General features: G+C 40.3%; 3 protein-coding genes across 8 annotated transcripts in view; 2 read left to right on the forward strand and 1 right to left on the reverse strand.

Annotated features, from left to right (window-relative positions):
* Positions 1–1776, forward strand: part of LOC145402828 (uncharacterized) — a 100616-nt gene extending 98840 nt beyond the window's left edge. For all 5 annotated transcript variants that reach the window (XM_080274738.1, XM_080274737.1, XM_080274739.1 and 2 more), the window contains one exon: positions 1–1776. This exon is cut by the window's left edge and continues 6714 nt beyond it. The gene's annotated coding sequence lies outside the window, so the exon portion shown is untranslated.
* Positions 1777–6145: 4369 nt separating this feature from the next.
* Positions 6146–18542, forward strand: LOC145402831 (uncharacterized). Of its 2 annotated transcripts, none has more exons than XM_080274747.1 (5): positions 6146–6436; positions 7910–8053; positions 10051–10167; positions 16704–16780; positions 17153–18542. In XM_080274747.1, exons 3-5 carry the CDS (start codon positions 10051–10053, stop codon positions 17502–17504), a joined length of 546 nt encoding a protein of 181 aa, XP_080130873.1. In that variant the 5' UTR covers positions 6146–6436; positions 7910–8053; the 3' UTR covers positions 17505–18542. The 2 variants fall into 2 exon arrangements, with proteins under 2 accessions (XP_080130873.1, XP_080130874.1); XM_080274748.1 differs by having other exon boundaries at positions 17156–18542.
* Positions 18543–39752: 21210 nt separating this feature from the next.
* Positions 39753–58875, reverse strand: mmy (UDP-N-acetylglucosamine pyrophosphorylase mmy). The gene is made up of 11 exons (XM_080274800.1): positions 58760–58875; positions 58050–58210; positions 56706–56893; positions 55856–56080; positions 53443–53617; positions 52702–52861; positions 50056–50196; positions 48940–49125; positions 47433–47465; positions 43110–43175; positions 39753–39987 (listed from the first exon to the last, which is right to left on the reverse strand). Exons 1-11 carry the CDS (start codon positions 58873–58875, stop codon positions 39834–39836), a joined length of 1605 nt encoding a protein of 534 aa, XP_080130926.1. The 3' UTR covers positions 39753–39833.
* Between the last annotated feature and the right edge of the window lie 11151 nt (positions 58876–70026).

The raw sequence follows: 70026 nt of genomic DNA on the forward strand, positions 1-70026 counted from the left end.
ATTATTATTATTATTATTATTTTTATTATTACTGTTATTATTATAACTGAACACCTTGGTAACTTATGGCATTGTAGAGGGAAATCAGTTGTATTACCTGCCTATGGTGTTATAGTATTGACTGCATTATTATTATTATTATTATTATTATTATTATTATTATTATAGACAACTTTCATTGTCATAGAACGGATTTTCCTTGCATTAATTTGGCAAATTAAAATTTCTCAACTACAATAAACTCACCGAAATGTTTAATAAATGATCAGAAATGCATATACCTTTTCAAGTAAATGAACCTGTAAAAAAAGGCTTGTCAGTTATTTGTCCTTTATTATTATTATTGTTATTATTATTATGTATGCAGCTATTGAAATATATTTGGATATAGTATTTTAATGTTTAAATTCAGTTAAATTATTTTCAGCTAATATAAGTGCTTGAAATATAACTGTACTTGCAAGAAATTAAAATAAGGCCAGTGCTGTCTCATCAATGCCAATATGTGTCCTTAAGTTCAGTGTTGTTCCTTGGCTGATTGAAAAAGCGTGTCGGTTTTTGGCTTGGGAAAAAATGGCGTACCTACGTCGTTCATATGTGCCAAAAAATTAGGATTTATAGAGTATAACCCCGTCAGTTGGATGACGTATTCTAAATTATATTCTTGCAACCTCCAGAGAGTTGCATGCAACTTTGGATAGGTCCCTTGTGCTGAAGGGAGTAATGAAGTCTGTATCTAACTAACCCCACCAGGTCAAAAAACCTCTCCTAAAATATAGAACAGTGTCTGAAGGTAGCAAAAATATGCTATAAAATACGTAATCAGAACGACGTGGTTAAAAATGTTGATAGAACGAAGTTCTAGAAAAAGGAATTAATGGAAGTTAAGAAAAAAGATATATGTAATGAAAAAGAAAAAAGGTTGAGGAATACAGGACACAAGAAGAAGGAATGATAGATAAAGTAAATGAATTTCAGAAAAGCAAGTTGTATTACAGTTGTGTTACTTTACGTTTCTTATGTAATGCTTTATTTTGTGACTTCATGATATAAATAGGTTTAATTAAGCTCTTAGAATGATGTAACGACTTATGCAATGCTGTTTTTGTGCATTACTACCTACAATAGTTGTATTACATACATGAATAACGGGGATTATACAGTGATTTTATTTTTCACAGTAATGCAGGATTAGCCCTTTCAGTCTAGTGATGTATATTTTTCAGTTTTATTCTTCCTGCTTACAGATGATTTATCATTTAGTTTAGGGGAGATATTTGGTCGTGAGGGAGTTAATGAAGTCTACATCAAACCTCTCCAGCATGAAAAGTCTCTCCTAAGCTGAATAAAATCGTCTGGTTGTAGCAAGAATAAGCTAAAAATACGTCATGGCGGAAGTGATTAACCCTTCAGTATGGTGATGTATGATACTGGTTTATTCTTGCTACCTCCAGAAGCTTTTATTCAGCATTTGGGAGTCCTCAAGTAGTGAAGGGGTAAAATGAAGGCTACAGTACATCTAACCTCTCCAGTTCAAAAAGTCTCACCAAAGTTAAAAATCAAGAGACAGATGAAACTTACGTACTGTAAACGGAAAATAACTTTGAATCATTTATTTTCTTCAGTTTAATGGTCTTTTTTTTACGATCAATATTAAGCCCATGATGAGTAAAGTAATTATTATTCAACAACGTGTTCATCAGAGAAGTATCCTACTGTGAGATTGTTTCAATTTAGTCCCTAGAATTTATTCACTATTTATTTTATAATAAAAGTTGAGTCTATGCTGTTGTTCTCTTTGATCCCTATACATGTACAGGCCGATGATGCATAGATAGACAGATAGATAGAGATCGTTGATAGTGATTCTGTAGATAGTGATCCAATAGGCTGTTGTTGCCCGAGGATCACCTTGGCTGTACAGTACACTGAAGCTGCCCTTCTGCAGTCCACCTTTCTCTTCTCGGGGGATGGGAAGGGAATTGAGTTCTGTAACTAGGCAGTGAAACCATACAATTAAATCTGAGTCACCACGTGAAGGCGTCCCTCAGCAGCACCGAACGGGTTCAATACCCATACGCAACAAATATCCAGTTCTATAGTTCGCGTGTTCTAACCCAGTATGTTCCCTTACCCCTCCTTCAGCGCATTTGATGACCATGTGTAGGCGGATTGGAGAGCTGATTTGACGAAGTCAAGGAGACATTTTTACATCATGAGGGTCGTCGAATTTTCGTGGCTCTCATGTCATTATTATGTCATTCCAGATGTTATAAAATATGCCCTGTTTAGGCTATACGCAGTGAATGAGAAAAATTAATAAAAAAAAAATCGCAAACCGTAATTGAAATACCCACTGCAACGGGAGAGCACAGATGGGGGGGAGCAACACCCACCCCAAGGAGGAACCACGGACAGGATGTTGCAACACCCACCCCAAGGGGAGACCACAGGGATGCGCATAGGGTGCACGAAGGGCCCGGACCAGACGGGTCTATGTCCCCCACTACCTTGCACTCCTATTCCCCTCAACGAAGCCGGAATGAAGAACGCCGTCCCGGCAGACTACTCTCCAGCCGAGCCAGCACTCACTAGGATCAGGGTGGGACTTGTACTCATACAATCCCAGGTAGCACCGCGACGACGGCCACCATCCGCGTCAGGGAGAAGATGGCCACCGTACACTTCTCAGCTACTACCCCCTGCAGGACCATGTCAACGGCCACCATCCACTCCGGGAAAGGATCGGCCACCATCCGTCCTTTGTCTGTCACCTCCACAGCTGGACGACACCTGTGATAAGCCAAAGTCCCCAGCAACCCAACCAGAGTCCTCCTGTCTTATTGTGTATTTAATCTGTACAGTGTGTTGTGTTAAGATTGTATTAAGTACTGTGTCGACTTTAAGGAAGTATACGAGTAAGCTTGGTTGGCCCGAGTTTTTAGACCCTGTTGCTCTAGACCCGGTCTCGAAAGGAACCCCAGCAGATCCGTCGCTCGTATTTAGAGAACAAGAAGTTGGCCTCTGAACACGTAGCATAACAATAATTATATACATCTTTCGTAATTTACAGCAACCTGTTTTCCCCTGATCCAGTATGGCAGCCCCATGACTGTCTATCTATAGCCAGACGCCTTAATCCCGTTAGCCAGGGTGGCCACAAACACTGCCTGAATATCGCCTTGTCCCCGGCCACCCCGTTGCCCTCCCCCTAACTTAGGCAACACCAAGGGCAAGGTTATAGATTTAACAACTTATCCCAAGACTACGGTTATTTTATAGAGCCCTTTGAGGTATTTGGCGCTAGCAAGGTGAGTGAACTGATCCAGTGGATTGGTTACCGTGGGGGAAGGATGCTGCCTGCTCGTTTGATCAGGCCTAGTGGTTGACCCAGCGTGCATTCTCAATTTCTCGTACGTTCACTATCCCCCCCTCAAAAAAAAAAAAAAAGTATACTCATTTCTAACGTTAGCAGATGTATTTACCTGTAATATACACACTAATTTACCTTCATTGAGTACACTTATGCTTATGTGAGTTTAGAAGTGTATTTACGGAAGTGTGGATCGTGTTGTTTTGATGGAGGAAGTGGATGCTGTGAGGTCGAGCGTCAATATAGGTGATTATCATTGAATATGGCAACAAGAAGCACTTTACACACACCACAGGTAAGAAAATCTGGTATTTACCTGCTAGAGTTTTGCTTTCAAGGTTAAGTTAAGAGATTGTTAGGGAAGAAGAGTTTAAAGGTCTAAAGAGACCATAACAACTGGCGTTGAGGACCTCAGGCAGCTGCCTATTTACGTTGTAATGGCGGCCAGTCGGCACCTTATATGCGTTACAGGTACGAAAAACTGGTATTTATAGGCTTAGCTATTAATTTCAGAACTGAGGGAAGGAGTTGTTAAGGTGCAGACAGGAAAATAGGGCAAGGCGGTATGCCGAAGGGCACACCACCAAAACATCGCGGCACCTGCATTTTGTATTGAGATGTGTGGTTACCATTGATATGTGGGCTGGATCGAGAATGCTGCTTCAAAAAATGAGTACAGGGTATAAGGTTAAAGTTCATCATAGTGCCTAGTAATTCATTTATGGCATCCAAGTGTACTAATCCAAGTATTACGGTACACCCAGTTTCTGTATAAGTAAGGTTAGGACAGGAGAATGTTGTTCTTATGGTTAGTGTAGGTTTATGTTGGAAATTTTTGAAGTTCTGTATTAATAATAAACCTAAGAATTAGGCATTTTAGCAACTTTTGAAACCTAATATTGTGATAAAATTATCAGGTTATGGTATATTATAAAAATGCAAAATTGATGTAGGAGTGCAAGCTTTTAAAGATCTAATACAGATAGATGTGAAAGTTCTGGTTAGATTTACATCTCTTATAAAAAATTTATGCTGTATTGTCTGTTACTGCAGTGTAATTTCATCTTTTATTTTTATATTAAATGGCCCAGTAATTTTAAAGGTATGGATTGTGTTTATGAGGGTACCAGTATAGTCTATTTGATTAACCTGTGCACCTGAGATGTATGGGGCAAGTAGGGTGTGTTTGGTTTGTGGCTGCTGACTGGCTGCCAATGATGTCATTGAAGTAAATGCCGGCATGTACTGTAGTGCAACATGCGGACGTTGGTGTACACCAAGAGTGGATAATTTACTTCAAACGTCACTGACCATTTTATAATTTTCTTTGATAACAGTAAACTTTTAAAGTTAATTTTGACCTCTTTAACTTCAGAAATTATTCCATGTTTAAAGTGGCTGCTTATATTGGAGGCAGTTTAAGCGTATGAATATATATGTGTTAAAATAAGAAGAGCTGTAGATTTACATCATCAACGGCCAATCAGCAACCGTCAATCAGACACACCCTAATTGACCCATACATCTCAACTGCACAGGTCAATCAAATAGGGTACACTAGTTGCAACCCTAGGCTCGTCTGTGGGCCAAAACTGTCTTTCTGCAGTCCAACATCCTCTTTTGTGGGGATAGAGAGAGGATTGAGAAACATTTGTGTAAGTGGGCAGTTTCAACACTCAGTCATATCAGTGCCACCACATGAAGACATTTCTCTTCAGCACTGTGTGAGAGAAGTAAGATAAAGTAATTTCCTGGGAACTTATATATTATCAAATAGCTCCACCAGAACAGTTGCAGTCATTCAAAGCATTTGTGTAACGTGGAAGTCCATTTGTAAAATAGACGTAGTTGTTTGTTGCCTCTAAAACTTGTATAATTATTCTGTTTCATTATTTTTTAGATGGAGAAACAAGGTGATGGAGTGCTGTGAGGGAGTGTGGTGTGGCATGGGAGAAGGGGTCATTGCTGAGGAGGGACAGAAATGCCTGGAGGTGTTTCGGTTCTTCAGGGAGTATATACTGTACTTCTTACAGAATTACATTTTGAGTACATAGATGCTGTACACCCTCACCAAAAAGCACCCGAATGCATGGTTCTGTTCCATTCTGTTCTGTTTTGTTGTTACTCCTTCCTTATGGTTTTTCTTCATAGTTTGTGGTACAGTTTGATTTCCTGTTTACTTTCCAGAATTCATAGATTGTTCTTTGGAGCCCTTGCTTATCAGGCAGCAGCTTTTCCATCCATTTCTCTCCATATGGGTGTCAGAATAGTACCGGTAAACTTTTATCTCTAACTGATGATTTTCAAAATGGGGGAAATGGTACTTGTCAGCTTGGAATAGTTGGCATCCCTTATTTTAGAGTGATGCACTGTGAAGTCATTGCAGTAATGTGTGCACTGGTGTACAGTGCACTAGCCAATATTGACAGAGATACAAAGAAAGAGAGTTGGCATCGCATTCCTTGGTCATCCTACGTTTCAAAGTGCGCATTGCTTACAGTGTTCGGATGTTTTTCGTTGAGAGTGTAGCATCGTTGTGTGATAAATATTACATGCAGAGTCTTTCTTACAGATTCTTTTTCTGATGTATGTAGTTGCTTTTAACTTTGTATCCTGAGCATTTAATTTACTGTATTGTATATTGTTATAGGTAATGCCACATTAGTTTATTCAGCTTAGCAAACACATTCCCAGCTTGTACAGTTTACAGGAAAAAAAAAAATCCACAGACATTTTGTTTTATTAGATTTTGTTTAATTCTGTTTAAAACAAGGTACTTTTATTCTGCCTTACTAACATATCCTGTTCATCCCATGTTGTCTTTGCTACTGATACAGTATTAAGAGCTGCTAACTATTTAAGAGTCATAAGTGCTTGTAGAAAGCTGATGGAGAATATTCACTGTGCTACAGGTACAGTACTACCATCCGTTGGAAGATGAAAACTGGAGGAGGATGACCGGAGGAAGATGTGGAAGATGATAATTGGAGAAAGATGAACCTGACAGGAGGAAAGAATTTTGCTGTATAGGTCTTCACACATTGCTGCTTCAACCTGGCAAAGGTATAGTTGTAGCCCCAGGTTCATCTGAAATGCAAACTCAGTGGACTGCAGGTTGAAGTTCTATCATCCTGCACTTCACCTTCTTTTAAGGGGATAGGGAGGGAGCTGGGGGATGTCTTTATAACCAGACAATGGGAACATCCATTATATCACTGCCACCACATGAAGGGATCCATCTTCATTACCATCAGTATAAGAAGTCTTCATTACAGGACAAGTTGCTTTATTTATCATCCACTGTAAATTACATAACGGTTGTTTCTTAGCACCCATATCACTAATTTGGCAGTTGACATTGTACAATCCCATCATCATTTGTTAGTTTTGTGTGTGCTTCCAGTGTAGTATGATGCAGATGGATTCACTTGACACTCCATAGAGATTATTTTGCACATTACACTTCACTATCATCATATGTGTCCATGGCACTTCTTCATGACTGGTATATTCTAGTGTAAGTCTCTTGTTAAACTCATCATTCAGGATGGGGGTGTGGCAGTTTTAGTCTGGGATAAAGTGAAAAGAGCATCAATTTGATATAAATTTCCAAATAAACACAGCAGTTTTTCTGAACCAGGACCTTTCTGAAATTAATCAATGGGGACAAAAAAATCTGGTCTCATTTAATGCTCAGAAAACTAATACATTAATTTCTCCAATAGAAAGAATCCCTCAGACTCTCACATAATTTAAAATGATTTCAGTGTTCCCATATCCACTACAATTGATATCCTAGGTGTTACTCTAAACCCCAACCTAAGCTGGACAGCTTATGCTAAATCCCTTGCTAAAAATGCTTCTAAAATACTGGGACTTATGTACAGAGTTCATGAGTTCTTCACTGATGAGCAGATGGCCACAATATACAAAAGTCATATACGTTCTCAGATCGAATACTGTTCACCACTGTGGAGTGGATGTGGAGCGGTTGCATTGAGGCAGTTGGACAAATTCAAAATAAAGCCTTTAGATTAATCAATAATCCTGCCATAACGCAGGATCTTCCTCCGTTATCAGTACGTAGAGATGTTGCTTCTTTAGCACTATTTTATCGATATTTTTACCGTAAGTTCTCTAACGAACTGGCTTCAATTGTGCCTCCCCTTCACATTTTCTCCTGAAATACTCGGGCAGCTGGGAGTGCCCATGAACTTACACTCTTTCCCCCACAATGCAGAACCTCTGCTTATCAAAATTCATTTATCCGCAGAACTACTACTCTCTGGAATTCACTTCCTGGGAGTTGCTTCCCACATACATTTAATCCTCTCGATTTTAAATCCAATTGTTATAAGTATTTTATGAATAGAGGATGCCTTTAGGCACATGGACTTATTTCTTTTCCTATGTTTTTTCCTTCCTCCATTCATTATCAAAAAAAAATAAAAATAAAAACTAGCCTCAGTTGGGTTGCTTGTGTGACTCCCAAGTGCCTTTAAATGATTTTTTCGTAATGCATTATTCATTTTACAGAAATGGGAACTGCCAAGAAAGCACAGGAAACCAGTGATGGAAAGAAGGCCACGATGGGGAAAAAAAAAAAAAAGCTCAGATGAGAGATGGAGTGGAAGGAAATATGAGGGAGCTCTGTATGGTGGTGGATGATCAGCGAATACAGTAAGTAATCATTACATATACTGGTTGTGAGAGTTTTCTAAACCAGTGATGATGGCCAGTTGTAGTCAGAATGAAGGGTTGGTTTGACTTAAGTAATAAAGATTAAGTCGTGCCTCATAACTAATGTTCATTGAATTTCATCCTACCACAGTTTAGTTTTCATGTGGGAGTGGCCCACTTCTGTCATGAAAACAGACATCTGTAGCAGCAGTAGTAGTGGTGGTGGATGTAATAGTACTCCTAGGTTCAACTGAATGTGAACCCATTGGACTGCAGGCAGAAGTTACCCCTCTCCAGCTGCCCATCGTCCTGTTTGTCTATCTATCTATCTATTGCCAGATGCCATAATCCCTTAGAGGTGGCCATTTGACTTTGAGTTATTGGTTTTATGGGGAAGGGCACTAACCCTCCACCAACCCACTTGTTGACACGTAGGGAGCATGTATGGGTTGGTTATATGGTTACCACCCAGCGTTGTAAATGGTTTCTTGGCTTACAGGAAACCATTTGGCTTGTCACTCAATCTAAAGCTGCCTGTAAAGGAAAGAAGAGCAATAAGAAGTGACAGGAAAGATGGGAGATATAGGAAGAGAGGAGGGCAGGCAAAGAAAATGACTGATAAAGGATAATGAAGATGTAGGCAGCACTACAACTGCTCAGATTCAGTATGCTACTACTGAGCCTTTGGTTTCTTTTTGTACACTTTGATAATATGTTCTGGCAAACACCAGAATACTTTATTTTGTTTGACTGACAGATCCCAGTAGTTAAAGGCTTCAGAAGCTCTAAAGTTGCCCTTTTCTTTGCTATTGGTATACCTGTACTAAGTTTATTTTCCTCTGACAACTGGGCCACTCCTCCAACTTGAATACTAAATTGTAGTTGCATGATATTTGATGAACCTTAGTTGAAGGGTAGAAATGAATCTCCATGCTTACTAGCCACATTTATCCTCTGGTCTGACAGCATCTGGCCATCAACTAAATTGAAAGGGGCCATGGATCTTTGTTAGATTACAGATAATGTATTATAACACCACATGATCTTGTTATACTGAGAAATTTTAGGAGGCAGAGAGTTATATAGCTAGGAAGAGGAAGTTCATATGCTGTACAGTCACCCATCCATTCATCTAGTGATGTCCCCTCAAGAGTGTAGGGACCCTGGGCTAGACAGCTCAGTTTGGACATTGGTAAGAGGCCTGTTCACTAGTGTTTGAGTAGTAGAATATGATTGAATATATTATACTGATAGTGATGATGGTGATGAAGGCTGCAGTAAAAAAAAAGTGGAAATAGTCATTGTACTGAAGGTTGTTGAGGGAGGTAACTCCAAGGGTGATGTTGTGGTGAATGGAGTGAGACTTGAATTGGTAAGGGAGTTTAAGTACAGTACCTGGGTGCAGTGACAGAAAAGAGTGGTAAATGTACAGATGAACTGAGAAACAAAATGGCACAGGGAAGGAGAGTGACCGGTGCTACGAAGGTCTTAATAAGAAGCTGAGGTGCAGCTGTGAGAGGATTGCACATATGGGTGTGAGACTGGTGTGGCATGAAAATGAAAATTTAGGAGTTGGAGCAGTGGAGATGGGTTTATTGAGGATTATGTGTATGTGGAGTACGGCTAGTGGGTAAGATAAGAAAGAACGTGATTAGTGAAAGATATGGAGTAAGGAAATCTGTGGACACTGGGGGTTGAGAGGATGCTTAGGTGGTATGGTCATATGGAGAGAATAGGTATAAATAAGGTAGTGAAAAAAGTAGGTATGTGTAAATGAATTTGAAGATGGGAGGTGTATTCGAAAATGTGGATAGGTCTAGATATGGTAATTGAGTATGGAGAGTGATAAGGTGAGGGAACTGACAAGAGTGGTAGTAATGATGATGATGGGATTAAGTTGAAGATAGTGGTGATGACAAAATGATATTGGTGACTATGGTGATAAGGATTAAGAGGGAGGTAATGAAGACATGATGCTGATGTTGATTTATCATCAGATGGATGGACAGAACTGCTGGAAACCTTCAACAGTTGAATGGACAGAACTACTGGCAATCTCTTGTCAAAGCCATTCACATCCAGGCAGCCGTCTCACCATGATGTCAAGAGTTACCGTAAGTCAGATTTTTGTGTCATACACTGTTTGAAACTTAGAAGTAAAAAAACCTTACAGGGTGATGAAAAGAAGTTATTGATTATATGAGTTTTATTTTGTAGTAGAGTAACCCCAGTCTGCCTGGCTGAGCAGACTCATCAACTGAAGTCAAGATGTTGCCACTGCAGGGCTATCCCATGCAGCGAACTGATGTTCCTTTGTGGAGGAAAGCACCACATCACAGTGAGACACGGGGAAGAGTGTGAAGGTTTGGTTCCTAGGTGCGCAGCACATTTGTGTTTCTTCCCAATTAACAGGGGCACTATAATAGGCTTCACTCCACATCACACCATTATTTGGTCATATGGTTACTTATCAACCAGTTTTGTAAATGGATTCCCGGGTTACAGGAAACCACTAAGCTTGTCACCCAATGTAGAGTCACCTAGGGAAGAAGTGAGGCAGCATAACATCAAGCGAGTGGATGATGGTCACCACCACTTACCACTTGATTTTGCACAGTATCTCCGCTGTATTAAATATACTGGAGAGGAAGGAGTTAGGATCCTGTAAGCATTGTTCTGTGATCAGTTTAACCTATCCTGCTGTACCCTAACCTAACCTACCTTTCTCTGTTCTACCCTACTTTGCCTTATGTTACCCTACCCTACCCTGTCCTGCCTTACCTTACTTTACCTTACCTTGCCTTGCATTGTCTTACCTTACCATACCCTGCCTTGCCTTGCCTTACCTTACCTTACCTTACCTTACCTTACCTTACCTTACCTTACCTTACCCTACCCTACTCTAACCTTACCTTGTCTTACCTTACCTTACCCTTACCCTATCCAACCCTACCCTACCCTATCCTACCCTGCCTGTCCCATCATTCTCCTCCCTACCCTACATTATGTTATCTTCTTGCCTTACCGTAAACTGGGGTGAATTCGGACGATTTTTTCGTTTTTTTGTGCCATGTAATCTAGTTTTTAATTCAGTCCAAGATCTTAAGTATCGTATGTTGAGCTGGTCCACTAGGGTATCGAATCATAGCAGTAAAAAATTAAAAATGTTTTATATATAATTATAGGAAATATAGTAATGGGTGTCCGAATTTGTACTCAGACTTTGATGACTTCGGACACATTGTATAAATTCGTACATAAATGGAAAATGAATGTATATGACTACCCTGGGTTCCCAGTTTAGTCTGGAGCCATTTCAGATGTTCTGAGGCTTTAAAAAAATGTTCTTCCAGTTCAAAAATAATGCCACTCCCTGACAAAATAAGCTAATGACTATAATGAGATAACACGACAGTAATTTTATTTTTTTCCTTGATTTAAATAAAACATATTAGAACACATGTAGATAATATAAATCTAGCTACAAACTTTAGTACTGTACATACTTAACTATCATTTCTTGACTAATAATTTCGTTTTTGGAAGACTAATGGAAAATTAGTTAAAGGTGATATTTAATATGAATATTTGGCTTTACCAATTTTTTGCTTGCCTTTTTCACTACGATAAGGACCTTGATCTCCACCAGTTCTTTTCTTATATGTTCGAGTCATTGGGTGACCTTGCTTAAACAGGTAGTATCATAAAAGCTCAAGAGTATGCTTGTAAATGACACATATGAATCCAGTTACACACAAGATCCACATCTGGCAAATTATAGGCAATTGTACATTGTAAAAAGTGTTATTTTTTTGTTCATACTCCCCCTGTCCGAATTCAGCCCAGTGTCCAAACTGACTCCAATTTGCATTAAAATTTTAAAAATTTCATTAAATGCCCAGTTAAGAGATGAATTGAGAAGATAACGGCAATTACTTACTTTGCACTTTCACACTACGCATGAAGGTACATCTGGGCACCGAAGATTTTCCTGCATCTATTCATTAACATTTGAGCCATAGAAAGTTTGCCAGTGTTATGAATTTTATCCTTTTTACATATGTTTGCCTTTTAGTATATATTTGGTATGTGTCATGTGATATATTAAATATCTTTATACACAAAAGTACAGTAAAGAAGTACCAACAACTAGGTGCAAACAGATTTCTAATATGTTCATAGATTAATTATTACTTAATTTAAATAACTTTTTACTGCAATAATATCCGAATTTGCCTCGAGTCCGATTTCTCCCCAGTTTACGGTACCTTACCTTACCTAACCTCACCATAACTTATCTTCTCTCTTTTATCTTATTTTACCTTACCTTACCTACCTCATGTCTGAAGGCTGCCCAAACAGTGCTTTCCAGTCCTGTTTATAACTCATATAAGTGATAACATTTTTGAATCACCTTGTTTTATAAATTTCTCGAGATTTATTGCAACAAAAGTTTGACTAGAAATGTAATAGAATAGACAGATTTCATTATTGGATTTTCTATTTTTCGGTTTGTGACTTTTATTTGTGTTTGTTTTTTTTATATTTGTGTTTATTACTATGCCACATGGAATACACTGCATGCATGGACATTGTTTATTTGTTGTTAATGAATAGAATGAAGTTATTAACATCACGCAAGAGAGAATGAAATGTCTTCGAGTGAGTAAGCTTGCGTCTGTTTGTTTTTTAGCTTAAAGAAGGAGTGCATCATCCCATTTGACTGATAGTAAGGCACACTTTGAAATTTTGAGAAAGTCTCCATAAGTAACACTTGCTGTATTACTTTTCCATAAGCTTTCCAGCAGTGTGCTTAGTTCTATTGTAACTTTAATAATTTGTGAGATAATCCAATTTTTGTGTTCAGTCTCGTCATTTTGGGTTTTTCCCTCAGCATTACAGTGATGAATATTGAGAAAAGTCACTTAAGTAACACTGATTAATTTCCATAACCTGTCGTACAATGTCCATAGATCCATTGTAGCATTAATAGCATTCAAGGTAACTCAGTTTTTGTGTTCTGTTGGGTGCATTTTTGGTTTATTTTTGTAGTGTTGGCACCTACTGATTACCTGTAGTACCAGTCAGCAGTCAGTTCCATGTGGCCTTGTATCATTGTGTATCCAGAGTGCTCACAGAATAATTTATGATAAATTTCCTTTGCAACTACTGTACACTCATTTCACTTCAACTTGGCCTAAAATTGCCTTCCATGTATTCTGAATGCTCAGCTGTAACAGTAGATTAAAGCTAGAATATGATGCTGGTCATGAAAAAGTGTTGTGGAAAGGATGTAGAGCCATTGTCTGCCATAGAGATGTATCAAGAGACATTGTTGTTGTTGATGTTGTAACCCCAGGCTCATTTTGTGAATTCAGGGGACCACAGGAAATCGAAGACTTTGACTGGTAGCTCCCAGAGATCTTTTGTTGAGGTTATGTTGAAGTACTGTGTTGTGATACAGTGGTTCATGTGGTGAGTAAGTGTGGTGTAGGGGGTTGCATTGCAGTGTGGACAAAATGGATTGTCTATTAAGTTGTATTTTGTATGTGTATTGTAGCAGGGAGGATGGTGGCTGCAACACTCTAGCTAGGTGCAGTCATGTCTTTCAGGGTAGTGTAGTTTCTGAAGGGGTATATTTGGTAGTGGTTCTTGAAGGATGCTGTTTGGCTGAAGGTGCATTTGTGAAATTGTAATGTTGGGTGGAGGAGGGGGATGTTGCTGAGATACTCTGCATAGTGTTTAGCAATTCTTCATGTCTTGATTCTTTGTAGATGAGTTTGATGCCTTGTTAAATTATGAAGTTGGGATGGATCCCAAGCTGAAACAGTGAACTGTGCACCTCTCATATTCATATGATGTTTGATCAGAAGTGATTAATGCTAGAATATGATGCTAGTCTCGAGGAAGTGCTGTGGAATGTGGAGCTGTAACATTGTCTTTTTATACCACTGTCTTTTTATACCACAGAGCTGTAACAGGAGATTTACAGTACTCTAGAATATGATGATAGTCGTGCAGAGGTCCTATGGAAAGGATTTAGAGCCATGATATTGCCTTTTTCTGCAGTCAAGCTCTTGAAATAAGTGGCAAAATGATGATAATATGGGCCAAGTTAAAGTGAAAGAAGTGTATGTTTATGGAGGCAGAACAAAGGACATAGTGAGAATCTGTACCTATTTTCCTTGTCGCCTGCAAAAACTCAATAATAGTTATGACCAGGAATTTATCATGAGTTTGTTTGTCAGTTCAACACACACTTACGGCCTCTTGCATTATGCAGAGTGGTTCATATATTATGCTTCTCAGTTATTGTGTTATGTGGAGATGGCTCAGTGAACATTACCAATATCCATCCATTTCATACTTAGCTTTATAGTATCCGCTTATGTCCATTCATTGCATGGTTAATTAGTGTTGCTGGTGTTGTGTTCCCAGGCCAACCTGGATGTAAACTCAGTGAACTGCAAGTTAAACTTGCCCTTCCTCTTCAGTCCGGTAATATCCTTTAGGGGGATGGGAAAGATGTCAAGAGACATTTGTATAACTTAGTAGCAGAGCTCCAGTGAAGGTGTTCTTCAGCACCATGGTTGAGTAATAATAGGTGTCGAGTAACCCAGGGCTGTCTGGCCAAGCAGACCTGTCAGCTGCAGGCAAGGAGTCACCCTAGTAGGGCCATCCCCAGTGGTAAACTTAATTCCACGAAGTACCCGAAATGTATGCTGCTCACAAAAGCAGACTGAGCCATCCTCACAAGACACAAGATCAGAGAGTGCAACATATCAACCACACTATTTTATGTACAAGTTAGGTTTGATTTTGTTGATCCTAAAATGGTTGCCTTGTGGACAACGTAATCTTCCGTTTTCAATATACTGTACATATAAATACTGTATATATATATATATATATATATATATATGTATGTTTGTATATACAGGGTGTTCAGTAAATATGTAGCAAAAATCTGAGGGTGTATTCCAGAGATGATAATGCAAATTACTAAATGTCCATATTGCAAAATCTCAATAGTTTGGGAGTAACGGCATTTCACAGATCTGCTATGGATGTGTTGGAGTCAGGGGAGTGTAAATGAGACGTCCATCACTTACACTGAGATTTAATAACAGTATTATACATATTATACAATATGCTAGACACAGGTATGTCATTCACATTTACAGCAAATGTTCATATCTCCAGCCTCCTTGCTTAGTGCATGACGCAGCCTGTTGCAGAAGTGACTTGCACATGTTCCAAAGCCCTGGGACTGTTGCTGATGCGTGCCACACTGTCCTGCACACAATGCCACAATTCCTCACGGTTTGGATCTTCTGTAGCATCCACCTCGCTTTTATTGTGCCCCTACAGATAGAAGTCAAGGGTGACTGAGGTGGCCATGGCACTGGGGCACCTCGCCTGATCCATTGTCCAGGAAGCACAGCATTTAGGTAATGCCTTGTTAGGCTGTTCTAGCATAATGGAATAGAGCACCTATGGAGACACATTAAAAGCGAAGTGTGTGCCACAGAGGTTCCAAACCGTGAGGAATTATGGTGTCGTGCACAGGACAGTGTGGTATGTATCACCAACAATCCTAGGGCTTTGGAACGTGTGCTAGTCACTTTTGTGACGGGCTGCAGCATGCATTGAGCAAAGAGTCCTGAGTTATGAACATTTCCTATAAAGTATGTTGTATAATACTGTTAATAAATTTCACTGTAAGTGATGGACGTCTCATTTACAATCCCCTGACTCCAACACATCCATAGCAGATCTGTGAAATGCTGTAACTCCCAAACTATTGAGATTTTGCAACATGCTCATTCAGTAATTTGCATTCAGTATCGTCTCCGGAATACATCCCCTGATTTTTGCTGCATGTTTACTGAACATCCTATATATGTATATATATATATATATATATATATATATATATATATATACATACACACATACATACATACGTTATATTTTACAAAGGAAAAGTAATTGGTAACTGAGTTGTCATTGCCATCTTAAAATATTTATGAAGGCCACCAAATCATACATAAAATATCTAACAGATGACTCAGTCCTTGTTATTGATATATACAGTAATTATATCAAAAATTTACTAAGTCCAGAAATTTGCTGCCAATAATACTCAGTCAACTCTCAAGTCCAGTATGGCCACGTGATAGCTCAGCATCCCAAAATTTTACTAAGTCCAAAAATTTGCTCCTTTTATGCTAGTTGGCAACTTTCGTGTCCAAGATGGCCACCCAAAATGTAACTAAGTTGAAAAATTCACATTTATAAGCTAGCTGGCAACTCAGATCCAAGATGGCCACCTGTGTGTGTTGAGGCTGTGAGCACTGTTGGTGCAGTTGCGGACAAAAACACTGATCCACCTTTTAGTTTCCTCTCTGGGTTTCAAAAGTCATTGCTCACTGACTGGCTATGAATGGTTTATGAAGTGGATCAGTATTCATGTCTGCAGCTGTACACCCCCATCCACTCACTGCCATTTTCTCCAAAGCTCTCCCACCCCTTCTTCCCTTCCCTCCTCACCATAACTGCTAGTAATAGGGTGAGGGAGGAAGGGTAGAAGGGGTGGGGGATTTTTTAGGGGGGTCACTTATTTTTTAACACCTTTTTCTTGTTTCAGCCCGTCTCCGGACACTCTTCCGATTACAAAACTCTCGACGCAGAACCTGGTTCCATTAATCTTCGCAATCGACTTAGGTACATTTTTTTTTCCGAAAAAAAAAGCAATTTTTTCCTATTTTTGGCTTTTTTTTTTTTGATATATTTTTTAGAATTTTGTTTGTCTTTTTACATTTTACTCTTAATTAAATATGCATGAATAAAGTTTTTTTTTTTTTATGCGTGTGTGTCATGCATTATTAGCATAAGTAGGCCTAACAGTTACCATTACCTCCAATTCAATAGTAAAGCCACCCAGTGTTATAGAATGTTTGACTACCTACAAACTTGATAGAAAAACAAGGCAAAAAGTTCATTATTTATATTTTATATTAAATTACATACAGTACAGTATATCATCACAATTCAGTTTAAGTGTGGAGTAGGTGAAACAAGGTTTGAAATTTCCAGCAGACCCTCGTACAACCAGCACGATCTTCGTCAGGGCAGGCCCTCGTACAACAAGTTGCCAGCAGGACAGGCCTTGTACCACAAGGAGTCTTCATGTGGCCAGGACCTGTTCCCCACCACCATTCTTCAGGAGGTCAGGGCACACCACCACCAGTCTTCAAGAGGCCAGGGCACACCACCACCACCACCACCACGTCTTCAAGAGGCCAGGGCACACCACCACCACGTCTTCAAGAGGCCAGGGCACACCACCACCACCACCAGTCTTCAGGAGGCCAGGGCACCGCCACCACCACCACCACCAGTAGTCTTCAGGAGGCCAGGGCACCACCACCACCACCACCACCAGTAGTCTTCAGGAGGCCAGGGCACCACCACCACCACCACCACCAGTAGTCTTCAGGAGGCCAGGGCACCACCACCACCACCACCACCACCACCAGTAGTCTTCAGGAGGCCAGGGCACCACCACCACCACCAGTAGTCTTCAGGAGGCCAGGGCACCACCACCACCACCAGTAGTCTTCAGGAGGCCAGGGCACAACCACCACCACCACCACCAGTAGTCTTCAGGAGGCCAGGGCACAACCACCACCACCACCACCAGTAGTCTTCAGGAGGCCAGGGCACAACCACCACCACCACCACCAGTAGTCTTCAGGAGGCCAGGGCACCACCACCACCACCAGTAGTCTTCAGGAGGCCAGGGCACCACCACCACCACCAGTAGTCTTCAGGAGGCCAGGGCACCACCACCACCACCACCAGTAGTCTTCAGGAGGCCAGGGCACCACCACCACCACCACCAGTAGTCTTCAGGAGGCCAGGGCACCACCACCACCACCACCACCAGTCTTCAGGAGGCCAGGGCACCACCACCACCAGACTTCAGCAGACAAAACCTGTGGAGCAAAAGTATTATTTCAAACTGTACTATTTTTGTACTTAATAAAACAAGACTAAACTATGTCTTGTCATACTCTAGTAAGCTTAGGCTTTTCATAATCTAACTTTGCCTTGATACTCAGCACTTTACCAGTTATTTCATGTAACGATGGGAATTCCTCTGCTTTATCATTTCCATTGCACTTCTAGTGTTAATATTAGAACTCTTCATTAAAGTTGGGAAATTTGAAACTTGAGGCCAAGCTAACGTAAAGAGTATAGGATATTTTCCTAATCAATTCTGCATGTGTATTATGTTCATTTAACACTGACAAAGCACAGCACATCTTAAAATGCTATAGGTAATATAAAAGGAAATGTTAGTGAAATATACAAATGAAATAGCCCTGTAGCCTCAATGAGATTATGGATCTTCTAGCCACTGATTTAAACACTGCTTAGTGAGGAAAAAAAAAATTAAGATGTTATTGGTAAATAAAATAGCTTTCCTACAGCAGTTTTTTACCTGGCCCAGATTCCATTGTTGGTAATTGACATTCTGTATAGTTGCTTGGTAACTGCTTAACTAGCCACCAAAATTTAGTTTTGATAAGTGATTTCCTTCATTCTTTCCTCTTCATTCTGTCTGTGGGCGACTTTACACTGAGTGACAAGCTAAATGGTTTCCTGAACACCAGGACACCATTTACTACACTGGGTGGTAACCATATAACCAAATTTTGGCACCTGGTGGTTTAGTGGGTAATTATTGCACTCCAATTGACCTCAGCCAGTGCAGGTTTATATCCAAGGGATGGTTGGGGATGATTGCTCATGTAATGCCACTCAGGGATGAGTGAGGCTGGTCACTCATCTTAAATGTCAGGACCACGCTCCTCATGGGGCAGTGTAGGATTGGATGATGGATGGATGAACTTCAACACTTAACTAAGATACAGTCTTAAGAGCTGACCATTAAATTTCCGAAATTCACTGCCAAACCTATATACAGTAACTATCTTTTAATCACTGCCACAGACCTATCAAGATCTTTCTTTTAATCACTGCCAAAGATCTATAAAGATCTTTCTTTTAATCACTGCCAAAGGTCTATAAAGATCTTTCTTTTAATCACTGCCAAAGATCTATAAAGATCTTTCTTTTAATCACTGCCAAAGATCTATAAAAAATCTTTTAAACACTGCCAAAGCTACATGAAGATCTTTCTATCACTTACTTTAAATACCGTTTGACACGCTTCTTGAAATAAAATTTTACCAACCAAACTGGGTCACTCCTATATCTTGAGTTAAATAACTGGCAGTGATAAGTAATTAGTATAATCGGCCCTTTAGTCACCACACTTTGCCACCTATTAAACCAGTGATAACCTGAAACACCCCCCAAAAATAACAGACACTATGAAATGAAAGACACCACTTACCGCGAAAGAGCGAGGAGCAACCATGTGTAGCAAGTGACCTGGCGCACGACAGAAAACAAACTAAGAGCCATGCTTGGTTTTCCTGGCGTCATCACCTCGTTTTCGCAACGTCATCGCCACCTTTAACCAGACTTGCAACTGCAAAGTTCACTGTAGTCGATACTGTTTCGATACTGGATACGTCGAGCGAGGCCTGTAAAAATGAGTTAGGTTACCCCTATTTAAGTAACGTTTTCTATGATGCGAGATACCATAGAAAACCAATATTATAAGGATAACTTAAATAGTTTGCTCATTCGCTATATTACCTAGACTTCGTAGCCTAACTCTGGGTCCCCAAAGAGTTACAATACTTCTTAAACTGTTTCTGTTCAGGTATTAAAGCTCTGTATTATATTTATTAGTTGGAAATAAAAATAATACACGTATAGTTTGTTTACATCACTGCCTTGTTGTTATGACTCCAGGCTTCTGGTCGACTGGAGGATGGAGTTTCCCCATTTCTACAGTCCACCATCTTCCTTTCGGGGGATAGAAGGGCTGAGGGACGTTTGAATGATCGGTGTGTGTGTGTGTGTGTGTGTGTGTGACTAGTGCAGCGTGAAAAAAATACAGAATACATAAAGCTATATAATCTAAGTACATCTATCAACAATCAAACTCTACAGAAAATAAAAACATTAACTTACCAATACTTATCCAAATCCCGGTTTCGTGAAGATAAAATAACTTTGGCTATATTTATTTTAACTTCGAAAATATACGCTAAATATTAGAGCCAAAGCCACTACAAAAGCCATCACGTAAGCCAGTAACATCAGTTCTCATTCATCGCGCATTGAGATCTTTTATGTATGTGATCATATACTGAAATTAAAAAAGCACTAAAGAAATCCATCAGAATACATTATCACCTCACTCCAGTATGAAGCTCAAGGGGAAAATATGGATATATACGTAAATCAGATGAAATTAATGGTGTAAAAATGTTCGCATCGGTTCCTGTGTGGAGTCATGGGAGTGTGGATGGAAGGCGCGAGATTAGACTGAGTCAGACAGCGACCAAGGAAGTTGGGTATACATTACCCATCTCGCTTCGCTTTCTCCTGCCTCCCTCTCCCCCTCCCTCCTACCCCACTCTCTCCCTCTCCCTCTCTCTCTCCCTTTCTTTCTCTCTCTCTCTCTCTCTCTCTCTCTCTCTCTCTCTCTCTCTCATGCCCATACAAATGCAATTTTACACTAAACCATCGTTATCCATAATTATAAACATATACCATACCTACCTACACACACACACACACACAATCACAGTATTTGGCTAACACTCCACATACACACACCCCTAACACCGACACCCAACAGTACATGGCAGCACATCCACCCACACCAAGGAACATCAAAACAACACCCAGCACACGATACCATACACAAATACTGCCATCTCTTCCCCCTCGCCCACCTCAGACCAGCTTCCAGAAGCATATCCACACTCAGATCACTCGCCGCTCCATTCAGTCACTTAAAGACAACACACAGCTGCATGCACGGCATCCTGACATCCACTCTTCTGAATCCTATCTTCCTCGCGAGGACAGGGTCCACCTGGCCAGGCAGAGATGTGGGCACCATCCAGCCCTCTTAAGCTACCAGAAGAGGCTGGATGACTCCGTTGCTGATGCCTGTCTAGGATGCAACACAGCACCCCATACTACTAAGCACATTATGGAAGACTGCACTGCACACAATCACCTACACCAACAACACAACATACACTCTTTGAGAGCTCTGTAGGAAAGCCCGGTCTCGGCCATGGCCTTCCTAAGGGACTCGGGGCTGTTCGGCCAGACTGCCTAGGGAACAACTACTTCTACTACTACTACACCGACACCCATTCACCTACCCACCCACACCCACACCTAAACACCGACACCCAATCACTTACCCACCCACACCCACACACCCACACCCCAAACACCGACACCCATTCACCTACCCACCCACACCCCAAACACCGACACCCATTCACCTACCCACTCACACCCACACCCCAAACACGGACACCCATTCACCTACCCACCCACACCCACACCCCAAACACCGACACCCATTCACCTACCCACCCACACCCACACCCCAAACACCGACACCCATTCACCTACCCACCCACACCCACACACCCTCTCCCAAACACCGACACCCATTCACCTACCCACCCACACCCACACCCCCCCCAAACACCGACACCCATTCACCTACTCACCAACACCCACGCACCCACACCCCAAACACCGACACCCACTCACCTACCCACCCACATCCCAAACACCGACACCCATTCACCTACCCACCCACACCCACACACCCACCCCCAAACACCGACACCCATACACCTACCCCCCCCCACACACACACCCACCCCCAAACACCGACACCCATACACCTACCCCCCCCCACACACACACAATCACAGGATTTGCCTAACACCACACACACACACACACACACACACACACACCAGAATAAAGTCGTCTGCTGTAAACTGAGATACAGTGCAAAAGATGACATGACCATGAGAGGTATTAACATTTATCTGGCTTCTGTGATTCCTTCTCAGCTGAATAAAATCGTCTGGCAGTAACTAGATTTTAATACGATAGGAAAGGGAGGAAGAGTCACTTACGCCAAATAACTTGGCCAAAACTAATTATGTACATATTGATTCTGTGCCTTATGAGAGTACGGGAAGCATTATAGTGCCCTAATTAAGTTAAATTTTGTATTTAGTTTACAATAAAGATTATCAGTGAATATAGCCAATAACGATGAGATAATAATCCAAATCAGAGAGTTCGAATCATGGCGTCAAACGTGGCTTATTAATTCTATAGTCGGTTAATATTAATTCGGTATCAATAACATGGTGGAATTAGTTCAAATGTAGGTAAGACAGAACACAATATCATCAGAAGGGGTATTAAAAAGTAAAGAGTTTGTGACTCGTAATGGTGATTTCGATGCAGTTCACAATATATGGTGTCATTGCCTCAGGTATGATAGTTACGAGATTTAAGTATTTTATAATGTCTACTACTAAATTAAAGTATGTAAGTCTAAAACTGTAGTGACAGTGGCATAACCAAACCTTAAAAACATAGTAAAATACCGTAGGAATGGGGGGTGGGGTACATCTATGGTGGTGGTGGTGGTGGCGCTTGGAACTAAGCAAGTTGATGACGTTATGGAGGAGACCACTAGCTCTCATTTGTACCCCAGAAGCTCGACAAGACAGATCTCCAGGTGCTGCTGCTGCTTCTGTGCAACTCTCTGCCATTTTCAGGTTTGTCTGGAAGTTTAAAAACTAATTAGTGACGTTTCATTTCTTTTTTTCTGGAAACTTTACTTAAAACAATTTACCTTTTCGTAAATAAGCAGATATACTAAGTTTTTTTTTTTTTTTTTTTTTCCCGTGAAGGCAATAATGTCTGCCAAGGAGATGGAAGCCGGCAGACTTTAGATCAATATTTGGTTTCTCGTTAGTCCCTGCTAGGAAACTGTTCTTTATAAAACATGCAAGTCCGCAATTCTGAAATTAGATATTTTTATTAATTTTACCATGGACAAAGAGACAGGAAATGAGTGCATGCCTCACCGTGAATAGTTTAGCACTTTGACCGTAACTCTGCCTACATTTTCGTCCCATTGCAGCTTATTTCCCCTACTTTCCTGAGGGGAGAAAATGCTGCTGGTGTACGTACTTTCTATAGCACTTAGCGACTAGCACCATATTCAAGTTGATCTATTACAATTGTGGGTAATACCGAGATGTCAGTTTAGGCTGAGTTAGTGAAAATCTTACAGCGAACGATTTCTTTATAATTTAGTAAAGCTTAATGACGTACGGTTTTAATCACCTTTTGTATTTTCTAGCTTAAGAGGGACGATATAATCAGGTTTTACTTATTCTAACTTAATGAACGATTTTATTCAGCATTTTAATATAATCACGATTTTTTTTTTTTTAGCTCAAAGGCGGACAATTCTATATTTCAGCTTTAGTGGTCGATCCTACTGTAGCTTACGAATAACTCTTTTAATTTAAAATTACGAAGATTTTTCATTCACGATTATCATGTAACTTACTCCAGCATACTGATGGCTATTTTTTTCAGCTCTTATGACAATTATTTTTATTTTAGGACGGACGATTTTATTCACCTCTACTGTGGGCACTGTGTATTGTGGGTATTGTGTACTGTGGGCATTGTGTACTGTGGGCACTGCTTACTGTGTACTGTGGGTAAACTGAGTATTGTGAGTACTGCACATTATGGGTACTGTTGTGGGTAGTGTACTGACCGACCCGGTGAATTACACTGTGGGTGTTCTAGTTTGTGTACTGTGGGTGTTCTAGTTTGTGTAGTGTGGGTACTGGGTGCTGTTATTTCCATCCTCTTAAATGTTTCCTTTCTTGTTCATGCCACCCATCAACTAAAGCTTGTCCGAATATCACTTCAACGGGAAGGAATCGGCTTGCCAAACCCTCTTCATACACTCTACCGTACAAAAATCTTCCAACCAGGCCCATCCATTAATTCAGATCTCTAGCCTCATTATCCCTCCAAGCCTGGTTTCATAATCCACTTTCATACAGGTTAAGGTAATCAAACTGAAGGGATCAGATGTAGCCTTGAATAGCTCCCTCGTTGAGTGCAGTTGTTTGGGAGCAGCAAAATTAATAGTAATTTTGTCCTCACACTAAGACAACTTACTGAGATATCAAGGATTTGATCCATCCATCCATCATCCAGTCCTATGCCTCCCCATGAGAAGCATAGGAGCCAAGGGCTGGGCAAGTCGGTCTTGTCATTTGTGACCAGCCTCACTCATCCCTGAGTGGCATTACGTGAGCAAGGAAACCCAAACCATCCTTTGGAAATAAACCTACACAGGCTTAAATCAGACTGGAGCGCCTTAATAACCCATTAAACCAGCAGGCGCCATAATTTGGTTATACGGGTACCACCCAGCGTAGTATCGTGTACAGGAAACCATTTGGCTCGTCACTCAGTGTAGTCACCCACAGACAGGAGGAGGAAATAATGAGGAAAGACAGAAGAGGGAGTGTATATATAGTAACCCGTAGACAGAAGAGGAAAGAATGAAGGAAAGAAATGAGGAAGGAAGGAAAAGAGAAAAGGGCAGACACCCAAAACTGTACTATATCGAGTGAGTGGATGGTGAGAGTCCCCACCTAAAATGTCAAACACCTGTACCTACCCTACCCACCTACCTACGTGCCATACGTACCCATACCTTTATCTACCCAACCCATCTACCTGCCTATAGTGTCAATCAATATTGTTCGAGTAACAGTCCCTTACCTTCCAGGGAGGCCTGACTAGGTATTTCGGGAGCACCACCACCACACCTGTCAGTCACCATTCTTGACAGGCTGACACCACCGCCACGCCTGCCGTCACAGCTGCTGCCGCCGTCACCACCACAGCCTTGTACCGCTCCCGCCATCACGCTTTGATAACTGGCATCTGAAAAAGCCTGTTTTTAGAACTATTGGAAAAAAATAAACTTAAAAAAAAAAAAAACTCATGTCAAATAAGCATACAACCCACAGTTTTGGCAATGTTTCCTGTCTTGGAAAAAAAGATTAGTTAATACTACTGTGAGGAGGACTAAGAAAATTAACTGGGGAGTTTGTTAGCCTTTGTACATCTGAGGGAAAATACAGGATTATAAGTTTAAGATTACGTGGCAATGTTAGTTGTGCAAAATCAAAAATTTTACTGTTCTGGTCAGTTCATTTATAAATCGAGTACTACAGCAGAGAAGTTGAACAGATCAATTTTCATTTATCAGAACTTTATGGTCCACAAGCAAGAAAGCCTGCTGATGAAAGCAGGAGAGATTTACTTTTTTCATGTGGAATTTTTCCCACACCAACTTGGAAGATGGTTCGTCTTAGTGTTGATAACTTATTCCTCTCCACACCAACCCTAACAATGCTATAGTCATACCTTTAAGCAAACAGCCTGTGGTCTTTGACCTACGTAGGTTAACATCTTTCGACATTTTTCAAACCCAGGTAGTCCTATCACGCTCATAGTTTCCATACTTAAGGTAGTTTAAAATTTTGGTCCATTCTCTAGTAATTTCAGCAGGCCTACCGCAAAGTGTGAATGCCTTAGTTTTATTACAGCACACAACACAGCAGTCATGTCCTACGAAGGTATGTTCAGCGAGAGGTACAAGTCAGCTAACAGAAACCTAATAAATATACCAGAGAATGACAGACCACAGCAGTAATATAACAGGGCTGACATGAAGTAGATGAAAACTTAAATTTATTAAAAAATAGAACATGAAAACAATAAGGATGGAATTCTAGGAACAAACGTATGGTTAGTGACCTAACTGGAAGGACTATGCTCTTACACATCATTCCCAGGCTGAGAGGGAACAGTTTGAGAACTTGGATAGCAGAACATGTACAGAATAGTCAACTGATCCACAAGCCCTAATTTTCAACACATTACTCATTGGCATACAAGGCCGTAAGGACAGCCTGCGTTCAGCATAGACGGGGGGTATTGGTGTCAGAGGCGCCTGGTGCCACTTGTTGCGCAGAACTGATTGTCCTCAGGAAATGAACTATGTCCGAAGTCAATAAATGGAAAAGCAAAACCTCGGTGGGTGTTAGTGAATGAACCGGTTTTAATATAAAAAGGTTAGATCTTATTGTGTTTACTCTGTACGTTAGCATATGTACTATACAACATTGTTCTACTCTTTTTGATCCAATAAAAGATACGAATTGTACTATATTTTCTTTCATACACAGGTCACTTTTCAATGTTCATATCCTTAATTTGGTGCTCCATAGTGACATTATAAAGTATTACCAATGTTAAGCTAAGTAGTTTTTCCAAATTCAAATGGTTCTAAGTCAGTATTACCCCTAAAATACTAGTTTCCGAGATCAGTTGGCAGTATTTAAGCTTTTTATTTTTTTTACACTGCACCATACATTTCCCAAGTTTGTAATTGCATCAAATATTATTCTACGTCCCACTGAAGCGGCAATTTTGTATTTTTGCACTAAGTATATATTTACAATCCCATTGCAGCGTCAATTTTTAAAGCATTTTTGTTGGCTACTAAGTATACTGTATATTCAGTGTCCCATTGCAATTAAGTTCTGATTATTGCAAGTAATTTTTCTGTGACCCATGGCAGTGGTATTTACTGTTCGATTTTCATGTTCTTTAGCGTATTATTTTAATCTATTTCTAATAATGTACATTTTCATATATTCATATTATAATATCTGGGCCTATGTCTATTTTGTCATAATAAAAGATGAATTACAATGAAGGTACAATGTCTTTTTATTTCACGAAAGTTACAATTCTGTTTAGTATCAGTACAGAGGAACACTGATGGCACCTACAGCCACTATGACGGAGAAAAGTTAGGATCAATGTCCTCAAATTATTTCAAAGTTAAATGTACTCTTTGCTTCAAAGTTCAGTATCCCGAGATTATTTCAAAAATCAAATACTATTGACGAGACATTATCAGTATGTTCTGATGTATCAGTTATATCAATTACGGTATATCACTCGCACCTTTCATTAAAACAAAGCTGAGCTATAATGCTTTCTGTGTCCCCCTCTTTCCCTGCCACTGACTGAAGCGATACAGAAAAGATCAAAGAGCAATATACAGTAAACATTAGGGAAGAGAAAGAAGCCTACAGACACAGACAATCACACAGACGGTGAAGTGCCAGGAAAAGCTGGGAAAGGCGAAGGCATATACTGTAGGCAAGAAAGCAGAGCCCCCCCCCCCCTCCAATGTCATCCCCCGACCCCATTTCCCAACCCTCCTACCTGCCTAACCTGACATCGCCACACTCACGCCAAAAAAAAAAAAAATCATAAGCATCATAACACACGCTAAAAGAAAAATACAAAGTAAAAAGATACAACGTACCCTGAAGCATTGCGCTGTACCCGCCTTCATGTACTCCAGTCGCTGTAGTCCCTTTTGTCATCTCCATCGTCTGGGTCTTCGTTGTAATCCTCGTCCGGGTTGCAATCTCCTGGGGAAATGCAGGAAAAATTACAGGTGGTAACAGAAACTATGTCTACCACACCACAGTAAAACTATAGGTACACTACTTATATATACTCTTCTCCCTTTAACGTGGCCTGAAGTTGCAGCCTCACCTTGAATGCTGCATCGATAACACTATGCAGGTTGGGAAGAAGTGCTATATACGTACAGTCGCAGTGTGGTCTTTTCTGCCACTGAGATTCCTAAGCTACAAAAGGAAATCCAGGCCAAGTTAAGGTGAAGAGAGTATGTGCTCCTCCTACACCATATCACTTACACATCCTGACACTAGGTAGACTTGGCCATCCCTATCATCCATGCCTCCCGCTTGATCATCTCATCCACTTTTGGCCGTCATCTATTTTGTTCTTCTCCTTACTTGGTCCCCTTCCTTTTTCTTAAGTCTTCTTATTCTTGGTCGTTCACCTCTTGCCCTCTTGCCTGCCTTGCCTTCACTTTCTCTTCGTTTTCCTTTTGCCTTGTTCTCTCTTCCTCTTAGTTTTCTTCTCTCTTGCACTCTGCTTTCTCACACTCCCGCTCCCTTTCTCTCTCCGCTCTCATCCTGCAACATCAGGAGATGCCAAATAGTGGTAGCGTTAAAGAACGGAAGAAGCTAAGGGAATATAGGTGAGGAAGGTGTAAGGTAATCATTATTATTATTAATGGCAGCGGCAGCAGCAGTAGCGGCAGCAGAATAGGCATCATCATCAGTAGCAGTAGCGACATATATTATCGGTAACAGCAGCACCAGCAATAGCGGCGGTGGCATCAGCATCAGCGGCGACGGCGTTGGGATCAGCATCAACATCAGCGACGGCGGCGGTAAGATAGCAGCAGGAAACCAATATGACGTGTAGCTAATTGTTTTACATTTGCTGTCTCCAGACGATTCTGTTCATCTTAAAGGGTGGAAATCGAGAATATTACGAACCTTCATCCTACCAACAGCACTTTTTCGTACCTTGCACGACATTTCAGTGTTAATCTATTGTTACAACTCGGCATTTTGTGGACAGTACACTTTTGGGCCAAATTAAAATTAACACCGAACCTAAGCAACTCTTCGTTCTCTACAATTGCTATAACACTTGCACTGGATGTGTTATACGGTGTATTAATAACTGTGCATATAATTTCGACGATCTTTGGTCTGAGGTTGGAGTCATTGTTTACCTACCGCAGTCAATTCAACCCTCCAGTTTAGCTATACCTGGCCATCAATTAGTTGAAAGGGGTTAGGGATCTTTAACAGATGAAAGCAAAACTACGATAGTACTTTAAAAGCAAACTAGGTATAATTTTATTCGCTGGTTTCATTTGTTTTGGGTCGCAGGCTGTGAGTGCCTAGTGAATACCGAATACCTGCGTGGCTAATGCACCTACTTGTTCCAGTTTCATACTAACTACACTTAGGTATAACATTTTGCAACAACTGCATGCACAAGTAATGAAAAATAATGGTAATTACCGTACTTAAAAGGTCGGGGGGAGGGGGGGGGAGGGGAAGGCTGCACCTCAGGCCGATGCACCTTATCCGTTCCATCACCTGGCGGACACTGCCTTGCGCGCAGATTGTTTTGTTATTTTTACCATCTGAGAAACTTCAAAACGCTATCATATACCCGCGAGAGGGCACTGTGTTCCAAGTGTCTAAATGGTACCACAGGCACCTAAACGTCATATTGCTTATTTTTAAGTCTCTGAATACGATGACATTAATGACAATGCTGGGTGCTTGAAAGTTCGGTTTAAATAAACAATATTCTTATAAACTAACGAGAAAAAACTGGCCTAGGTATCCAATACGGTTTTAGTTTTCTTATCACAGTCTTCTGGTATAAAATGAATGTGATGCTAAAGGGATACTGTTATTCTCTGTTGTTCTTACCATGATACTACATTCACCCTCAGTTGGAGCTGAAATCGTAAAAACAACAAAATGAATCCCTTTCAACACTGCTGATAAACAAATGTAGTCAGACTGGACTGCTGATCCGACAATTAACCAAGCTGTAACCAAAGCTTATCGAATTTTATAAAACCATAATTTAGTACATATACTGGAGTTATGGTTGTGTCTCTGTTCTGTCAAATGAAAACAATCTAGTTACACACCATTTTTCCAATGTTGCAAAGTATCTCCAAAACACAATCAGTAAATTTCGTTTGTCTATCTATAACCAAGATCTAAAGACTAGATCTTGTCTATAACAAGATACTTTGATCCCAGTTAGGGTGGCTACAAAAGAACCACTTCCATATTATTCTTCTGCCATCAAGCTGTCCTCTTCAAATCACCCTACACCCTCATTCATGTACCTTTCAGCCCCATCCCAGCATACAATAATGGTTTGATTCTATAAATATACCTTACAAGCAACACTTACCTTAGACTGATAGGAAATGGAAATGTCATTATCCATACAGAAAATCTAGTGTGTACAGTTCTCAAAAATGGGACTTTACGATTGATTCTCTGATGTAACCTAGGAGAGATGCCTTCATGTAGCGACAACGATATGACTGGGCAGTGGATGTGCCAGGTTATGCCCCTCAGTTTCTTCCTCATCCCCTGAAAGGAGAAAATTGGACTATGAAAGAAGGGCACTTTCAGCCTGCAGTGCACCAGGTTAAAGCAGATGAGCCTGGGGCCATTACACAACACACCAATGATGGAAATCGTAGGCTGGGAAGTAATACAAGATTGTGTCATTCAGTTTTATTATCTGAACACATAATCACTTGCCTATGAGGCAAATATAGCAGAGTGGTCATGTGAGATGGTAACAGCCAGCAGACATCTATAGTGTCATGTGAGCAGGCTTTCTGGCAATTTATTCCTGGCAACTCAATCTTAGTGACAACTTTTGGGGGGTGCTGGTTATAGTCCCAGGCAACTGGAAAGACTTGGATAACAATACTTTTTATTTTTAATTACCCTGCAAATGTCACCAAGGTAGCGCCAGAGGGGAAAATTTGCCCAAAACACGTGTGAAACTGCCTTGTGTCTCTGTCAAGTGTCTTGTATTCAGGTGGTATCACAACATAACCAAAACTCACAACTTCTGAAATCAGCAAGCAATTTCAGCCACCTCACTACAAAGCCAATTTACAGTAATACAGATTATTTCTGCTGCTACCTGGCAATTTTACGAAACTTAGATCTCCTTGATAGTGAAGGGACTGATGAAAACTGTATAAAACCCCTATAACATAAGCTGACCAGAATTGCCAGGAGAAAGTAAGAATAAAACAAAAATACCATGCTTGGGCTGAGAAAGCTCACATTAATAATTCTTTAACTCCATGTTGACTGAAGGGCATTACCAGATCTGCAAAAGTCAATACTAACTTAATGTAGCTGATGGGAAAACAGAAGTGCTTGCTTAAATTCCCAAAACATTTGCAGAAATGATACTCATAATGAAGAGGAAATTCCTCTAATCTAATCCTACTAAATATGACGACGTTTTTCATTTTATTACTGTTATTTCGCGAAGATTTTAATAAGCTCAGGAGAGATTTTGTTTGTTGTGAATATTTGTAAGTGAATATAATCATCTGGAGAGAGAAAGAATAAACAAAATGAATACATCATCACAGTGAATGGGTGAATATCTCTTTCTGATTATTGAAGGGGCATGCGGTGACGCTACTGTAACCCTGATCACTGACGCCATAGAAGCACAACCTGCATCCCTGACAAATTATTGCTTGCCAATTTCAAAAGCTGTTGAATTAGGTGTTCATATGACATTTTCACCATTAATGAATACAAGCAATATTGCACAAATTCCACTGACCTGATTTTACACATTTTTTTTTTCAATGTTTCAGGCTCTACACTGACCCAGTTCTTTCACCTTAACTTGGCAGAGATTTTCATTCTTTCACAGCTTATTTCCCATGACTCTTATGGCAAAATAAGACAATACTATGGCTCTAAATCCTTTCCAATGCACATCTTTTGTGACTTAGTGCTGTGTTCTTGTGTTAATATCTTGCTACAGATTATCATTCAAGATGGAGAGGTATTTTAGGCCAAGTTAAAGTGATATGAGTACTGTATAGCTGAATCACTTTCCACTAACTGTGTCATGTATTTACAGACTACATAGTGTACGTGTGTAGGAGAGCTGCTGGAATGTACTGGGTATAACACATGAGACTGGTGCAGTACGGTACAGGAATGCTATAACGAGAAGTGTTGGTCAGAATTAACCCCTTCAATACCATGACATGCTTTTGTAGTACAGTATATTTTTCTGCCATTATCATGTACGTGGTTCATTTTCACCTGACAAAGACCCCCTAACCTCTTTTAGCTCAGTTGATGGCCATGTGTAGTCAGACTGGAGGGTGAAACTGATTAGTAAGCAAAAAGACTCATCCACACCTCATAACTAAACTTCATTGAATTTCATGCAATCACACTTCTTATTCATACTGTGGTATTGGTTCAGTACCATCAGATGATGGTTATAATTACATAACCTCTCCAGTTTGCAAAGTCTCTGCCAAGGTGAATATAACTATCTACTAGCAGCAAGGAAACAAATATCATGCCATCATACAGAAGGGGATAAGTACAGAATATCTTTCTCACAGTGTGCAAGTATGTATTGCTTATCATAAATGTTCACTAATATTCTCATGCATAGTACAATGAACTGCACAAAAAGAAATATTGCAAAGAGATATTTCAGCATAAACAATATTCAGTCACTCTAATTTTTGGTGAATAATCATACAAAGAATGTGTAAAAAAACAATTTTCACATATTTCAGTACAAATCTGATGACTAGTGTGTCAGTGATACAAGACATTATATGGGTATATGCCACTCCAAATTATAATAGTGCTCAGTCACAATTCACACTCTGCCACACCTGGTCATTTTTTTCTCGCTCAAAGTCCATCACCTATAACTACAGTATGTTTCTAATCTGAATACAGTTACAAGTGATGCTTGAGTTATAGTGAGGGAGTATGGGCATGTGTGGAAGGACGTGAGTTATGACTGAGAGTAAGATCTCATTTGGATGGACAACGGAATGCAATTTCGTCAAAGCATTATATCCAGAAGCTAAACTTTGACAGCATTAAGAAGACAATGGTATACACTGCTTAAAAGAGTTAATATTAAAAAGGAATTTATATCATACCAAAATCAGATTACAGATCCAATTCTTTACTGCAGGTATACTTTTCAAGTGTACTGAATAAAAATAGAGTGGGTACAGATATTTGTATGTACAATCTTTGTTTTGTATCTGTCACTGAGCACTGGTAAGTACAATATCTGGAAACGTTTGTGGGTGCTGGAGAGGGACGCCTTCAAGTGATGGCACAAATATACCTGGCTGGCTCTGTTGCTCAGTCATATAAATGTTCTTCAGCTCCCTCCCTGTCTCTCTAAAGGAGGATGGTGGACCGCAGGCGATGGGCAACTTCTGGTTGCAGACCACCCATGTCCAGATAAACATCAACAACAGCCATTTCTTATGCACAGTACAGTATGCAGTATCATACTACCTGGTGAATTTATAAAACCTTTTAAAAGCACTGCATGCTCCATACTTTCACTATTATATAAGACCTTAATTGTTACTCACCATGAACAATATTTCATCAAAGTACAGTACAGGTATATTATGATATCTACATACTTCGTGCATGAAATGAAAAATTCTGAAGTACAGATTCACACAACTGATGATGTATTGGCAGTGGCAATGAATTTCTCAGTAACACAATAAAGGGAGACTGACAGTGAGATTTAGGATTGTACACTAAGGCTTTGGCAAATTGAAACATCTCTTCTTAGCAAGTGACTTTACATACTGCATCTTGACATTCTTCTGTATGTTATTCAAATCCTTTTCATATCGACATAGTTTAGAACAACAAAATACTGTATGATAGGATGCTGAGGTGCAATGTGGAGCATACACTGCTTGGGAAGAGGTGTTACAAGTCTCCAAAACTGATTTGAGCATAATCCTACAAATCAGTCACATACAAGAGTGTAGCAAGAGAAAGTATGGTCATATGGCCCACTCTCCCCACATATGTTGATCTTTTTAGCAAAATACTAAGCAGAAGTTCTACAGTTTAGCACCTTCCATGGTTTACCACTTTACTTGTATTATAAAATTACAAACACATTGTGGTACACTCCATCAAAAGAGAACCTTCACCCAGATGATCGATGGTTTCACAATAAATGTAATGCTGGAGGGGGATGCCCTCATGTGGTGGCACAAATACAGCTAGGCATCTCCAATGCCTAATTATATAAACATCGCTCTGCTTCCTCTCTCACCCCTGAATGGAGGATGGCAGACTGCAGGGAAAGCCTGCAGTCCACTGGGTTCATGTTCAGCTGTGCTAGGAGCCACAACAACAGCAACGAGCACTGTATCTTCACATTTTGTGTAAAGTCAAATAATTATGAATGGATAGGGTATTTCATAAATTGTATAGGGCTCCATCTTCATGGTATACAAATAAAAACAACAGGCATACACAGTCTTGAAAAGTTACAGGAGACTACTTTCAAACACTTCATCCACCATTTCAAAATGTAATGATGGATAAATTTTGGCTTCTGATTGAGTGTACCTCCTATGACATCTCTACTTTGCACTGAATATTACACAGATCTGGTAACGTCAGCAGCAGTGGTGTGGGTGATGGTACAGTAAACCCTTGTCACATATCACAAGCATTTTCTAAAATCTCACTTTTATCATACACCAGCAACTTCAAATTGGGGATAAGCTATGTGTGTCTGGTGCTGGAGAGGGATACCTTCATGATGTGGCATTTATATAACTACACAGCTCCACTGCTCAGTTATATTAACGTTCCCTCAGATTCCTCCCTATGCCCTGAAAGGAGGATGGTGGAGTGTAGGAGATAGGTGACTTCAGCCTAAAGTTCATCCGATTCACATCCAGACGAGCCTAGGGTTTCAACTACTACTATGTACAGTATTTATTCTAACAGCTGGTTTGCACTTGTTTGACATGGGCAGGCAGCTGTACTATACAAGTTCAAGGCAAAGGACAACTGAGCTGTAAGGCCAGGAAACACCAAATTCTATCACCGGAGAAATGACCAGCCCCCACCCACTGCTTTACTCATGGTTATAAGTGTGGAAGGTTTTTACTTTGTATGAAGGGTGAGGTACTCTGTGCTGCTGGATTGGCTTTAGGGTCTTCAGGGATAACAATGGATATTTAGTGGGTAATTTTTTGCAACTTACTGTTGAATGAATTGCATGCAAGAACATCAAACTATCTATCTTTTATCAGTCTATAGCCAGATGCCTTATTCCCTGAGCGGGTGGCCACAAACAAATTGCCTCCATGTCATTCTGTCAGTGTGACATATGCCTACGATTTACTATACTCTACATGTGGAATCCTTGGAACTAACATCATTCATGCTTAGGGTACATAACTATCCACTTGCTTCCATGACACTACAAGGTTGGATTCAACATAATTTCATAATCACAAACATGTGTAGTCTTGGCAGCATAAAAAATACAGACTTCTCATCACATCAGTAAATTCAGTGTGTAGTACAATTATAGTAAGTGCTGGAGTGCAGTTAGAACCATATATTCATGAGCTATTGTGCATTTACTTTAAACTGGCAAAGATCTTTACCCCTTTCAGCTCAGCTGATACACAAGTGCAGTCAGATTGGAGGATCTATTTGACAAGTACACAAGGAAATTAATTTCTACCAAACAACTAAAGCTCATCAATTTTCATGCAACTTTGACTTTGTATTCAAGTTATGGGAGTTGCATAATTCCATCAGCTGAAAACAAACTCACCACAGCTCACAGAAGTATGGCTCACAGCCTGCATGAAATGCACAAACAAGAGACTATGTCCAGAACTGCTGCTAAATAGTTCCCAAGAATTCCATTTTCATTACTAACTGACTGAAGCATTGTTTGAGTCATGCCTGTACTGAGTTGGTTTGGAAGTCTACCTGCCTATGCACTGCCAGTTGCATTAAGCTTTAACAGGGGTCAAGGCTAGGCTACCAAAGGCCAATACATTTAATCCATTGAGTTTGAGGATTTCTTTTTCATTTCATTCTTGCCATCTTCTGTTTTAATTAGCTTAGGATAAACCTTTGGAACTGGAGGGGGTTACATATGTCCTTCATTAACCCCTTCATTACCAGAGGTTTTTCTTAAGTTAAATAAAACTCCCTAACAGGAGCATGAGCTAAATAGGACATCACCCAGATTCAAGGGGGTTTAGAGTAGATGACCAGCCTAGTTCTCCTGATGGCATCATATGATCGACAAACCTCCCATCACCTCTAAGGGACTGAACATCAGCAAAGCTGTTCCTCTGATTAGGGAACTCTAACCACTAGGCCACGAAGTGCCTTCGAAAATTTAATGTACACCCAAAATACTTCAACTCCTTCACTCCTATAACACACTTTTGATCTTACTCTTACTTTCTCGAGATGATTTTATTAAATATAAGAGACATTCCCTCCTCACCCTGCCCTAGGGTGGGAAAGGAGGTCTAGATGATGATGATGATGATGATGATGATGATGATGATGATGGTGATGATGATGATGAGTCTTTTTCAAAGTGAAGGAGCTAGATATATCCCTCATTAACTCCTTCACGGCATGAGACCTCCCATAAGTGAAATAAAATCATCAGAGGAAACAATCATCCCTCATTTTTTGCAGTTTCAAACTCTGGCTGTGGGGGTACTTTTAGACAGGATTCCAATATTTGTGGGTATCTATGTCCCCTAACACACAGAAAATGGAGGGATGTCAGTAAGAGTAATAATAATACAATAAAAACATCCAATCTCACTTTCCCCCATACAGACAAGAACACAGGGGGCAGGGCTAGGCTACTAGATCCCAATACTTATGGCAACAATAAAAATGAAATAAAATGATAATAATAATAGCAATAATAATAATACTGTAACAATACAGCACAATATGGTTCTTGTTTCTCTGCTGCAAGACTAAAATGAAAAATACATCACTGAACTGAAGGGCTGAACTACTGCACCCAAATCCTTACATCAAATCACTCCATAAAATTTATATATAAACACTGAAATATATATATATATAACAATATATTTTGCTGCCAATATATAAATTAAAAAAAAACTTTGTACACTATTCACATGGATAAGTGACGTCCACGTAGCAAGGAAGGCTTCTTAGCAGCTCTTCCTAAGGTATTTATTCTGCATATTACATACATACATACATCATCTAATCCTGTATTGCTCCATGAGGAGCGTAGAAGCCCGAGGCTAGGTAAGTTGGTCCTGACATTTAAGATGAGAGTGACCAGCCTCACTCATCCCTGAGTGGCATTACATGAGCAATAAACCCCAACCACCCCTTGAATATAAACCTACACAGGCTTAATTTGACTGGAGCACCTTGTTATCCATAAAATCACCAGGCACCATAATCTGGTTAGATGGTTAACATCCAGCAAAGTAAATGGTTTCCTGGTGTACAAGAAACCATTTGGCTTGTCACTCAATATAGAGTCACCCATGGGCAGAAGGAAGAGGAAAGAATGAAGTAAAGAAAGACAGAAGAAGGAGTGTAAAGTCACCTGTAGGCAGAAGAAAAAGGAAAGAATGAAAGAAAGAAAGACAGAAGAGGAATGATGGAAGAGAGGAAAGGGCAGACACCCAATGCAGCAGTACATTGAGTGAGTGGATGGTGAGCGCCCCCACCTACCACAATAGCATACAAAAGGATCCATCTCTCAATCTGTTGCCAGACGTCTTAATCCCTTAAAGTGCGACCACTAACAAATCACCTCCATTTCATCCTGTCCTCTTCTAACTCACACCCACCCCTCACATATATCTCTCCATTCCATCCCTCCATCTCATCCTTGCTCTCTACTGATATGTAACATGCAGAATAAATTACTACAAAAAGAGGTGTTAAGAAATCTCCAAAGCCACTCACAATATGACTTACAACCATATCCTTCCTGCTTATGACACAAAAATAATAAAAACAGCCAATCCCACAGTATGCCCCTCAAGGTGAAGGGGGTAGATGCCCATTATGCTTCTGTTAGTGGCATTACATTATCAAAAAGCATTCAATCACCTCTTGGGGATCAAACCTATGCAAGGGCCATCATTTCAACTGGGGCATGTTAGCCACTAGACCACAAACCATTAGACCAAAATTTTTTTCTTATTTTTGCATCATGGTGACTAAAAATAAAAAAATAAACTCTGAACCTATTGTTTTCTAACCATTTTCAATCCTTCAACATTAGAAACAACTTCCATTAAATTACCTTTAAAAAAAAGGAACTAAAATAACTTCCATGGATGAGTTTCAGTGACAGCAATGTATTACAAAGTTGGTGATCAAAGATAAACCCAGTGGGCCTGAGGATGTCTCTTTTATGCTTGTCCTCACCCTGTCCTGTTGATTTTACCTAGCTCAAAATAAACCCTTCCATACAGAAGCCTTTAATACAGCCCTGATAAACCTCTTCTTTCTTATTTCCCTCCCTATCCTCCAAATGGAGGATGGTGAACTGCAGAAGAAAGACAACTTCGGTCAGTAGTCAACCGAGTTAATGTTCATATAAGCCTGAGGCTAAAACAACAGTAACAATGATTGACCTTTACTAAGATGGAAAAAAAACCTGGTAGCAGTAAGTATAAAATAAAAAGGACATCACCCAGATTCAAGAGGTTTAACATTAACTTGCCTTCAGATTTCAGTATGAAGAACATCCTTACGTATTGTGTTTCCATTTCAACCAGCTGTTTGGCAGGACAAGTGAATACCTTAACAAACACCAACACTTATGACTATTTACAATAATTCATTCATTTTAACTTGACAGAGATTGTCATTCTCTTGCAGCCTATTTCCTGTACGTCAATGGCAGAATAAGATAACACTACGGCACTGCATCCTTTCCATGGCACTTTTTCATTACTCGCACCATATTCCAGTAGTAATCTCTTGTTACAACTCAGTATTCAGTGGAGAGATGGCAATTTTATGCCCAATAAAAGTGAACAGGGAATAGTATTTATTGAAAAAAAAAAAAAAAGAAAAAAAAAAAAAGAAAAAAAGTCTCCATTATTCCCCTGTTGATATTTTAACATTGTGTGAGAAAATTAGGCACTGCTAACAATGACCAATTTCCTGAATGGCTCAAAAAATGTCTAATGAAGGAGATTAATCCATTAAGGGGCCAGCCTTTCTCAGCTTGTACTGGAGTTTGCTGTTAAGCCAGCAGCAAAATTATCTCTAATTCCACACCTCAAATGTTTTCCAAGCAACAGTGGTAAGGCCTTAGGTGGCCAGAAATATGCCTGGCTATTCCTGAACTATACTTGGCCACCCTAATTATCCAGGGGATATCTCCAGACTCTCTAGAAAGTTTGCACTGGGCCACCCCATAATTAGGTTCTGCCATCCTAGGTAGTCCCATTTTAAAAATCTTGGCTATGCCCTTACCAAGCAAGTCAACAATTTACTAAATGAGAGCTACATGTCAATCATCATCAGCGGATCTACTAAGAGTGGGCATGAAGATTTTTTGTTGCCCACATAGCCTATATACAGTTCAGCTGTCAACACACATCTGACAACTTCCACATCTTAAGTATTCCAAACAATTCAACAGTATTAACATAAAAAAAGAGACAGAGGAAAATCGGTCCTTTAGGGGCCAATGTTCCTTAAATGGCATTAGAAGATACTGTTGAAATATCAACAAAATTGTCTCCCAACTTCCACACTTTAAGTTTTCCATGTGCTTCAACATTATGCAAAAATGGGAAGAGAACTGGGCATCAGTAATACTAACTGATTTCCTAAATACCTCTGAGAATTTCTGAGATGAAAATGAATACCTTAAATTTCCTCAGCTGGCATCCAAATATACTCCTAAGCCATCAACAAATCTATCTCACTTTTTCTACACCTTGTCTTCCAAGCAATTTAACATTAAAAATCATGAGAGAGCTACACGTCGATCTTTACTGGTAGATCGATTAGTAAATTTCTCTTGGTTACAAACACACTGCTATTCCATAACTTCACAACTCCTACACCTCAAAGTTCTCCAAGCAAATTAACACTACAAAAAATTATAGGACAGCTACAAGTTGATGTAAAAAATGAAAGAAAAGCTACACATCAATTTTCTTTGCCGGTGGGTTGATTGAGAGTGGGCAGGTGAATTTCTTGTTGGCCACGAGATGGTCCAAACCCTCCCCCGCGTAGGACACCAGTGGAGAGATTTCCACCACCACTGGGCACTCATCCCAGCGCATCTCCTTTTGGCTGTGGACAGGATGAAAATGAGACATGGCACTAGTATGAGGACCTGCAGTTCATTCATTTTAACTGGGAGGAGATTTTTGTCCTTTTGCAGCTTATTTCCTCAGTGCCAGAATATGATAATATTACAGCTTAACATCCTTTCCATGGTACTTCTTTACAACTATTATCATATTCTAGACTTAATCATTTGCTGCAGTTTAATATTCATGATGGAGGGAGAGCAATTTTATGCCTACTTAAAGTGAACTGAATTAACTGAAGTAGTACTAGTCACAACCTCTGGCTCATTTGAATGTAAACCAGGCAGACCATAGGCTTAAGCAGTCCTTCTCTTGCAGTCCACCATCTTTCTTTTGAGGGGATAGGGAGGGAGGTGCAGAACATTTGTATACTGAGGCAGTGGAGCCAACCAGCTATATCTGTGCCACCACAAGATGGCATCCCTCTTCAGCACCGTGATAATCAGACAAGGTAATGTAAATGTATCACTGCAAATCCCTGTTAACAAACCACATAACGTCAAATGATACCAGACTTCTTTTCAAAGAATCATTGGCCAGGGTACAGCTTATGTCTTATATGAACAGCTGTTGCATGAAATTCAGTGATCATTAGTTCTGAGGTACAAATAATTGACCCTGGTTATGAATCGAATCAAACCTCCAGTCTGACTATATCTGGTCATCAGCTGAGCTGAAAGGGGTTTGGAATCTTTGACATTTAGAAAAAAAAAAAAAGTTCTACAGTTGGCAGCTTTCTGGTACAGGCAGCTAACTTTTGTTATTAAGTTCAGTGTGTATATATATATGAGAGAGGGGGGTGTGAGTTGGGAGCAGGGCAGTGAAATGGCGGGGGACAGGGCGACTTGGAGGCGATTTGTTTGTGGCCACCCCAAACGGGATTGAGGCGTCTGGCAATAGATAGATAGATAGTGTATATATATGTCGTCATCATCATCATCATCATCATCATCATCATCCAATCCTGTGTTGCCCCATGAGGAGCATAGGAGCCTGAGGCTAGGCAAGTTGGTCCCGACATTCAAAATGAGAGTATAGTAAGTAAATGTTGTGGTACCTTTAATTATAAAACTGCATGAGCTCTCTGAGTAGTCAAGTGTAAGTCTTCACTGACCTGTGGTTCAATTACAAATAGGCAGTATAACTGTAAATAAAAACAAATGATACAGATCAATCACACTATAGTACTGATGCATGGACTGTCATTACTGAAGGCTGCTCTTACAGGATGCTGCGTCAGGCTTCAAGCACACAGAAGAACACAACTAATATGCTGTATATGCCAGGCAATTTCTTGTGTGCTGCAAGGATGGCTCTGTCAGCATTACCAGTATGTATTCTGCTTTATTTATTCATTTCCTACTCCCAGTGCCACACATACCCATACCAGCAGACTGAGCCATCCTAGTAACATACAAGATCCCATCTGGTGAGTTTTCAGTGGAGCACTATTTGTGCATCATCCTGTACAATACAATCAGAAAGAAAAAATCACCAGAGCAGAAGGAGTATTATTTGCAATCTAAGGGCACAGAAATAAACGTGTCCAGACAGCCCTCTTGCTACAGCTTAGCATTCAAGATAGATGGTGACTTTAGGCCGAGTTAAACTGAACAGAATACAGGCAAATGGACAGCGAGAGTTATTAATGAAATCTGTAATAACATCTCTACAGTACTACAGACAACACAAAATACTAAATATACATAAGCCAGAGAAAGAGAGGGTCATTGTAAGCCAAACACTGATATTAGTAACTCTACTAGATGGTGATGGAAGTTAAGAAGATATGTACAAATGAGGATCTGAAGGAGCATTGTGGTGTTGATATGGATGTCTTGGAAAGCATCAGAATTACCTTGAGATGGTTTGGCAATGTGGAGAAAATGGAGAATGAGCAACTGACTACGAGAGAGTAAGTGAGTGACATGGAGGTGGGGAGGTGAAGGGGGAGACTGAGGACGAGATGGACAGATGGGGCTGAGAGGTCTACAAGTGGGGGAAGCATAGAAAAGCAGCCTGATGGCAGAGGAAAGAATGATATGGAGGCAATTTGTTTGCAGTTACACCTTCCAATATTATGGAGCTTAGCAACAAGCACATAAATATGCAAAAGAGACAGACAAACAGATAGACAGGTCTTACTAAATACATACTGTACATAATGAATGCTGTAGTTTCTGATAAAACAATAATAGCAACGGAGGGAAGATGTCTCATGAATAATGCTTGGAAATTATATTCAAGATGCCTGAAATACTATGTTGTGTCAATCACTGTAGAAAATCATTAGTACAGCTTAAGAGAAAGTTACCCACAAAATTCAAGACAATGTAGCATGATGAAGTGTAATACAGGAAAAGCTTAAGATGAGTATTTACTGAAATATGAGAGAACATGTAAAAGAAAGAAAAAATTTAAATAAATGGTGAAATGAAACTAAAGGCTGGAAAAAGGATAATCACAGAAGGCATCAGAAGGGGAATCTAATATCACTTTATACCCATCACCCTTTGAGAAAGATAATACATGAATTATAGAGTGTGTCTAAAAGTGTCATTATTCCCATGAACCCTCACAGATACAGCACAAACTATCAAATCCAAAAATCCAGTTTCCAAAAACCATGTTCAAAACTGTTTTTTTCAAGTGATAAAAGGGTTGTTGTCATGTCTTTACAAGGTCAATACATTTAAAGACAGTTTTATGATGGATACATATAAAAACGGATGGTACCTTCATAATACAGTACTGCATCACACACGTCAATGTATTTACTGCTGATGGAGTTGAGGGTTATTTATATCATAGTTATCATTATGAACATACTTCCCAAAACTTTCCAATTGTTGTAAACCCTTTGGAACCAGGCACTTCAGATCTGAGAGTAAGTACTGTCAAGACCAAACAGAAAACACAGACTAATAAATAAACAAATAAATAAATAAACAAATAAATAAAATAATAAACAAGACTGAATTTTATACCGACCCCAAGCCAGACATCTGACACCACCATCACCACCATAAGCGTGCCCAACCACCGTTTGCTTGAGATGCCACGATGACCCAAATGTGGGGACCGAAGGGAAACGGTACTTACGCATCATTATTATTGAACTCTGTGTTGGCATTTACTGTGGTGGGGCATTTGGGGGCGGCTGCGGGGCTTGGGTGGGGCAGGGGAAGGAAATAAACATATGAATAACTGCTAAAATTATTAGAAAATAGGGAATAGGCAAAAAAGAAAAGAAAGAAAGAAAGAAAAGAGTAAACAAAAAACTGTGGCAGAAATTAAAAGTAAATAAAAAGGAAAAAATATTTAGAGTACAAAAGAGGCAGAAGGATATAAGCAAATGAATAATAGGGTTAATGAATATAAAAAAAGACAAAGTACTATAAATTAATGAAAAGGGAAAAGATGAAGAAAATTTAAGAAAAAATAACATGAAAGAGTCTGAAATAAATGTTAATAAAAAACTTAAGAAAACAGCATGGTAAAAGTGAAAAGGCTTAGAAAATAAAAACAGAAACTGAAAATAAGGAAGATAAATTAGTTACGTGAAAAAAAATGATATGCAGCATATTTACAGAAGTGAACAAATTGCCACGCTAAATGTAAGGAAATAAACAGGGATAACCTAACTAATGAAAACTAGGAGACAAAACTGGCTACAGAAAAATATGAAAACATAACAGTTAACCTGGCAGAGAAAAATATAGATACAGGCTGTTACTGCAGAGTAAAATTAAAATAATGAGATACAGAGGTCCATCAACATTCAAAGAAGTTATGTTACAGACTTTGCCACAAATGAAGAATATACATAGATATTAGTGACCTGCGTAAATGGTCCCTGTGAATGCAGTTTAACTATGTGGCTGCCTATAGCTGCTTTACCTTCATCTGAAGGAACTGGGCCATTCTCACAGCCTGAATGCTAAGGTGTGGTTGGTTGACATTTGATAAGCCCTTACATTTGTTCAGGGGTAGGAATGAGTCTCCTTGGCTATTTGTCAAATTTATCTTCTAGTGTGATTACAGCTAGCCATCAATGTGCTGAAAACAAATTAGGGATCTTTGTCAGGTGTAAACAAACTCCCTACATCAACTCTTCGCTGGTTTCTTGAATGGCTCATTCAGGGTCTTTGCTTCTCTTGTTTGGTCAATGAGTCAACAGCAACTCATTTTTGGTGCTGGTCATTGACTCACAAACACAGTGAATTTTCCATTTTCACAGTGGCATTACCATGCTACCTATGTAAGTTACACAGATGCAAAACTGCCTGCACCAGCAACCATTTACTGTAATGGGATGAAAGGGGATATGAAGAAAAACAGAGTTAAGTGAAAAGCAAGATTGATTTAGACTGGCAAGAGAAAACAGATAAGATTAATTTGACTATAGTATCAGAGAAAAGGACAGGACAGGTTCACTTTTAAATAATAAATGGAAAATATTATGATATACAAAAATTAATTAATTAATTAAAACTACACAAAAACTAAACTGATTTGTACAATATGGAAAACTTAAAAAAACTGAGAAGGTTACTATGATCCTTATACTTTATGTTAATTACATCAGGAGAAAAATTAAAAGTGACTATGGAAATAAAGTACTGTACAAATAATATAATGGTGAATGAGTTAATATTAACAAAAGCAAGTAATGTGGCACTAGGAATGCACTATGTCAAACTACAGCAATCAATGAGAACACTATGAAAAAATTGCTAATAAAACTCTATACACGTACAGTTGATCAAAATGTATTGGTGTACAGTTTACACGAGACACTCTGGCACTGCAGATGATGACTAGTGTATTGCAAAATCTCAGATGATTCTACCCCATGTTATTATACTTGGATTTTTAATGCTAACATATATATCATGTGCTTGACGTTTCCTCATCAATACGGTTCTCATAAGCATTTTCAGATGATAACACATTATTTAACTTGGAACACCAAAAGCTAAACTGATCATTTAAGATATCATTGGACCTTTCCTGCATGATACTTTTTTGATTGACTGTACATTCATTACACAACAGCTTAACCAGTACAAAGAACAAACCATTACAAAACTATGCAGTGACTAACTTAGATGCATTATTGTTGCTACAGCTCTCATTCCATTTGAACTTGGCCCAGATTTTTGTTCTTTGGCAGCTTGTTTCATGTAGTTCAATGGCAAAATGACCATAATACACCTCTGAATCATTTCTATTGCACTTCTTTGTGACTAGCATCTTATTTCAGCGATACTCTATTGTTACTACTTGGCACTGAAAATGGAGATACAGGACTTGTATGGTAATTTTAGGCCAAGTAAAGGTGAAAAGAGTATAGACAAAGATTTTCAGCTTGGGAGAATGCTTTGGTACTGAAGGGGTTAATAAGGTATATCTAACCCCTCCAGCTTCAAAGCTCTCTCCTGAGCTGAGCAGAACTGCCTGGAAAGAGCAAGAATGATGAAAAAGATGTCTTTACAGTGGAAGGGTTAAGGATGGGAAGAGCAGCCAAGTCAGGCCAGATGTGATGAATCTTCATAATACTGTACAGCAAACACAAATTTCACTATGTCAGTACAATTGCTCCATCTGAGTAACCAAAGAACTATGAAACAAGATACAGAATACAAAAGACCCCTTTATTTCAGCCTCAAAGTTTCCCAGCACCTCATATTTCATTCACTGCCACCACCATGGCAGCTGCATGGTTAGCTGTGATTGCCATGCAGCTGCCAGCCCGACAGTGCCAGGTTTTGAATCCTGGTGCAGGCAGCTGGCATCACTTGACTCTGGTGTCCATCCACCTTTTGTAGGTTGGTAGGTAAAATAAGTACACAGGGCAACAGCTAGGGGAGGTAGATGTGGTAACCTGGATGATGCAGTGGTCTTGCATCCCTGCAGTGTGACAAATTAACTTGCCACAGACTCCAAGGCTAAAATTATGGAAATATGAACTGCAGTTAGGTACCTCATGGGATCTGCCCCACCTTTACCTGGAGAACAATACCAGGTAAATGGTTGAAAGACTGTTTCCTTACGGCGGGTATATCATTACTTAGTGGTGCTGGAGAGAGATGCCTTCATGCAGTGGCACTGTTTCAACTAGGCAATTCAACTGCTTGGTTACACCAATGTTCTTCAGCTTCCTCCCTATCCTTCTAAAGGAGGATGGTGAACTACTGTCCAGGAGAAGGGCAATTTACAGCCTGCAGTCCACCAAATTCACATTCAGATAGGCCTGGGGCCACAATAACAACATTACTTCATTGGAATATTAACTAGGAATGAAATAAAGGGGTGTTACTGCATCTAAAAGTACAACATGGAAAACAAAACACTGTATGTACAGTACGTTAACAAATAATGAAGTATTTACACTAGTACAAGAATATTTTACGAGATTACAACCACACATCAACATCCACGTAACACCCTACTGTGCTTCAAGCTAGTTCTTTCTCACAACTTTCGAATGTGCAAGTGCTCAGTGCTGCTCGGTGCCATTCAACCTTTTAAGTGATGGAATGCTTGAGAACCCAATGCTCAAATAACTTGTATTGGGGGGATTACATGAAGTGCAAAAGACAATGAGGGTGGGGACTTCAATATGAGAGAACCTGCATATTCAGAAATATAAGTCAATTCTGTAACACTTTTAGTTATTCAGTACACATGCATTCCAGAGGTAATGTGAAAACTTAAGGTTGAAAGATAGTTTGGATGCACATGATACAGGTTCTACCGCAACATGTCACAATCCTCTCCATATGTAAAGATGTCCCACATCACACAGCATCAGTACGAACACCTCATATGGTATAACACTTGGTGGGGAATTAACTAAAGACCATCACCATTAACACCTTCACCACAATGATGCTTTAGTTTATTCTTACTACCTCCAGACAATTTTATTCAACTTAGGAAAGACCTCTTGTATAAGAGTTAATAAATGCTAAATCTAATCCCTTCAGTTACATAAATCTCTCACACACAGAATAAAACTGTCTGGCAACAGAAAGAATGAAAGGACATCATCAAGTTGAACGTCCAGAAAACTCAAACAAAACCATGGACTTTGAAATCTTTGTGCCCAGTAGACTGCTTATGTCAGTGTTTTAAAGTCTTGGGTAAAATATAATATTCAATAATCAGTCAGACTATCATCCTCCTTTCAGGATATACACAGGGTGCTGAGGAATGTTTGTATACCCAGGCAGTAGGACAGCCCCATTATACTGGTGCCACCACAAGAAGGCACCCATCTCCAACAACCTTCCTACCAATAACATGATTGATTATTTTACTAGTGGCAGAATCTACTGGGCAAAAGTTTCCATTCCTTAAAACTCCACACCAGCAAACAAGCACTCCACTCCACCAGATCGTAGCATCGTGAAAACATACCTTACGGAGTCTGGCACAACCCGATCCTCTGGCCTATAACATATGAGGTTAGCGACAAGGCTTTATGGTGAGATGTAGATACATGGTTGGTCTTCTAAAGGCACCATGCAAGGGTTACCTGATATTTTGATCTGTTACTGCTGTATCTTGTATGGTAGAATACTGAACATGGTGGTGACAGATAAAGGAGACTGAGGATTTAAGTTAGGCTGGGCAAGGTTATGTTATGTTATGTTGTTATGTCATACTATGCTGCTATGTTATTAGGTTTGGCTATGTTATCTTATGTTTTGTTTTTACTTGATCTGGTTTGATTCAACTGGATAAAGTTAGGTGAAGAAAATGATATGATGAGGGTTTGGTTAGGCTAAGTTAAGTTAGTTATGATGAAAAACATCTTGAAAATTTTCACATATTTTCTATTACATTTTGTATAAAAATACACTACTGGCTGATACTTGCAAGCATTTAGTATTTTGTTAGTAATAATATACACAATGCTCTTCATGTCCATTATAAAAGGATGCATAAATGCATAGCCTCACCATAAACTAGCCAAGCAAACAGCATGGCATCAGGCAAAATACATATCATACTGGAACTGTAAGTCTACATGAACATCCAGCCATGCAATGCTGAAAGCACTATAATGCAGAAATATCTACATTTTTATAATGACTAACTAAACATTAATACTGTACAAATGAACAAACTAAATAAACACTAATAAAAATGAAATAAGGGAGAATAATGCATGCCTATTAGTGGTGGGGGATCTCTCTTTCTCTCAGTTCCTTACCTCTCTTCTTCCCATATCCTTTGTTGACTATTAACCTCCAACTTCTCTTCAGGTAATATCATACTGCTCGTATTGTACTGTATATAAAGGCTCCAACATGCCTGCATGTGTTGGCCTTGGTCACCTAACGGAGACTCTCCACACTGCTCGAGCTTCCTATTCAGTCCCTTATCTTAGCAAATGAGATAGTTCTTGTTTTTTCCGCTCCCTCTCAGTTTTGCCTAACCCTCCATTCAATATGTATGAACCAGTGGCATAGCCATGAGGGGGCCTGGGGGGACCCTGGCCTCCCATTCAGAACCTTGATCCCTTAACTGGCCCCTTGTTTGAAATTTCAGATCATCATCAGCAGCATCATCATCATCATCTGGACCTTCTTTCCCACCCTAGAGCAGGGCCAAGAGTAGCAACGTCCAGACAGCTTAAGTCTGCCCAATTCAATGGGCCACACTTCCATCCACTCATCATCCAAGCCCATAGAATCCTGGCTCCAACAGATAGGCCAAAAAAAAATTCACCACGTTCTGTAGCTTCACACTTCAGATTACAATATTCAATATATGCATACTATTCACTAGTGGACCATTTCCCCCTCCCAAAAAATGGCTTGGTCCCCACCTTGGAACCCCCCATTGGTGGAGATCTGGCTATACTACTGGCATGAACTACGAGTGATGATGACAGAGCCATGGTAATGAAGACACATACCTTGGAATCAGTGGTAGTGGCTCCCCTTCTGAGTCAACCAGTGTACCTCCGGCATTAAGCAGGTATCGGTGGTGGAGTGAGAACAGTGCATGCCTGCAGGTGGTGGGGGTGTCCTTCTCCGCACCATCTCCATTCTTCAGCGGCGCAAACTCGTCCTCTCTGATTACCTCCCAAACTGCCAAGGTGCTGCGGTGAGGGGTGAAATTAAGCACTGTATTGCAAGTGGTTCTGCAGGCTTTGTAACATCTCTTCCTTAGCAATCCATTTTGCCATGCATACTGTTTTATTCTCTTGTGTTGCTTTATGATACTCAAGTTCTTGTTTTGAGGTTTTGAGTGCTAAAATGGGAATGTTTCTGAGAAACTAAGGATCAACCATTATTATTATTATTATTATTACTATTATTATTATTATTTCTTATTATTATTATTATTATTATTATTCCATCCATCCATCCATCATCTAATCCTACGTTGCCCCATGAGGAGCGTAGGAGCCTGGGGGTAGGCAAGTTGGTCCTGGCATTTAAGATGAGTTATTATTATTATCATCATCACCATCACAGTGCTGGAGAGAAACACTTTCACATGGAAGCACTGTTCAATTCTCCCTCATTTCCCTCCCTATCTCCATATGGAGGACTGCAAATTGAAGGAGAAGGGCAGCAAGGGCAGCTTCAGCCAGCGGACTACCAGGTTCACACTGAGATAGGCCTGGGGCCACAACAACAACAAAACCATCACCATATAAAGGGGTCTATGGTGAGCTGAATAAAATTATTTGGCAGAAGCAAAAACAAAATGAAAAACCTGGAGGCACAGCTGAAATACAAGTGGTGGATAAAAGTTTTTTTTTATCACATACATGCTACCCAGCAAGTACGGTGGTCTTCAACAGCTTAAAAGAATTAGACTATAATAGCAATATGAACAAAAAAAATGTTGCTCTACACTGCCCTAAAATTTCCATGGCTCCATCCTGAATGCTTAGTTGTAACAGCAGATCAATTCTAGAATATGATGCTAGTCATGAAGAAGTTCTACGGAAAAGATGTAGAGCTGAAAATTGTCTTTTTGTGTCAAATTAAGGCAGGAGCTATAACCAGCAGATACTTACTTGGCAAACTGGAACACATCAAAGACAAACTTTTCCATCTTGATTCCATTTGGTTTGTCTGGCTTGTGAGCCCTGCCCTCCGGGGTGACATGAGCGATCTTTTTCTTGGCCACGTGGTGCATCATGCTGCTCTCATAGTCACTGGAGGGAGATTGAGTTAGGTTAGAGTAGGTTAGGTCAGAATTAGAATACACTCAGTTAATTGAGGTTAACTTTGATTAGGTTAGGTTTTTAGATTTGGTCTGCACAGGATTAGACAAAACTGTACTGGACTTGGCTGACTCAATTTAGATTCGACTATGTTTGGACCAGTTACATTAGGTCAGGCAAGACTGGTGTTGAGTGGGCATACAGAGGATTGTATGGGTCCTGTGTAAGCTAAATTAAAACTATTACCATCTTATGCAACGTCTGTAAATCTGTATTTTGGAAGATGATGAAAATTTTTATATATACTGTAGATGCTTGAAGGCCGACAGAAATTCAGGACATTTGCTTTTCATTCAAACAGAATAAAGTGAATGGGGCTTCAATGACTACTGGCAGATTCAGTAACATGTATCACTAAGCAGAAAAGTTATATCATAAAACAAGGCATCAAGACACACATGGATAAATGAATGGAGGAACAGAAAAATGGGAAACTGAAAGACAGACAAAGTAAATATGCAAAGGGATAGATGGCCACTTAGACAGGCATCAAAACAGAATTACAGAAAGGTAGAGTAGAGTAGCAGAGGAAATAACTATTAGCATCAAAGGTGAAACACTCCTTTTACTTCTGAATGCCTTGTATCACATAGAGCAGCATTCTAGGTGGCACAGCAGGCTTCGTAGCACTATACCCCTTGAACTTTGATTCATTTAGCATGTTAAACTTTATCATTCTCATATACAGGAACGTTATTTGTATCACTTCAATAACAGCATAATTTGCATACTGAGGATTAATGTAAAGAATGAATTGCTATGGAAGACCTTTTAAGAAATCTCTGAAGCCATTTTGAGAACAACACAACTCAATTTTGCAAACCAAGACACACTGACTGATTATATTTACAGCAACAAAAAATACAATTGCTCCAAATAAAACACAAAAAGGTTCTTCAATACAATACTGCAAAATAAATTCAACAATAGTTTAAAAATACTCAGATGAAAACACTTAAAAAGTACAGTACTTTGAAAAACACACACTACCACACCATCGGCAATGAACATACAATTTCAACACTCTGCATCCATGAACAATACTGAGTACTGCAGTGTGCTATCAAGGGCAAAAGTTTGCTGACATTCCCCTACCAACAGTACAGTAAGTTTAGTTTTTAAAGCCAATACACTATTAATAATAAGGCCACAGTATGATTTTCTTTTTTTATTTCAAGCCATGCAGTTTCACAGGCAGAAATCTGGACAGATACCACAGCGAATCTGAATGACCAAGCACAAAAAATCTGTTATTATTCACTGTCATTTTCTTCATGGACATGGGTTCAACACTGGTGCAACTATATACAGTACATGCAGGTCAGGGATAAGCACTTATACAGGGTGTCTCGTGAGATTTTCTAGAAAATTCAGGAAGCTATCAAATGGCTAATTTTGGACGAAAAATATTATATCAACATGGGCTCATTTCTAAAAGGTTACTAAGCTATGATTACTGATGACCATTTGGGAGAAAATCGTCTCCCTTGTACTTAACACATACAGTTATCAGTAACTAGCTCCAAAATTAACTCTAGAACAGCCTCCTGAAAATTCTCAAAAAAATCTTGTAGGCCATCCTGTACACATATATAGCCAACACAGTGCTCGAACACTCAAACTTCACTACTATGTTCACATGTCATGGTTGCACCATTAAAACAATAAACACAAAGAAAACTCCTCTCAAATATCACCCTCAACCCAACACACAACACAGTCACTCTTCTGTTGTACTCACCCACTGCACCATGAAATAAAATGGGGAGAGTGTTAGTCACAATGTTCACAGTTGCATACTGTATCATGTCTTTGCTTCTTTCAGCTCGTATTGAATTTTAAGGAACATTTTCACATTTGACATAGCTAAAGACATACTGGTATATACTTTGTTTCTGCTTTATTTTTATAACTGGGTAAATTGTATGTCATATCTTTTCTTCCTTAAGCTGCCAACTGTACTTAAATACCAAGTAACATTCAGCCTACGTTCCACCAGGTTCATGCTGAGATGAGCCTGGGGCCACAACAATATAACCAACAATTACAGTTGCCTTCTCCAAAGTTAACATAATTATCAGGAGGTAGTGAGAATAGAGTAAGAAATTCATCACTGTATTTATGTACTCAATTTATTTACCATGACTTAATTACTATATCTATCTTTGTACAGTACTCACCTGTACCTACTTAATAGCTTAAAGCTCATTACATCCAAAACACACTGTCATAAGACAACTGTACTCTGTACAGCTAACAAAAGGCAACTGCCTATTTGTCCACCTGTCTCTGTAACTAATTAAACCTCTACAGTACTGTATATGCAAAATAAAGTCACCCTAACAATCACCACCATTTGTAAAAATTGTCAGCCTAATATTTATCTTACCTTACTCAAAGTTCATAAAATCCAAAACAAAATCTACTAATACTCACTAAACAACTTTCTTGAGGAACTGTGTAGTGAAGAAGTGGTTGCAGATGTTGCCAGCAGAGAAAGTCAATCGGCCGTCAGTGTTGCGCTTCTGTGCTGTCTTGAGTGTGATTTCACTGTATTCCACAACCTGATAGATACCATCAACCCTGCATACCACACCTGGGAAATGAAGTAAATAATGAGGGACTTAATTATCACAGGAAAGCACATTAACTAACCTATCTACCCTACCTTACCCAAACTGAATTTAATCAAACCCAGCCAACCTCAGCTAAATCTAACCTAATGTAACCAAACCACACCTCACCTAACCCAATCTCACTTAACTCAACTCTAACTCGTCCTAACCAAACCTATTCTAACTCAGTCTTGCCTAAACTACCGGCCTAACTTAACCTCCCTTCTCTTCCCTAAACATAACTTACCTCACACCAGCCCCTATGACTTATCAACAGGTTCGCATCCTCCCCCATCCCCCAACCAAACCTAACCTCGAGTCATACTGTAAGCACCTTTGGAGGTTTTGTAACACCTCCTCCTTAGCAATGTATTTTGTGTATTGCATTTCAGTATCCTACAATGCAAATTATATCAATACTGAAATGATGTAAGCAACATACAAGTGAAGTTTTACAAGATGCAAAACAAATACCTGAGAAGGAGGTGTTATAATCCTTCTGTGCCATGTAGAATAAGGCCATCAAATCTACTCTTATCTCTTACTGGCTTCTATGACTCACCAACAGCCTCAGTAGGGAAGGCCTTCTCTACCACCTTGGCACCACAGTCGGCACCTTTGGAAAGGCAGTACCCAATGAATATGGGGTCAGCCATCTTGACTAGAATATTGTCCACGCAGTACACGTGGACATATTTGATGCCCCGTCTCTCCATGTCCTCAAGCACATTCTTTTCCTGTTGAATTTTGCAAGAAATCAGCACAAAAATTAGTACAAACTTAGCACAAAATTATAGTTTGTTCACCTTGGCTTGGTGGAAATTTTCATTTTTTGTAAACTGCCACAAAATTAGTATATGCAGTACAGTCTTCTCCTACTGAATGTGGCAAAAAACTAACACAACATTAGCACCAAAATGAGCAAAAAATATTAGTACAGTGTAAGATTAGGGCAAAAACACTGAAACATTTGACTCCCCATCACTCCATGTCTTCCTGAACATTGCTTTCCTGTTCAATGGGACACATTATTATACACTAAGTACTGGTAATATGTTGCTTTTTTTTTTTTTTTTTGGCCATCAAGTGTACAGGGAACTCATAAAAACTATTATCAAAACTCCACTGCTACCTATAAAGTTAATTTGCCAACTTCTCCCAAGTTACAGTATTAATTACATAGGAAAAGTAGCGACATTCTGGAGCAAAAGATGGACTTGGTGTATATTGACAGTAATTATTCTAACCTGATGAAGATCCCTAACAAGAGTTGCAATAACAGTTTCTCTTTGGTTTTTCTCCACAGAACTGCTATGTACACTCTTACAGACTAAAATTACATGAGCCTGGGATTGGCTCCATCTTCAGCCAAAAATATGGACAAGCTTAAAAAAACACAAAACAAAGCCTTAAGAATATGGTATTGTAATAACAGCACATACAAAGACTATATGTACAGATCACCTTCACCAAGAAATAAATGTACTCCCAATGAAGAAACTACACGAACATAAGAAGCACACAGTTTATCACTTAACAGTAAGTACAGGTTACAACCTATCTTTGCAATTATGTACAGAACTGCACCAGTCCCAATCTCTGGTCCATTGCTCAGGTCCCCATGAACCTGGCACTGCAAGAACATGGCCAAGGCCAAGAAAAAGAACAAGAACAAGAATAAGATCTTGGACAACAAAATGAACACTCAACCACAAAGGTTAAAAAAAAAAAAACGCATCTTCTCTACACAACACAAAATATTAAAAAAAAAACTCACTCCTACACCAGCCAACACTATGGCACATGAATATATACAGGTGACATACACAGCCATCCAAAACTTTCAACTAATCGTCCTTCACAAGCCCCCACCAGATATTCACACCATGTTGGAGAGTGATGCCTCCATGTGGTGGCATACATATATCTGCTGCCTGGTTATAAAAACATTAATCAATCCCTCCCTATCCCCAGAAAGGACAAAGGTGAACTGTACAAGGGCAACTTCTGCCTCCAGTCTTTTGAGTTCTTGCCCAGATGAGTATGGAGCAAGAACAACAACATGGTCATCACCTTCTCTACTTCCCAACACAACACAAAACTCAACAGTCCCCTCAGCTCTCAATGTAATGCATCCCCTCACACAACACAGACAAATCTTTGACATAACCTCAAGGCTAGATCTCCGAGACAGCTCGACTGCAGCATCTGGTTTCTTGTAGTCCTTCGAGGTCCCATCAACTTGAGCCTGGGGTCACGGCAATAACAACAACAACAAAACTAATATAAATGGGTACTGCATATTCTGATGCATTCAACAAAGAAGAAAACATTTATTAATAAGATTAATTTCTTGACTCAGATGAAATATCTACCTGGTTTATTCTACCAGCCACTTCAAATTATTCTAGCACCATTCATCACCTTTTGTTTTTTGGTTACTGTTCCAAATTTCTCAAGCACCATTCCAAGCCACCCTCCTTCACAAGACTCACACACTGTAAACTCCAAATAAGCCTACTTTACTACCTCTCATCCTGCTATTCTAGACCACCTCCCCTAATGTACTCCTTTGAGAAATTCTGTCACAACTTATCACTACTTTCTCCTGCCTTTCCAAGTCTCGCTGTTATTACTTTCTTCTGTTATTCCACATAACTTTTTCTTATGTACACACCCTCACTGATCAGCATTAGTTTTCATCAACGCTCTTTCTTTGCCATCTTCCCTGAGACCCTTTTCCAAAACCTGTCATCACTTACAATTACAGTATTTTCTCTCACCCCCTTATGCCTCCCTCCCCTTCAAGCTTAACTATCATTACTCATCAAGTTTCCCACTACTGTATGCCTCTCTCTCTCTCTCTCTCTCTCTCTCTCTCTCTCTCTCTCTGTATACTCCTTCAAGGTTATCTACCATCACTCATCACTTCTCATTATTATAAGCTCACCCCTCCCCTCCTTTGTCCTACTCACCCTGAGAGCCCTGTACAAGCCTCCATTGCCATCTGGAGCACGGGCCAGCTTATGTGGTGCCTCCAGAATGATCCTGCCATCGAAGGTGAAGCATGGCAGCATCCCCTGCTCAAACACCACAAGGTTCTCCTTCTCCAAGCCAAAGTAGCTGTGGCGGGCAAAGAAGTCCATCGTGGGCTCCTTGGTGTGCTCCGATGTCATGATGTACCAAGGGATTTCACCGCACTGTAGGGGAGATACATGACTGGGGTACTCAGTTTTTGGCACAGATCTCTCTTACTATAGATTTAGGGGTTATAGGTAGTTGTTGTGTGATAAGAAGTCCATCATGGCTTCTTTGGTGTGTTCTGATATCACAATGTACAGAGGGATTTCACCACAGTGTTGGGGACACAGAAGACTGGGGTGCTCAGTTTTGGGCAGTTCTATTTACAGCTAGTTCTTAAGGTGTTAAAAATTAATTGTTGTTTGTGGAGCCATCCATCTTTAGTTCCTTGGTGTGTTCTGATGTCATGATGGACCATGGGATATGATGTCACTGCACTGGTGAAGATGACATATGAGTGGTGTACTCAGTTTTTATCTATCTGTCAGCAGATGCTTTAATCCATGAGGGGTGGCCACAAATGAATTACCTACATGTCACCCTATTCCCTTTCATTGGGCTGCCCTCTGTACAACTCACACCCTCCTCTCTTATATACCTCTCCATCTCCTATCCCTCAATCTCATCCTTGGCTTCCCCCTATCTCCATCCCCTTCACCAATGATATACTCTCCTGGTCAGTCTTAAATTCTCCATCCTCTGAACATGACTAAACCATCTAAAAGTCTTTCTCCTAACGCTAACCTTGCCAAACTTCTCCTTTGCCAGATGTTGCAGCCTAAGGATCCTCTCTGCCTGGAGTTGGTAAAGGGTCTTGCGTGATGGAAGGTTGACATCATACATGCCCTTGGGGTAGTCCACACCCAGTCTGGTGCCCTGACCACCCGCCAACAGCAGCACACCCACACTGCCATTGCTCACTTCACGCAGACCTGAAAGTTACAAATGTGTGGATTAGAGATGCTGTAGATAGGCTACAAAAGTACTAAATTTTGCAACAGCAAGAATAAATTTGGTCTGGTACCATTACTACCTGCCAGCAACAGCATACCAATACTGCCACTGCTCACCTAGCACAGACCCATGATGTTAAAACAAAAGGCCCCAGATATACAAGAAGAAAAAGGAATAGATTTATGTCTATCAATTTCATAGGGGTCACTGAGGCAAATAACCAACCAACAGTTACATGCCACATTACTCTCACTTACCTCATTACCAACACAAACCACAACTCAAAATGCTCAAATAATCCACTATGTCCACACTGTAATGCAGCACCCCACATCACAACACTTTTAATCACCCCATGCACAACCACAGCACACTAAAACTCACAAACAGTCCACTATTTCCCTCACTGTAATGCAGCCCTCCACTACACAACACACTCACATCATGCACTTGACTTTCAGGACACAGACAATCCTTCAGCATAATTTTAAACTGACAAACCAATGACAGCGATAAGGTCCTCTCGATAAGATACCTTCAGCTGAGTAAACTCTGAACATACCTCCACTCTACCCACACATAGCCACTTACACCACCTGAGCAAATACTCATCACCCTCGCTTCACTCGCCCTGAACAAGCCTCCTTTCAACTATTTCTCACTCTACACAACTGACACCAAAACTGTCATATCCATCCACCTACTGCCAGTACCGGGATGCCTTCATGTGATTGCACTGGTATGACCCGGCAGCTACAATGCCCGGTTATACAAACATCCTTCAATCCCTTTCCTACTCCCTGAAAGGAGGAAGGTGAACTGCAGAAGAAGGTCAACTTCAGACTGTAGTCCACCGGGTTCGCATTCAGATGAGCCTGAGGTTGCAAATACTGTTACATGAAGTGTTCACTGGAATAAAAGAATCAGACTCACAAATGCAGTGGTTGTAGTTGAAGCCCTAGGTTCACCTAAACATGTACCCAGTGGATTGCAGGCTGAAGTTACTATTCCATAGTTCACGTTTCTCCTTTTGGGGAAAGAGGAGGGAATTGAGGAATGTTTGTATAACTGGGCAGTGCAGCTGCCCAGTTATATCACTGCCATCACATGAGGTGTTCCACTAAAAAAACTCACCAGTCTCCTCATAATCTTTGATCTTTTCCAGTGGTGTGCGTGTCACAGAGCCGTGCATGTCTGCTGGTATGGGCTCCATGCGCTCATCTAGCTTGGTCTGCTCTTCATTCAGCGAGGACACAGTCTTCTTGTAAAACCGCAACACCTCCTCAAGGTCCAGTCTGTTGAAGGGAGGTGATGTTAATGATGATGGATGGGAGTATGAAGCAGCAATAGTACAACTGCTCCAATATGACAAAGATCCCTAACTTCACTCGTCTCAACTGATGGCCAGGTGCACCCAGACTGGAGTGCTGATTTGTCTAGTAATCAAGGAGACTAATTATTCTTTCATAATCAAGGCTCATCAAATTTCAAGCAACTACACCCTCGTATGGTACAGTACAGGTATTTAAGCTGTGGCAGTGTCCCAGTTATATCAGCTAAAAACAAATTACTGTAACTACAATTCTTGTTTATATTGTTCAACTACTGTGTTATCCCCTTCACCATGAAGATATATTTATTGCAAACAAACAATGCTGTTCAAACTTTGTGAGGTCTGTTGGCGAGTGGAGAGTGAACTACTGGACTTCCGGTATGGACTTCCTAGTCTATATCCAGCTTCAAAGGCATTAAAATACATAAATATTAAGGACTGAGAAGTACCTGCATCACTATTATTCGCCATCTTACTGTATACCCAAACAACCTTAACATGAAGCACTCACTCATTGAGGTCATTATACAGTGTCTTCTTCTGAGCCTCGGTAAGAACATCCCAGAACTGCAGCAGGTGCTCCTGTCCGTGGGCGGCCAGACGCTCGCGCAGTGAGCTGATGTCCATGCTGACAGCTGAGGAAAGATGAAAAAGGGAGTTGGAGTCATTGTGTCTGGATACATCTAACATATTGAACACATACAGAACAAACATTCTTTTATCACTAAAAATGATAGGTTACAATGGAGGGGTTATTAAGAAATGAGAATGATGACTGTGAAAGTAAGAAAAAAAAGAGTCAGAGTGAGTGTGTCTGGGTATATCTGTCTGGGTATATCTATCACATCCAACCCATGAAAACATTCTTCTGGCACTAAATATGATACACTGTGATGGAAAAGCCAAAATGAGAGAAAAAAGAGAATGTGTTAGGGTTTATCAAATAGATCCACAATTTCTGTTACTAAACATGAAACACTAGATTGGAGGAGTTGTAAAGAGAAAAAATAAGAGAGTGATGGCTGACAATCTCAAAAGGGGTGACCACAAACAAATCACCTCCATGCCATCCTGTCTTCTGCATGCAGGATGTCCTTCCTCCAGTTCATAGAACTCCCATATACCTCTCCACCTCATCCCTCCACCTCCAACTCAGTCTCCCCATCCATCTCAGTCATATACAGACTCTGATGCAACCGCCCCCCCTCACTCTCTCTCTCTCTCTCTCTCTCAAACACACACACACACACACACACACACACACACACACACACAAAGCAGACAAATACGTCCCCTACATAAAAACACTAAAGCACTGCAAGGACGACATTGTACGGTGTTTACAGTTACGGCACCTCACTTCTTGTTTTCGCATCTTCAGTCCAAGGACATTTTTTTTTCTTTGCAATTTTCAGAGGGCTTCTCATTAACCCCTTCACCAACAGAAGGGGTGTTGGAAAAGGACACCTTCATGAGGTGGCACCAAAATGTCCTGTCAGCACCCTGGCCCAACAAAGCAGACGTCCCTCAACTCCCCCGCCCCATCCCCCAAATGAAGAATGGTGAACTGCAGTATGAGGGTAGCTTCAGCATGCAATCCACCGTGCTTACGTTCAGATGAGCCTTAGGCTGCAACAACAACAACAACAAGTACTACTACTACTACTACTATTACTACTACTACTAACATGTTTACCACTAGGGGGCTTCCCTCACTTGAACATAATCGTCTGGAGGTAGCACATCGAAGCTAAACAGATAGATAGATAGATAGACAGAAAGAGAGAGAGAAAGGGGGGGGGTGACCTTGCAACGTGGCTACTGATGAAAGTGAGGCGGTGTGTACATGTGGGTCACTACCTCCCTACACACACACACACACACACACACACACACACACACACACACACACACACACACACACACACACAGGTACACATACTCTTTCATACACCCATACACACACAAATCTATAAACACAATCTACACACAAGCATAATGAAAGCTAAAAACACAAATACGCACATGCCGTATAAACCAACAGGCACGCTCATGCATATTATACACATACAAGAGCACATAAAAACAGTCACATATCGGTAGGTTTACACATGTCCCATATATACAGACACAAAACTGCACGACAACACACACACACACAAACTATCAATCAGTCAATGTGTGTAATTCACCGGGTCGGTCAGGATCACTTGATGGTCGTGATCGTCAGCTTTTACCCTCCCGGAAGGGAGCTGAGAGCTCATATAGTCCGATCTAAGGGCAAGGCTGTGACCTTCACACACGCACACACCCGTCCCCTTGCTCCAGGGGGACAGTAACCACCCACTTCGTCAGTGAAACTTTTCGCAACCTGAGCGAGGCGCGAACTCCCGTCCACCAGTTGGCAAGCGAGAACGTTACCACTGCACCAGCGAGCGGTGTGTGTGTGTGTGTGTGTGTGTGTGTGTGTGTGTGTGTGAGAGAGAGAGAGAGAGAGAGAGAGAAAACCGGACGGAGGGGAGAAGACAGGTCATGAAGAGAAGGACAGGAGGAAGGGGGAGGGAGAGAAGGTGAAGGAGAAAGGAAGGACTGAAGCCAAGGAAAGAAGGAATGAAGCGAGGGAAGGAAGGAAGGAAGGAAGGAAGGCGGAAAGGAGTCAAAGGAAGGTGAGTGAAAGAGAGGGAAATATGAAGGATATGAAGTGGGAATGATAATATGGATGAATGGAAGGAAGGAAAGAAGGAAACACGCGAAAAAAGACCCAGGGTACGAAAAAAGATTCAGAAAAGGAAGGGAAAGCCAGACAGAGAGACGAGAATGATACAACAGAGAGGGAAAATGGGAAAGAGAGATGGAACAGAGAATAAAGAGACGGCGAATGGAAGGAAAAGGAGGTAGAGAGAAGAGAGGGAAGAGAGTGGGAGTGAAAGGGGGGGAAGGAGGCGGGGAAAGGGAAGAGGATGAGAGGTCAGACAAAGAACAGTCGAAAGAGAAGTGGAAGGGAGATAGGAAGGAGAGAAAGATGGGAGGAAGGAAAGAAGGGAGGGATGAGGGTAAGAAAGAGGAGGATGGTGGGAAGAGAAGGGTGGAGGGGGGGGGGAAACAAAGGAAGTATGAGGCGGAAGGAAGAGGAGAATGAGGGAAGAAAGATAAGAAGGAAGGAAGGTGGGAATGGCAAAAGAAAGACGGCAAAAGGGAGAGGAGAGAAGAGAGGAAGAGAAAAGGGGAAGGGGTGAGGGAGAGGAGAGGGGAAAAAGAGGCAAGGATGGGAAGGTGAGAGGAGAGGAAAGGTCACTGACAGGAGGAGGAGGAGGAGGACGGAGGAGGAGGAGGACGGTGGAGGACGGAGGAGGAGGAGGAGGAGGAATAATTCCAGAGAGAGAGAGAGAGAGAGAGAGAGTCCTACACGCGACCTTCCCACACAAGCTCAGGAATTTGAAGTAAAAAATAAACAAACCAGCCGTCACGCTCCACAGTAAACAATAAATAAAAACAAAATGAACCACAAAAAGACCCACCAAACAAGAAAAAGGAAGCAAACATCAATAAAACACATAACAAAAACAGTAAAAAACAATCAACCGATGTAACGATAGAAAAAAGCCTACAGTAAGTGCAACATGTAAACAATGAATGTCTATCTATCTATTTATCTATTCATTTATCTGTCTACCTACCTACCTGTCTATTCACCCTTCCATCTATCCATCTATCTATCTACGAGTACAGCCAGACGCCTTAATCCCGTAAGGGGTGGCCACAAATAAAACGCCTCCCTGTCACCCTGCCCTCTGTCCAAGTAAGCAAAACGAACAGCATAACCAATAAACACTATAACAAAACATGAAGTAAACAATACGAACTCCATAAACAATAATAACTAATAAATGAACTAAAGGAAGTAAGTCTATGAACAAAAAAACTAATAAGAGAAACAGACAAGAAGATTCCTCAGCACGCGTTGACCATCTGAAGTAGACAAAAACAGTAGGAAATGCCAAGTAGGGTACCGGGGTCACGTCCTTGATGGCAACAATGATAGTAACACACACACACACACACACACACACACACACACACACACACACACACACACACACACACACACACACAATACGGTACTATATTAACACGGGTCAGGAGCTACGATTACAAATGACTTAATGGGCGAAAATAGTATGCTTCATAAGTAACCCATAATGTTATCAGTAATTATACAGAATCTTCTAAACTTAACATTAGCCATACTATAATGTCCTAAATTTTCTTTTTAAAAATTCGTAGGTGAAGCAGTACACATAATCGGACTGAAGGAATTGAACAAAGAGTAGACGAGGAGAGAAGGGAAGGAGCCTAAGAGGGAGAGGAGGGAGGGAAGAAGGGAGGAGAAGCAAAGGTCATGGAAAAAGAACAGATGAGGAGGGGGGGAGGGGAGGGGATGGGAGGGAGATAAGAGCGGGAGGAGGTGGGGATGAAGTGATGGGAGGGGAGGGGTGAGGAAGGTGAAAGAGGACGTATAGAAAGGAGGGTAAAAATAATAATGAGAAGGGAAATGAGAATGTGAGAATAAAAAACACAAAGTGCGTATGTAAGTGAGGGTTCGAGAAGCGAAAGAGAAGTGAGGAGTGGGAGGAATGGAGACGAGAGAGGAGAAAAAATATGAAAAGCAGAGAACGTAAAATTCGATAAGAAAAGGGAAGGGAATGAGGAGTAGAGTATAGATGGAAGAGTAAAGAAGAAAGGAGAGGTGGAAAAGTGAGGAAGTGAAAATTCAAGAGGAAAGAGATGACAAGAGAAGAGAGGAGAGGAGGATAAGGAAGAAAAGAACAGGAGAAACAGAAGAAAGAAGCGAGAAGGCAAAAGAAGAGTAGTAAGGTGAGAATGTCAGTAGAGATCAGCCTGAAGTCATTGTTTACACGAAGCTTCCCCCATCGGCCTCTAGGTGGCTGAGCTCCACGTTCACCCACAGCCATAGTTCTCTTACACAAACTTGGCCCAGATTCTCGTCCTTTTGGAGTTTATTTCCTGTACCTCAGTAGCATGAAAGGACAATACCATGGCTCTTCATCCTATCTACAGCACTTCTTCGTGTCTCGCATCATGTTCTAGCATTCAGGATGGAGAGATGGCAAGATTAGGTCGAGTAAAAACAGTATAAGTATTTTGGACGTGCTTCATTTTATGCCTTCTATGTTTCTTCGATTTTATTCATCTTAGGACACTCTTTACGACCTGAAGGGATTAGATACACTGGATGGTTCGTAAATAACACTCCACTAACCCATCTGGAGGTATCTTTGTTGTGAGAACGGCTGGGTCTGCTGGTTTGGGTATGAATGTGACAGTGGAAGTAGGAAACTGATAAATAATACAAGACAGATCTGGCAGTTTGGCTATGGGTGTGGCAGTGGAAGTTGGAACTGATAAATAATACAAGACAGATCTGTTGCGTTGGCTATGGGTGTGGCAGTGGGAGTAGGAAGTGAATAATATAGGATAGATCTGTTGCTTTGCCTATGGGTGTGACAGTGGGAGTTGGAAGTGAATAAATAATACAGGACAGACACTGACAAAGCAGCCGTCCACACAACACACAAGAAACAGCCAAATGGAGTGTTTGATGAGCATTATAACTTGTTCAATACTATGGCGTATTAATTGTAACCTGAAAAAGATCCGTAACTCCTTTCAGCTCAGTTGATGGCCAAGTGTAGTCAGACTGGAGGACTGATTTGACTAGTAACCATGGTGACTCGTTCCAACCTCACAGCTAAAGCTCATCTAATTTCATGCAATCCCAACTAAGTATGCAACTTTCGGGAGTGGCTCAGTTCCGTCACGTGAAAACAAGCCGGTATACTAACCAGAGAGAGAGAGAGAGAGAAAGAGAGAGAGTATACTATACCTGTCAAGTTAGGAGGAAACTTTAATCCTGGTGTAAATAATGAGCCTTAAGCCTATATGTGCGTATGTGTGTGAAATGAAACAGTTGTGCGATGGAGAAACAATGAGAATTATTTAAAAAAAAAACTATCCAGATACAGAGTGAAACGAGAGGGCAGAGAAAAAACTAAATAAAAACTAAATACATAAATAAAAGGAGATGTAGTGAATGGGAGCAAAAACAATAATAATAGCTACTACTACTACTACCACCACCACCACTACTACTACTACTACTACTACTACTACATACATACGTACATGCGGTACATACATGTGTAGACTGAGTAAGAAAACGAAGCATATAAAATTATTAAACACCGAATATAAAAGAAACTGGTGCAGAGGAAGAAGTACACAAATTCTATTACAAAGACACTCAGGATGTTTGTGGTTATTGCAGTATGTGAGGCATGGTAATTATGGTGATCGTGGTGAATGATGTGATTGTGGTAGTTGGGATTGTGGTGGAAGAGAGACGTGACATGACTGTGGTGATCAAGACTGTGGCTATGATGGCAACAAAGATGACTGTTTGGGAGTGATTGTGTTAGATGTTATAACTGTGGTGGCGCTGGCAGACTGTGGTGACTGTGGTAGCAATGGTGGTGGTAGGGGGAGACAGAAGTGTTAATACTGTAGAAGATAACGAAGCTGTGACTGCTGTGGTAGCGAGGATGATTGTGGTAGTGGGGAATGTGGTAGACGAGACTGGTTGATAAGACTGTGGTCGACGTGGCAGTGGTGGTAAATTGTGGTGGGTGTGGCAGAAATTTCAAAACACTGGTTGTGACCACATTATGAAAGCTGTATGGTTGCCTCATCCCCAACCTAACCCATTCACCCATTAACACTCACCCATTTAAACCCATTCTTACTCATTTAAACCCACTCTTACCCACTTAAACCCATTCTTACCCATTTAAAAACCATTCTTACTCATTTAAACACATTTTTACCCACTTAAACCCATTCTTACTCATTTAAACCCATTCTTACCCATTTAAAAACCATTCTTACCCATTTAAAAACCATTCTTACCCATTTAAACACATTTTTACCCATTTAAAAACCTTTCTTACCCATTTAAAAACCATTCTTACTCATTTAAACCCACTTTTACCCATTTTAACCCATTCTTACCCATTTCAACCCATTCTTACTCATTTAAAACCATCCTCACCCATTTAAACCCACTCTTACCCATTTAAATCCAATCTTACCCATTTAAACCCACTCTTACCCATTTAAACTAATTCGTATCTATTAAAAAACTATTCCTACCCATTTCTTTCACTCAGTGGCCTATTCCATTACCTTCTCATCCATGTAATTAACCTATTTAATTCACCTAATGTAATTACGCACCAGTATCTATTTATCTCGCTTCCATCTACTCATTCACCCATTAATACTAACTCATTTAAACCCAATCATCCATTTAATTCACCCAATTACATAATCTCTCACTCGCAATTCATCTATAATCTCATAATTCACCCACTTATCTCACTTCCTACTGATTTAGTTAACCCATTTATCCATTAATTCACCAATTTATTTAACCACAAAATATTTACCCATTTATTCATCCATTTGTTTGTTCATCTACTTATTCAATTATTTTACTCATTAACCCATTTACCTATTTAACTGTGTACTCTGGTCGCCTATTCACCCATTTATTCATTTCCTTCATCTCTTGTACCTATTACGCTACTACACTTAATTATTAGCAATTTTATAAACCAATTTACCCATTTACTCATTTACACGTACCCAGTACAGAGTGATTCATCTTCTCTACACAGATTCACTTTATTCATCTTTCAGTTTATTCACTTTTTATGAAGGCTAAATCATAGGCATTTAATCACTTTTAATAGCATCATATACCTGGCTATTACTCACTGGATAGTACTGTAATGTGTGTGTGTGTGTGTGTGTGTGTGTGTGTGTGTGTGTGTGTGTGTGTGTGTGTGTGTGTGTGAGAGAGAGAGAGAGGGGGGGGGGGGACTGGTAAAGCGGGGTGAGCATTGGGTTGGGGACTTGGGAGAGACAGGGAGAGGCAGCCAGGCAGGCGGGGTGAGGCAGGTCAGACGAGTGAGACAGGTACGGAAGGCAGGATGAGGCAGGGTAAGGCACCCTGAGGTCGGATGAGGTAGGGTGAGGCAGGATGAGGCAGGTCCGATGAGTAAAGCAAGCAGGTGAAACAATGACAGGTAGAGTGAGGCAATTAGATGAATTAGGTTGGGTTAAATTAGGTTAAGGTCTGAGCTTCGGTTAGGTCGGGTTAGGTCAGAGATGTGAGGAAGATAACAATAGAAATCACAGATATATTCAAACAGCAGACATCATTTACAATCCATTAAACAAACATCATATATTGTACATCAACAATCTCTCCCCAATGTATTACACACACACACACACACACACACACACACACACACACACACACACACACACACAATACAAGTACATCAAACATTATTTGAGCTAACACTATTTATCAAGAATGGATTATCATAAGAAATCAATACATGCTATAAATGCAGATAAATTTTTACCCTTGAATATTCATTTTAATAAAAAAAAAAAACTGATTACATAGCTTGGCTGATAATTTTAAGTATGTCAATTATTTTCTTAATACCCCCCCCCTCTCTCTCTCCTCTCTCTCTCTCTCTCTCACTCTCCAAGGAAAGAGAGAGGGACCCAACACCCTACCTTGCAGTCCTTTGAAAACGAAAGAAATTCCAACTCCTCGTTTTCTCACAAATTCAGATTCCACCAAACCCTTCCCCTTAATCAATCTTGCACTTCACTTTCGTAGTCTCGAGGGATTGGGGAATGGCTTGAAGGGGCTACGGGAAAGATAGGGTTTACAAGTATTAGGATTCGACTCCGAGGCACTAGAGGACGAGTGGCAAATCCTCTTCCTTCTGAGGTTGAGAAGTAACTGATTCCTCCCGCTGGTGAGTGGTGGCTCCTCCCTTGAGCCTGCCCGTCGTACTGTTGCCAAGTCGACATTGTCAAAAATAACTAAAACCTCAAAACCAATCACTAATTTCTTGTCTAAAACACTAAAATCCACGGTACACACTCTCAAAACTACTATATCTCCCCTACAGCACCCAATTTAAGGACCACTATGCCCAAATTTGGTGCACTTTCAACCACGTAAGAGCTAGCCACCAACTATACTTTCTATTTCAACTTGGTAACACTGTAGGCTCCAGCTGATTGTGACGGAAGCGAACACAGGCTTTGATAACTGTATCAGAGACGTGGTGGGAATAATGAGTTATTTCACCCACGCTGGGATAGGCTGAGAAAGGGGGGCTTTTGGTGATATTTCTCTCTGTCTGTCTGTCGACTTCCACCCCTCTCTCTCTCTCTCTCTCTCTCTCCAGTATACACCTGTTTCAGTGACACCTGTTGTAAGTCGCACACACCTGTACAGGAACACACGCACACGCACATACACATACACAATAAATTCACACATATATTAACCTACACCTTCATGCATACATGCTTTTACATACATATTCACAAAACATACACGCCACCATATTACACACATACGCACACTAAAAAACACACATGCACAAACACATACATCACTTCATTTCCATATACACACATAAATATACACAGATTTCGTAGACAGCATAAACAGACACTAAGTAAACACTGTGCCCGCACACACACACACACACACACACACACACACACACACACACACACACACACACACACACACACACACACGAATGCTTTTATAGCCTATATGCCCACAAACACACAAGCAAACAAATATTCATAACGCACGCACGCACACACACACACACACACACACACACACACACACACACACACACACACACACACTCTCTCTCTCTCTCTCTTTCTCTTCTTTCGTTCTTATTCCAGCATGTAAACACTCAAAATGATATTATATTGATTTATCATCAATATTCCCGAAGAGAGAGAGAGAGAGAGAGAGAGAGAGAGAGAGAGAGAGAGAGAGAGAGAGAGAGAGAGAATGACATAGTTCAATATACTCGTTTTGTAATATCCCTATCTAGTACAGGTATCTCCTCACTTTTTTTTTCAGTCGTTACAAACTGCCCTATTACGTAAACTCGTGAGGCAAGGGCGAGGCAGGGGTGAGGTAGGGTGAGGAAGGTGGGGTGAGGAAGAGGTGGACAGGGGTGAGGCAGGGAGAGGTAGGATGTCGTAGGGTGAGGCAGGATGGGGTAAGGAAGGCAGGGTGAGGTAGGGAAAGGTCGGATGAGGTTGGTGGGGTGAGGCAAAGATAGGTAAATACGTGAGGCTGATGGATTATGATTAATTTTAACAGGAAGGGCAATGAAGTAGAGAAGAATCATTTCAGAGTTAAGACCATACTGTTTTTGCTCAGTTTTTCTTCCTTCTGCCCAACAACTGTGTGTCTGAGGCTATTCCTTCACTTCTCCACCTTCTCATTTCAGACCTGGTACAATTGTTTCTTGAACCAATACGGTACCTCCAGATACTTTTATTTTTTTCTTTAAATTCAGACGTTTAAAGGGTTTTACGGGGTCAAAGGTCACACCATACAAACATATATTTAGTGATATGTGGCAACACGAATCCATAGTTTAGCAACTCTTGTGTGGGGAGGCGGCGACAAGAAGCTCTTACAATGTTATTTTACCTTTTTACCATCCTACGGGGTCGCTGGTGATATTTAATTAGCTGTTGTTCTTACCACACAATCACGCCTCACCTGCCTCATTAACTCACCTCACGTGCCTAACTCCCCTTCAATAAAAAAATAAATAAATAAATAAAAACACAGTCCAGTCGTACCAGGAATAAAATATATTACCCTGAAGTGAAGGGGCAAACACAGGATGGCCCTCTCGCAGAAGGTAATAAATAAGACCTGGGGCTGACATGGCAGGTTCCGTAGCACCTGTCTCTCTGTGATTTGTTTTGCATATTATACTCAATCAATCTTTCCCATATAATTTTTATCGCTTTTATACAAAACAGTTTGCACCAGTAACATACAAGAGAATATCAAGGTGTTATGTGTGGAAGAAATCACTAAGGAAGAGGGATTAAGGAATCTCCGAGACCACTACAAATACAACTCAAAGCTATGAAGGAAGACTGCATTGAATGGCACTGGTAAGGAATGTGAGTGATATTAACGGTACATAAATGGTACAGCGGTAACTGAAGGAGACGGGCAGCAGGTACACAAGGAGCTGGTAAACCTTGGCCTACTCGTGTGTGTGTGTGTGTGTGTGTGTGTGTGTGTGTGTGTGTGTGTGTGTGTGTGTGTCACGGTGGCTACTCACATGCGCTCACATAGATACTGACAGACACGTGCACCCAGACACATACAAACTGTCATAGGCACGCACACACCCAAGCACACACAAGCACAGACATACACATTCACATACACAATACACAATACATACGCACACATACACACATTTGAAACATACACGCACATAATTAAACGCACATACATAATAAAAAAACGACACGAGCACTAAAAACTCTCGCAGTACGTTTAACAATTTTCTGAGTGAGTGAGTATAATAAAAAAAAAGTCTCTCTCTCTCTCTCCCTCTCTCTCTCTCTCTCTCTCTCCAAATCATCATCATCATTAGCGTCGTCTGCTTTGAATTCCTTTAGAATATGGTGCAAGTCACTAGCGCCTTATTCTAGTGTTAATCTATCGTTATAGGTCAATATTCACGAGGGGGAGACGGCAATTTTACGCCTAGTTAACGAGACAGAGCATACACGAAAACTATCACTCTTTCC

This window comes from Coenobita brevimanus, chromosome 59 (assembly GCF_032717465.1).
Source record: "Coenobita brevimanus isolate Jiangsu-jjx chromosome 59, ASM3271746v2, whole genome shotgun sequence".
In the NCBI taxonomy this organism is placed as follows: domain Eukaryota; kingdom Metazoa; phylum Arthropoda; class Malacostraca; order Decapoda; family Coenobitidae; genus Coenobita; species Coenobita brevimanus.

Bases quoted from the DNA above. Each gene is read 5' to 3' on its own strand.
- mmy (XM_080274800.1), bottom strand. From the start codon at position 58,875: ATGGACATCAGCTCACTGCGCGAGCGTCTGGCCGCCCACGGACAGGAG. The intron at 56,081-56,705 runs GTTAGCGTTAGG...TCTCCCCTACAG, and splicing joins CAAAGGAGAAGTTTGGCAAG to TGCGGTGAAATCCCTTGGTA. The intron at 52,862-53,442 runs GTGAGTCATAGA...TTCATTTCCCAG, and splicing joins CTTCCCTACTGAGGCTGTTG to GTGTGGTATGCAGGGTTGAT.
- LOC145402831 (XM_080274747.1), top strand. From the start codon at position 10,051: ATGGATGGACAGAACTGCTGGAAACCTTCAACAGTTGAATGGACAGAA. The intron at 10,168-16,703 runs GTAAGTCAGATT...TTCTTGTTTCAG, and splicing joins CCATGATGTCAAGAGTTACC to CCCGTCTCCGGACACTCTTC. The intron at 16,781-17,152 runs GTACATTTTTTT...TGAAATTTCCAG, and splicing joins AATCTTCGCAATCGACTTAG to CAGACCCTCGTACAACCAGC.